This window comes from Myodes glareolus, chromosome 20 (genome assembly GCF_982192425.1).
Source record: "Myodes glareolus chromosome 20, mMyoGla1.1, whole genome shotgun sequence".
Classification (NCBI taxonomy): Eukaryota; Metazoa; Chordata; class Mammalia; order Rodentia; family Cricetidae; genus Myodes; species Myodes glareolus.
The window spans coordinates 20,685,728-20,757,816 of record NC_142045.1 but is presented as its reverse complement, the minus strand read 5'-3'; positions in this window follow the sequence as shown (position 1 = coordinate 20,757,816).

The following is a 72,089-nucleotide window of genomic DNA, read 5'->3' as shown; positions in this document are numbered from 1 at the left end:
TCAATAAATGGAACCTACTGAAACTGAGAAAGTCTGTAAGACAAAGGACATGGTAAATAAAACAAAAATGGCAGTCTACAGATTGAGGAAAGATCTTCACCAAATGAACATCTGACAGAGGGCTGATCTCCAAAGTATATAAAGAACTCAAGAAACACTGGGTAGTGGTGGTGCACACCTTTAATAACAGTACTCGGGAGGCAGAGGCAGGCAGATCTTTGTGAGTTCAAAGCCAACCTAGTCTACAAGAGCTAGTTCCAAGACAGGCTCCAAAGCAACACAAAGAAACCCTGCTTCGAAAAACCAATAAATAAATAAATAAATAAATAAATAAATAAGAACTCAAGAAACTAGACATCAAAATAACAACCAATCAAGTTAAAAAACTGGGGTAGAGATCTAAACAGAGAATTCTCAACAGAATAAATACTTAAAGAATGTTTAACATCATTAGCTATCAGGGAAATGCAAATCAAAACAACTCTAAAATATCATATTACACCTGTCAGAATGGCTAAGATAAAAACACTGATGACAGCTTATGTCGGAGAGGATGTGGAATAAGGGGAACACTTCTCTGTTGCTTGTGGGAGTGCAAACTTGTATAGTCGCTTTGGAAATCAGTATGGTGGTTTCCCAGAAAATTGGAAATCAGTCTACCTAAAGACCCAGCAATACCACTTCTGGGCATATCCCCAAAGGAAGCTCAATCATACCACAAGTATACTTGTTCAACTATGTTCATAGTAGCATTATTCATAATAGTTAGAACCTTGAAACAATTTAGATGTCACTCAACCAAGAATGAGTTTAAAAAGGTGGTACATTTACACAATGGAGTATTACTCCTTGGGGAAAAAAAAACAAAAAAAAATATGATCATGAAATATGCAGGACAATGGATGGAACAACAACAATAACAAAAAATATCCTGAGTTAGACAACCCCGACCCAGATAGACAAGCACAGTATGTACTCACTTATAAGTGGATATTAAATGTAAATCAAAGAATAACCAGGCTACAATCCACAGTCCCAGGGAAGCTAGGAAACAGGGAAAACCCTAAGAGGGATGCATGGGTCACCCTAGGAAGGGGAAATAGATGAGTTCTTCTGAGTAAACTGGGGGTGGGGGAAAAGAGGGAAGGAGGACAAGAACATGAGGGAATGGGATGGTCAAGTCAGGGGAGGGATGGTGAAGGAGAGCAGTGAAAGAAATATCTTGATAGAGAGAGCCTTTATGGGGTTAGGGAGAAACCTGGGGCTAGGGAAACACCCAGGAATTCACAAAGATAACTCCAGCTAAGACTCTTAGCAATAGTGGAGAGGGTACCTGAATTAGCCTTCTTCATAATCAGACTTGTGGCTACCTTAATTGTCATCATAGAACCTTCACCCAGTAACTGGTGGAAGCAGATGCAGAGATCCACAGCCAAGAACTGGGCAGACCCCCTGGAGTCCAGTCTAAGAGAGGGAGGAGGGATTATATGAGCAAGGTGGGGAGGGGTCAAGGTCACGATGGGGAAGCATTCATGGGACTGAACTAGGCCCTTTGAATGTGGGCAACAGCTGTATAGCTTGGTCTTTTTGTGGGGCCCCTGGCAGTGGGACCAGGATCTATCCTTGGGACATGAGTTAGCTGCTTGGAGCCCATTCCCTATGATGGGATATTATGCTCAGCCTTGATACAGAGGGGAGGGACTTGGTTCTGCCTCGACTTCATATGCCAAGCTTTGTTGATTTCCCATGGGAGGCCTTAACCTCCCCGAGGAGTGAATAGGAGGGGGATGGGGGGGAGGAGGGGAAGGATTTGGAACTGTGGTTGGTATGTAAAATGAATTTAAATAAAAACAACGCAGTATCTGTTTTCTCTTCCTATGTCTTAAGCCCACAGAGGGCAATCACTACTCTATCTTTTTCCTCCACTTCGGCCTGCCAAGACTGTTGACTAGTTCAACCCTGAGAAAAGCTTTTTCAAAGCCAGTGTCCTAGATGTTCAGCTGAGTCACAGTGGGTGGTCACCATTTCCTGGAGCAGCTTCTAGGTTTGGGCTCTTGCATCCTCTCAGGCTCACAAACCCTTGGTGTGCTCCAGCTGGACCAATAAAAAGTCTTCTTTCAGAGTGAAACTCAGCCCCTACATGAACTGTATATGTCTCCCAAGTTTGCAGCTCACACAACTCTAAAGGTACCATTCATGCAGAAAAGCCGTGTTAAGTGGAAACGCTGAGCTAATTTACATCAGCCCTGATCTGATGTTGCATTTGCTCCTCATTACCAACACCATGCTGATAAGAACTTATTTCCCTACTATACTTCCATATTTCTTCTTGGCATGTAATGACTTCTACTCCCTTTCAGAGAAGGAGATTCTGGGCTTATTGACAAGAACTATCTGTTAACATTCACTGTTCAAAAAGCAAATTATGCCTATCAATTAAATACCCTAAGACTGTTGACAAAGACAGTATGAGCTTTAACATTGAAAAAAAAAATTTCCTATATATACAACTTTGAGCAAGTGTCTCAACGTCTCATGGAACGTTAGTTCCTGTTTCTGTAAGATGGAAGGCGGATAAATTAGTTCTTAGTCTTCCTGGAAGGACCAAAATGAAAGAGCCCAACATTAGACTCAGTGCAATCAGAACTCATGACTGGTTTAGTCAGCAGCAGGAGGAGGAGGAGGTGGAATAGAAGAAAGAGGAGAAGGAGAAGAAGGAGGAGAAGAAGAAGCAGATCTTACCACATCATTATACTGTGGTTCACACACTGTCCTGACTTCTTCACATCACAATATGCTACTACCTACCATTGAGCTCCTGGCCTTGTGTCCCCAGTACCTAGTAGGAAGCCACTGTTTCCATGACATGTTGCTTAATGCCCATTCTCTTCTTGGGCTCATGGGGTGTATAGCATTTTGTTGTAAAACATGCAAAAAAAACTATGGATCTGAAGTAAGATATGAGTGCTGAAGTTGTTCTGGCAAGTTGAAGCAGGGCAGAAGGTGAAATCTTCCGTTCCAGCCTGCGCATAACCAAGAGTTCACAGTTAGTAAATAAAGGCCTCAGTGTTGACTTTTCCCTTGATCTACATCAATGGGCTTTTTCTCTAGATGAGCATTAATGTCCCTGGATAGAATCACATTCTCAACCTTACTTGGGAGGCATGCAACATCTCTGCCTCACCTGAAGATAGCCGCAAATGATGAAGAAGGTGAGGGATCAGGCAATTCACGCACATGTGTTTTTCCTATAAAAGTGGCATATGTTTTTCAGGTTGAAGCTGGCCAGGTTAAATCGATCAGGCCTTTGCTTACTGGGAGTAAAAGCAATATCTGGACTATCTCAAGTGGAGTAGCAATCAGACAGGTGATGGCCCTGCGCTGGAAGAATACTAACCAGGTGGATATTTCAAGATGGATGTCAGGGTGCACGGACGTATTTTTCCCCACCCTGCTAGAATGAGATTGTGGCAAAGAAGATAGCCGGATATGCATGCTCATTTTGTATCCAGAAATGAGATACTAGTGTTATTCAAATAAGGGTGGAGAATCTATCACCCCTGAGACAAGTCCTGGAATGATGGCAGCCCCTATGCTAAAATGAAGTGTCAGGCACCATCAGCCTGCCTTCTTGCCCTGATTCCTGATGATCAGAAAGAAACCGGAACTCTCAAGCTGCACCGCCATGCAGATGAGGTCAAATCGGATGCATGAAAGCTGCTTCTTCCCAGCTAAGCATCGTTGGCTTTTCCTGTGGGAAGCTCTGGTAAACAAACTGAACCATTCACCCCTAACACTTTGCATATCCTCCTTTGCTCCCTTGCCTTTGCTCCTGCCCTCTCCAGGGCCCTTCCGGACCACTCTAGGCATATGTTCTGCACCTTCTGTGCTCTCTGGGTATTTTATCCCTCCCCTAGGTTGAGTGATCCGGTACTCAGACCCTCTGTTACTCATCCTTCATCACACAGCTTGCATCTCTTTGGTGAATAAAACGTTCCCTCCTAATTTTCTTTTTTAAAAAATGATCAGAACTCAGCTCTACATACATAGGACTTGGGACTAGCTCCATTGTACAGCTCCAGAGACCTGCAACTATTTTAACAGAAATACTTACCTATTTCCTTTTAAAGATTTATTTTTGTTCTGTGTGTGTGAATGTTTGTCTTGCACACACGGAGGTGCATCACATGTGCGCCTGATGCGCGGGGAGGCCGGAAAGATTTCCTCCAACTGGAGTTATAGACAGTTATGAGCTGCCGTGATGGAGCTGGGAACTGAATTCAGATCATCTACTAGAGCAGAGAGCGCTCTTAACCACTAAGCCATCTCGCCAGGAACTGTATTTTTATTGCCGACGGTGTAAATGATGCCTTGAATTTATGCAATGCAATTACCCTCAGAGCACACTGGCTTTGAAATTCTACAGCTCAGAGTAATGTTCCTGCTTGCTGGGCATCGATATACCTTCTGACTATTCATTTGCAGCTATAATCACCAATGCTGTTTTGTATATTTTTCATGCTGGCTTTATATCTGTCAGTAGTATGAGTTTTTTGAAGTGAGTAACAGAATGGGAGAAAAGACAGAGAACCCAGCACAAAGGGCATATTTTTGGAAGACAGGCCCTGGATGTGTCAGAAAACATCAGGGCCCCTTTTCTGCCAAGCTGGGTCTTTGGGCCACACTGAGGGGACCTGCTTTCGCTCTGAATGAAGGATCTTTATGGGCCACAGCTGTACCTCATCTATAATGTATGAGCCTAAAGAGGAGGCAGGAACCGAAACCCAGAAGGTGCTCCGAGAAATAATGAAAATTCATATGATCATATCATATTGCCCTGATATGATCTCTTCCTTCCAACATAATCAGTTTATCATAGGAGGACACTCCTGGAATTACCTCTTTAGAACCAGGGACATGGGGAAGGCATGGGGGTGAAGGAACACGATAGAGTTCAGGCCAACCAAGGCAAACAGGGTGTTCATTGTGAATTAGGAGTTTAAGAAGTGGATGCTTTTCAGATCAGAGGGAAGAGTGTTAAACGTGAACACCCCAAGACCCAGAGGAGAAAGGGACTTGCCCAGATTACACAGCATAGCCCGGAAGATGACGGCCTGGGCCTCTTGTTTCTCAAGGCTGAGCTGTTCCCTCATTCCTCAGCATCATTCAGTCACCTAGAAAGGCTCAGTGAGCCTATGGGCTCCGCACTTTTCCCGGAGCAAAGGAAACCAGGAAAGCTAGGCTTTTGCCTTTTAAACGTCTGCTGTAGAAAAATAACTAAATTTATGCCCATTACTCATTTATTTGTGGTTATGCAATAGTTTGACTATAACATATTCCCTCCCCCCAAAGCTCAAGTATTAAAGATTGGGGTTCCAATCCATACAGCTTCTGGGAGATGGAACTTGTAAACAGTTGGGCTTAGTGGAAGGAAGTCAGATCATTAGGGACATGCCCTTGAAGGAAATACTGAGACCCCAGCCCTTCCTGTCTATGTGCCGTGGTCCTCCATAAACCGAACAGTCTCCTGCCATAATGCACCTGCTTCCTCAGGCTCAAAGCAACAGAGCCAAGCGACCAGAGACTGGACCTTCCCATGCCACAAGACAAAACAAGCCTTCCATTCTTTTAAGTTGATCATTTCAGGGATCCTATTAAAGTGAAAATCTGCCTAATACCCTATTTTATATTATCAGTTCCCAATATTTCAGAAAGCAGCCATTTAAAATCAGATTTTTCAGAGCAAGAGTTATATGGTGTATTTCCATACATGGACAGATAGCAACTATTTTGGGCTTTGTAGGTCAGATGTCAAAATCAAGAATGTTATTCAGACAGCTTATCTCATGACTCATAGCACAGCCCTTTAAAGATTTTTCTAAGTTTGCAAGCAGTCTAGAAACAGATGGGCTGGATCTGAGCGCTGCATTTTGCCAAACCTTCCTTTAAATACCTAAATCTCAAGCAATGCTACAGAGACCCACGTTCTACTAAAAGCATCATTGCTTTGGAAGGAAATAAAACGCCAAAGGGTATTTTTCTACAAATTAAAACGCCCACTCGTAGTGGGAGGAGGACAGTTCTTAAGACTCAGGAAATTAAAAAAATAATACGCTTAAGCTGCTCTGTAAACCGTGAAACTTGTAGGACTCAGGCATCACAGAAAGGTACAGAACTCAAGATGCCCCGGTGGTCTGTGGTTATGGATTGCTAGAGACAAGGAGACTCTACCATGGGCAGGGAGAGTCCTCATCGTGCTGAGATGCGGCTGCCTTGAGTCACCCTGTTCCTGGAAACAACCTCTCACCCAGGGCCCAGGCAGCTCTTGGTTCACAAGCTAAACTTGCTGGAATTGTCTTTGGTCTGTCACAAGGGTCTTCACTGAGGCGAGTGCATGTTTGCTCATACCTCAGACCACAAAGTACCAAGACAGAACTACTGCTTTGAAAAGGAAGAAAATGCCAAAAGCGGTCAACTGGGTTCTGTGAGCTTTGGGTCCGCCACACGCTTCCACGTGACTGAAGAGTTAATTTTTCAAGGTTTAACCTTTTTCAAGGTTTAACCACGTGGATTCTGCAGCCTATCCACACACGCCTTGTTGAACCACACGGATTCTGCAGCCTATCCACACACGCCTTGTTGAGCCACGTGGATTCTGTAGCCTAGCCATGCACACCTTGTTGTCACAAATTGCAGAATCCAGATATTCCGGGGCAAGACCTTGTAGATAGTCAAGGGCAACAAATGTGTTCCAGCCGAACACTTTCCTCATCCTCCAGTCATTTCAGGACTTTCCACCTCAAAATCAACAGTAAATTGCTTTCTCTTCTTGAGAAATAGGTAGTAAAATCTTCCAGTCAAGGGCAACTGTTACTCATTCTACTGAGTAGACAGAACAACAGGTATTCCTGATGTTTCCAGGGGTCTAAGACTTCTCCTGTTAAATTGAAGAGGGGTAAACACATCTCAGGTCTTATGCCACTAAGGTAATGTATTGGCACATCAGGTCTCAGAGACCTCTGAAATACATTTCTATCCAGTGGTCAACGTTCACAGTGCAAGTTTACATGCCTGGTTAAAAAAAAAAAAAGAACAAAAGAACCTATTTACATTCCTACATTCAGTTACTTACCTTAAACACTTTTTATCATAAAACTTGCATATTATTCTCAAACTTTAAGGCCTATGGAGTATCTTCAAATTGGGAACAACTTGGCCTCTATACCTACACAGAGACCCAACCCTATTTCTTTTTCTTTTTTTGGTTTATCGAGACAGGGTTTCTTTGGGGCTTGTCCTGGAACCAGCTCTTGTAGCCCAGGCTGGCCTTGAACTCACAGAGATCTGCCGGCCTCTGCCTCCCGAGTGTTGGGATTAAAGGCATGTGCCACCCCTGCCTGGCCCACACCTATTTCTTTTACTTCCTTAGAACAAATTAGAACAATTAGAATGGGTTTTAAAAACATGCACCAAAATCTCACAGGAAAGAGGTTTCTAACCCATGATAGAATGGCAGGAATGGCCTCAATAATAAGATAAAATGTTCTTCATCCTTTCCACCAAGTTCAAAGGATTTGGTTTTCCTGGAGTTGAGGATGGAAGCTGGGTCCAAAGGGGATCTGTGAAGGCCAACATTGCAAAATGACTCTGATGTTGGCTGCGGTCAGCTTTCTTACACACAGAGGAGCTTGACCCTTCAGAGACCAGTACCCTTCTGCCCATTTCTGGATTAAAACAAAGTTTTCCTTACAGACTTCTTGGAGCCCTCAGCATTACTTCTTGCTGCTACTATACGACACAGAGTCTTCAGTGTTGACATCGAGCCACAAAAGTATCTGTTGGCTTGCTGATTCTCTTTTCCTTTCTGCCCTTGGGGCAAGGGAATGGAGTCTCATCCATTCCTTCCTGACTTGGCCAATATTTCCAAACTTGTAACAGCACAGGCTGCAGGACTCCTAATGTCCAGGGAGACATTAGGATTCTTCAGAATTTGCAACGCTCATTAGAGGAGTAATCTTAGGTCAACTTGACATAACCTAGAGTTATCTCCTCAACTGAGAAAAATCTATAAGACCCACCTGTATGCTATTTTCTTAATGAGTAATCGATGTGGGCTGGCCCAGTCCATGATAGGTGGTGACAGCCCTGGGTTGGTGGTCCAGGGTTCTATAAGAAAACAGGCTGACTTACCCTCTCTGAGGAGTGGATGGAGAAGGTGGAGGGAGTAGAAGGAGGGGAAGGAGTAAGAACTGGGACTGGTCTGTAAAATTTTAATTAAATAATAATAATATAAAAACATCAGGCAGAGCAAGCCATGGGGATCAAACCAGTAAGCAGCACCCCTCCATGGCCCCTGCATCAGCTCCTGCCTCCAGATTCCGGCCCTGCTTGACTTCCTGTCCTGACTTCCTTCAGTGATGGACAATGATATGAAAATGTAGCCCAAACAAACCCTTTCCTCCCCTACTTGCTTTGGTCATGGCGTTTCATCAGAGCAGTAGAAGCCCTCAGATGCCAGAGGGAGTAAGCAGGGCACTTCCTCCAGCTCTAAATAATAGCAATGTGAAAATTGTGCTGTTAGCTGAAGAAACAGTCCGAATACAAGTAGAATTACATTTAGCAGGTATGAAGTTGCCACCATTCTGGTCTGGCTGGCTCCAAGTTACGCCGGAAATCATCTTTGTTTCTACTCTTTCTCCTCATTCCTACTCTTCTGGCTGAGCCACGGTCCTCAACACCCAGTACGGAGCCAGATCCTGCGGGCATGGAAGAATCTAAGGGAGAGAAGTCTTACTCCTGAGGAATTTATAGACCAAAAGTAAGGCAACAAGATCACTGTCACAAATGGCCTGATTGTGTTAAAATACAACAGTAGGATGTCTACAGTATAGCAGGCCTTCAACACTGCTGAGGTGCGGGATGCACAACACACATGGACAACCTTTTCCCTCACATGTAGTTTCAGCTTTCACAGTAATTCTATCAGAACTTCTTCCTGGGTTGACAAGATCTCTACTCAGATGAATGTTCCCGAAGATGTGGATTACACCACCTTGTTCATCATTGCCCTTTTCCTTGGGCCTAGCCCTGCCTAACATTGGGAATCACCATCTGATATGAATGAACAAATGAATGAAAGAAAGAATGAATGGATGAGGGAAAAAGTACTGTACGAGGAGGGACCACTTTGGATGAAGAAGGATGCTTAAAAGAAATTCCACACTAGCTCAGAATTGAGGACAATAGATGGTTATTTATTTTGGGGTAGACCCACAAATCAATATCCTCTGCCTGAACGAAGAACAACAACCAAATCCCGCAGCTAGAAAAGAGGCCTGATGTACACTTTACATGGGTATAAATAGTATAAGAGGCCACGCCCCAGTGGGCGGGTAAGTTAAAGGCTACTGGCTGTAGGATTTCCTACAGCATGGTACCAGGAAGGAGATAGTGTGAAACCAAGGCCTTGAAGAATAAGGTGAGCAGGCTGTGAAGAGGACCAAATGAAAACAAGAAATGTGACTCTTGCCCACAGCATGCAAGGAGGCATGCTCATACCATGGTAAAAAAGTTCAATAGCAAATGTGGCCGGGATGGGCAGGAAGTAAGTTATAAGAGATCATGGAGAGATTTTAGGTCAGATCAGCTTACAAAGTGCCTTGCATACCAGGACTTTTTCCTGGAGGCAAAGGGGAATTGGCTGGTTTCTGTAAATAAGATGTAACAGAGTTAACCAGCTTCATTTTTTTCCAAATGATAACCAACGGCAGGGTAGGAAGCGAATTGAAGGCTTCCTGGACCTGGGCCAATCACTCCAAGGCCTTCTCCCACCAGCCTAACTTTTGCTGTCTCTTTAATATTTTACAATTTCTGGCAGATTGGTGGTTGTTTTAGTTACTGTAACAACTGGGAATACATCAGGCTGCTTCTATATCCTCAACACCTTGTGAAATGAAGAGTTAGCAGGGGGATTGACTGGGGCACAGCCTCGCCAACAGATGCGTTTGAGCATCCCGTGCACAACCAGACCTTGTGAAGACACACGCCATCCCAGCAACGCTTGCAGCAGGATCATTGTGACTGCAGCAAACAATCACCTGGACACAGCCCAACTCTCCACGCTGGCCACCACGCCAGGCCCACTCACTTCCCACAGAACTGCAGACAAGCCCTTCCACAGATGTCGGTCCAGCTCCCACAGTGCCTTGGCGGGGGAGCTGGGCTCCTGCCATCCTTTGGGTCTCCTCCGTGTTTGGGAGGTCCGTTGTTCTTGGGGGCCCCTGCTCCGCGTATTTGATGTAAACGGCTCACCCGCTTACATCAACACCTTCTTCAAACCCTTCCTGTGAGGAGTCCACAACCTCTGCCTGCTGTTCAGCCTGAGAGAGCGCTTTGCAGACGAGCAAGCGACAACAGCCCCTTGAAAGAGGAGCCAGGAAGAAAAGGGTCCTGAACAGCCAGGAAACAGAGAAAGGTGAGCTGGCCATGATTTTGAAAGAGCCACTGGCTCCGAGCATAACCCTATAGACTGCAAGATGAAAACCATTTTTGTCTAATAAAGGGATTTATGTGTGGATTTATGGTTAAAAGACAGGAAATCTCCTTCTACCCAGTAGGGACTAAACACACAGCTTCCTCTTTGCAAACAAATGACCAGGTGCGCCACTGATTATAAAGGCACAGAGTGGCATGCGGCATGCAGGCTCCTCCCAGCCTCAGCCCTCAATCCCACTGCCTGCTGCACTGGGGGCCGGGCTAGGGGCGGGGGGGGGGGGAGGTGGTGTCTCTGTTTCTGGACCCCTAGCACAAACCCTAAATTCTCTGCTACCTCTTTTCAACGCTCCTCCTCTGGACCTGCAATTCCATTCTTTAACCTGCCTGAGCTTCAACTGGTTTTCACACTTTGGCAAACACCCTCAGACTCCAGACACCCCACCAGTACTCTTAAAAATAAATAAATAATTTTTAAAAATGCCCCTCTTCATGGGAAAAATTCTTTTTTTTTTTGAAAGTAATTTTATTAAATTATAAAAGTTTCCATTTACGCCCCTCTTCCCAACACCCTCCCACTCCCCCCACTCCCTCTCCTCCTCCCTCTTCATCCCTTAGGGCAGTCAGGGTTTCCTGCCCTGTGGAAGTTCAAGTTCCTCCCCCCTCCCTCCAGGTCCAGGAAGGTGAGTATCCAAACAGACTGGATCCCCAAAATCCAGTATATGCAGAGGAAACAAGTCCCAGTATCATAGTCAATGGCTTTTCAGAAAGACTTCGGGTCAGCCACATTCAGAGAATCCGGCCAAATTCCGAGAATCTGGTTAGATCACGTCCTCGTTCAGTCCCAGTCCAATTGGCCTTGGTAAACTCTCATTAGATCCGTCTCCTTGTATCAGTGGGTGAATATTTGCTTATCACCATAGATCCTTCATTTGGCGAAGGACGGCGATACAGACGGAGACCCACATTGGAGCACCGGACTGAGCCCCCCAAGGTCCAAATGAGGAGCAGAAGGAGGAAGAACATGAAAAAGGAAATCAGGACTGCGAGGAATGCTCTCACCCACTGATACAAGGGAAAAATTCTTAAAAATTAGAGAATGGGAGTCCAGACTTGACTCACAGGCTACTGGTACTAAAGGAATTTTGCGACGCTCTTATTCCAAGTCAAACTGTGGGCAGGCGACACAGGCATCTTCCCAGCTCTCTCCAAGCAGATGAAGAGCATCTAGAACGCTTACAAAGCAAATGGCATAAGCAACTCAGGCATTTTTTTTTCTTTAGCTTTATTTGGGCTGTTTTTTATACTAATGAAAATCAGGCATTGGGCATAATGCTGTTTTGTGTTTATAATAAAACCTCATTAACTCAAACGCTACTAATTTATAACTTGTGATAATTTGGCCACAGCAGAGCCGAATTTCCTATGTGCAATACATGATTTTGCTAAGCAAATTAATAGCTTAAATCAAATTTTAGAAAGCTTTTTTTTTTAACTTCGCCAGACAAATTATCTTTAGGGACATTATTAGTAGGTATTTGTAACATAGGAAGATAAAGACAATTAAGATTCATTTCTAGTTACAGCTCCATTGCCCCTTACCTGAATGCTTAGAAACAGATGAATTCCACCGAGTTTCTCCAGGCTTAGAATGTGAATAAAGCACACACAAAAAATCATATATTTATCTCACCTGAGTTGAGGCAATATCCAAAATCACAACGCCTGACTACTGACATTAAATGAAATAAAACCTATACCTAGCCTTATATTACATTACGTCTGACTGCGCTAGCAAATAAGTCCATATGGTTTGGGTTTCCCCAACAAATAAATTACAGAACTATCTTCCCCTTTCCAGAGTTCTAGGGTGTCACACTGCGGTCGTGGGCCTGTAACCCTGTGGGGAATTATCTCTTCAGGAAAAAAAAAAAAAAAGCAGGGCTTTGGTTGACAGAAGTGGGCCAGTTGTTCACAGGACAATGTTGATAATGCCAGAGTTGTGATGGTTGTGGTAATTGGGATTTTCACATTCTCGGGCCAATGTCTCTCAGATGGGCCCTGCAGTGGCTGTTTCCCCCGCACTAACAACTCAGCTGTGAAAGCTTCCTTAGTGAGCGAGCCTTCAATGTGTGGCAAAAATGAAGAATTGCCCTCAGACACTTGACTGCCTCCAGCAATGCCCACAACGATGCTGAAAAGCCAGGTTCCAGAGCTTTGAATAGACCCTACATTCCCCAAACATTTGTCACAAGTGAGTAACCACAAAGCCACCTCGACTTTTCTAGTCAACGGCTATCCAGACCTGAGAACCTGTGTAGGGCCATTCCGGGGCATGGCTGGCTAAGTCCTCAGGAGCAACAATGAATAAGGAGAAGGAGGTTAAACTCAGTCATCCAGCAACTGCTCAGAGATGTTCTTTTCTTAATAAAAGAAAGATTAAATACTCATCAGAACTAAATATCAAGAGTCAGTTTGGGGACAAGAAGCCGGGGTCCTCCTGAGGCTGTGATAGCCCTCTGACTATACTGCTATACCTTCACCAATAGACTTCTTAAACGGGGTAGAATTAAGCTAAACCTGAAGAAATGTGAAATCACTCATGCGTCTCTCTCTTGACCAGTCTCTGGCTCTCTGAAAAGCAAGCCTGTGGAAATTGCTGGCTGTAAACTGTTTATTTGTTTAGCCATTTTTTTCGGAGTCCAATTTTATGCTCCAGACATGCTAGTAAGATATTATTCCATGCGAATTTTTAATGTCTTTTTTTTCTTTAAGTTTTGCAGAGATTTTTCAATAACCTGTTCCTGGTAAGTGAGTTTCTCCCTTTCAGGTATGTCCTTGTCAAAGACCATTCTTTAAAAACCCTCGGAACATATTTACTTTATTACTTTTTTCTTCGCCGGCAATATAGTTGTAACCTTAAAATAATGTGTTTAATGTCAGTCTTAAAGGATCAGAGATTGCACTCGAAATGTTCATAAAGACGGGAATTTGGAGGCCATTTCCCCCTTATTGTCCATGTGTCTACATCATCCCTAATTCACCAGTGGAGTTGTGGGTCATTATTTCTGAATTTGCACATTAAAAATAACATCTAGCCATACGGGAATATATTTAAACCACAAATGCCAGAAATAACAATTGTATTAAACTGCATTTCATGAATACATAATAAAGTTCAATTTACCGTTATTTATCATGTTACTTAAATTAAATCTATAATGAAAAAGAGATTTAGTTCTGTTTTGAAAATAAAAAAATTCCTTCATGCCAATTGCCTTGGATTTATATTAACTCTAATGCATCCCTGTCATTTTGATTTTTTTTGCTTAATTACTATTGCTTTTCTATTTTGGGGACCCAAGGGGACAATTCACATCCTTTCATGTATTTTTAAAGTTTAAGGAGACATACACATATAATGAATTAAAATTACTGTAACTTCAGTTATGTTTAGTTGCAAAACCTGAGTTTTTATTATTTTTTTTAAATAGCATTATGACTCCTAGACTCTCATCCCCTCAGAAACCCCCAGGCTGGTATTTGCATGCTTCAGTGGGGCTTTGACAGTTGCCTGACGTTGCTAGAAAAATCACTGTGAAGACAGGCAGAGGTATTTTCAGACCTCTGTACACATATTCATATGTGGACAATTGAGGAAGTCAACCCAAGAATCCAGAAATGCACACACCCACTTTCAACCGCCAGCACATCTAGGAAAGGAAAAAAGCAAGAGAGTTCTGGCCGACTTTGAATGACCAAGTTATTACAGACGCTTAAATAAAAAGCAGTTCACTCTGTTGTGTGTTATTGACTGCTATAATGTTGCTGATATGAATTTTCATAATAGTTTCAACATGGCTATTCCCACCCCAACATATCCCCTTCTTTGTAAATGTCTCCATTACCTGTCAAACCATCTCTTCAAGAAACCCAGTGTCCTAGGCAACTTCTACACCCATTTCTCCTACCATGTAGTCAACGCATGTGTCAGCTCCTCAATACTATAATAAAGCACTTGAGACAGACTAGCTTTATATATATATATATATATATATATATATATATATATATATAGAGAGAGAGAGAGAGAGAGAGAGAGAGATCTACTTAGTTCACATTTCTAAATTTTTCAAGGACACTTTGGTTAATACCTAATGGTGATGGTGCCCCAACAGTGGGAATAAGTTTAGGAGGAAGAAATTATTTGTAAAAGCAGAGAACAACAGTTCTAATTACCTAGCAATATCATTCTCTTACCTGTTATTTATCAATTCTCTCAGTATTTTTATATGGAAAAATTGTATTGAAGGCACTTAGTCTGTGATTGATGAGATGAATTTTATTTTACTATAGTTGGTGATTATTTTTATACTGGACATGCCAATGCTTTACTACTGTGGAAAGACAAGTGTTTTAATAAAAAAAGATTTTATTCCATGGGAAAAAAGATACACAAATAATGAGTTCTGGCTTTTAGAACATCTGTTCTCCCCTGGACGGCCTTAATCCTTTCCTATGGCATCCCCTCTTTGTAGTACAGATAATAAAAACCCAGAGACAGGTTTTGGAGTTCAACCTGAAGATCAGAAGAGCAAAGCAGCCAGCCACTGGCTCTTACTTCTACCTCAGACAGAAATGACGATCCTGCCTCCACCAAACCTCAGAACGAGACTAAGATGAGACCTACCTCCTTCCATCTTATATCCCTCTCTAGTCCTGGGATTAAAGGCATGCACCACCACCCCCTGGTTTCTACAGCTAACTAGTATAGCTACTGGGTTTAAAGGTGTGCATCACCACTGCCTGGTCTGTGTGGTTGACCAGTGTGGCTGTTTTACTCTCTGATCTTCAGGCAAGCTTTATTTATTAAAATACAATTGAAATATCACCACATTCTAAAAGCCCCCTATTAAGCCCTATCTACCTCTTAAAGGATCTAATACTACCTTCCAACTGTTATCCCAACACTTCCAAAACCCTGAAGCCGTGGGAGACACTGAAACCAGATCCAAGTATACAGTGGATAAGCAAGACCTATGCATTCTTCCTTAGATATCACTCCAGCCCCACTCCCTAATTAACCACACTCCATGATTGCATAAATTCTGACTCTCCTGATCTCTCCTCAGGACTGAGATTTTGCTGTACTAGCTCAATGACCAAGGGCCAAGTTAACTCTCTTCTCGCCCACCCCTTCTGTTGATCTATGTTCTCTTTCTTAAAAGGAAAAGATGCTTAAAGTCAATCAAAAACAAATAACCTGGATCATGGCCTATCAGGTCCTCTGTGACCTCGCTTTTGCAACAGCTTTGTCCCCCTCAAATCCTCAAAAGGAAGCCTTGAAGAAGATTATCTTCTTGATCAAACTTGAGGCATGCATCTTTTCAATCCCTTCTCACATAAGTTCCAACTGGAAGTCTCCATGTTTTTCCTCTGTGCTATCATATTTTGGCAAGAATCCTACTAAACTGGTTAATCAACACCCCTGCCTTCCATCTAATCATCCTTCTTGTCTGATCCGGTCACCCGGTCATCCGATGGCTCTCTGTAAGAGTTTGTGGGGTTGTTTTCAATACCATCCCACTTGGCTTTACTGTTTCCTCTTAGTAATCTTCCATCCTACCCCAGCATTTTACTATAAATTCCCACTTCAAGCTTAAAACGTGGGCACCGTCTCTGTCCTGCACTTCAGTATCTCATTGCAGTGGTCCTTACACCTTCCATGATGGTCGTGAAGAAAACTTCATCACCTTGAATAATTGTCATAAATATTTTTTTTCTCTAACAGCATCAACCTAGGATATGTTGACCTTGGTGTAACCCTTTGCAAATATTCTCCACCTGCATACCACACTAAATTGACCACATTGCTCAATTCAAGTATAATCCCTCCAAAAGTCTTTCCTTACATTTTTCTTGCCACACATAAAACACGTCATTCTATCCATTTCCCACATACACTGTTAATCTTCTACTTGAATAAATCTATAGTACCAGGTGAAAGGGCGAGGTAGAGCAGAAGTCCCTCCATCTTGGATTCTTGCTGAGGTCATTTCAGGTTTAACCAGAATTTTCTCTCCTTGATGGAGAATACCATGGAAAATTATCCAACTCCATCGTAGCAACCCCAGGTCAGGATGTCCCAGCTAATTTACCTTAGCTTCTGTTAAACTCCCTGCTTGGACAAAGCTCTCCTTCCTCCTGTGGAGAGAAATGCCAAGATGTGGTTTTTGTCTTTAAAAGACCCCTTCTCTAAATGCCCGAGGCTACATTTAGGTCCTGAAGACATGCCGGTCATCCCAGCCAGTGAGAAGAAAGACTTCAGCTAGGCAATGTGTGCGAGTGGTCATCTCTGGTGGGTTCCTGTAGCAATTAAAGTAACTACACATCTTTGTCTTCTTGGACGGAAATCTTCTCAGGTGGGGGACTGTATCTTATGTATTTATCTCTTACAGCACAGGTCATTCGCAGATCATGGATGTTCCATAAAGTTCAAGAAAACCTAGAATACATGTTGTTTTTTATTATTATTATTATTTTTCCATGACTACAAGAACCCCTCATGCTAAGGTTAGAATTGTGTGTGTGTGTGTACAATCTACTGGGAAATGGCCCCCACTCACTGTGTTTCTAATGAATAGCATATCTAAAGAGCCAAGTCAGCTACACTTCTTCTGGTGGCATATAATGGCCACATTTTTGCTCCGGCATTATCTTGAAAATGCACAGTTACTATTTAGCCCTTATCAGGTGGCAGGTTTATCATCAGAGCAGGGCTCAAAAGAATTCTCCAAGAAACAGCTTCCCAGCAGCTAACTTCTCTGAGCTCTTTTAAATGCCAAATGAGGCTGAGTGACAGGGCACTTCCAGTGACACTCGCTTCTTCAAATGAGCGCTGCAGCAGCCATTGCCACTGACAGGCCTCTGGGCCATGCCACGGAGGACAGAGAGAACGTATACAACAACAGGAGTGTCCTTAATAGGTTAGGCAGTTAAGGCACGGGGCAGGCGAGAAACCCACACAAGCGCTGCCGTCACCCGGTTGAGATGGGAAGCACAAGCTTCGATAATGGCACCTATAATTTAAGAAACCGAACTCACAGCATGCATTGCATATACAGAAGTATAGACAGAGTGGAAAGCAAGGGAAGAACTGTAGTTGGGGATTACAGGCGCTATCACCATAAACAAAATCTGTCCTTGGGGAGACACGGTGCTCTTCACAAGCTCGGCCCAAGTGTGTGGTGGGGAATGACAGACAGTCGCAGGAAATTCAGATTCACATTAGACCATATTCTGAACCAAGTAGAGAACAACAGCAAAAACCTAAACCGAGGACATCCCGTCCCACACCACGCATTTTTCCCGGAAAGTTCGAGAATATCAATTACTTCTTAAATGCGTGGTCTGATTAGTTTTAAAGTCATCAAGACTAAATGAAGATTTTCATCCAATTAAACAAGTAAAAGTCAGGTTTACTCAATAAAATTTTTCTCAGCACAGACAAATCTTTTCAAGTTCGCCACATATAATCTAAAGGAAAGCGAAAGGGTCTAAATTTACCTTCCTAGAGCCCAGACTACCCACCCAAACTTGGCCCAGTGAGTGTCGAACATTCTATCTGCGAATATCGCCTATTGTATTAAGCAATGTGTCGTCTTCCTTGAAATAAAAACTCAACAAGCTACTTTCTCACCTCGAAGGTGAGACTCGATGGCAGGCTTCTTGATAGCCCTGACATGAGCTTGTGTCTCGCAAAAGTAGAGAAATACCTCCATAATCACGTTTAATCTCTTAAAGCTGTGATTGAGAAGTGGCATTTGGACGGGATTTAAACTTGGCTTTGGCCATGAAGAGATTAAACTGACTCCGATTCTCCCTTGCCCTAATTTTTTTCTCATTAGGGAGATGTCACATAGGAAATGAAATTATTATAAACATATTTAACTTGTTTAAATAACTTTGAAAACATAACTTACAATCAGTGGGATCCAGAACTCAATAAATCCTCTCACTTATTAGTTACAGAATATAGCTGCGTTTAGCCTAATAAATGTAAAAAACATGGCTTTAAGGAATATACTTTCTTGGCAAGAATTAAATTGGCCTGGCTAATTTACATTGTTTTAAATTTAGAGAGACTTGTATACCGGCTCATGATTACAGTACGTAAACCGTTCCCATGAAATGGTCTGAATTAACCTCCATGCTATTTATATAAACAGCACATATCATGGCATGCGGTGCGGTCTACTAGCTGGGAATCTTTTCCTGTACATCAGTAAATTAAACCTGTAAGTTAATCCTTAGCTAAATAGGAGAAAGGGGAAAGTTCAGTATTTCATTATGTTCTGAAAATGAGAGGAACTCGCTGTTTCTATCCATCTTAGGACGCTAAAAAGAGTTGGTAGTGTCTAAAGTTAGTACAAAATAATACGGTATTCGAGTGTAGGTCTCTAAATTTATATTATGCAATTAAAGGCAGATGAACAATGAATACAGTGATAATCAGTACATACGTTTATAGGTTAATGTATGTAGTTTTCTGGTCTTTCTGAGTTTATTGCCTTGAAAAGGTACCCAAATGATAACATTTAAAATGAAGACCAATACTTAGGACTGATATGAAATTTTCACCTGCCACTCAGGAGCTATATTACTATATATTACTGTATTACTAATCATTTTTCATTGATACAGGAAGGATCTACATTAGCTAAAAACAACATTTTAAAAATTCAGCATTATCCACAGAAGAGGGGGAGGAAGGATTGCAGGAGCCAGAGGGGCCCAGGACACCACAAGAAGATAGTCCACAGAATCAACTAAGCAGACTAATAGAGGCTCGCAGAGACTGGTCAACCAGAAAGCCTGTGTGGGTCTGACCTATATCCTCTGCATATATGTGTTCTGCTTGTGTAGCTTGGTGTTCTTGTGAGACCCCTAACAATGGGAACGGGGTTGTCTCTGACTCTTTTACCTGCTCTTGGGACCCTTTTCCTCCTACTGTGTTGCCTAGTCCATTCTTAATATGGGGGCATTGCCTGGCTTATTGTGTCTTCTTATGCGGTGTTAGGCTGATAACCCTGGGAGGCCTGCTCTTGTCCGAAGGAGAATGGAACTGGGAGAGAGGGGAGAGATGGGGGATACTGGGAGAGTGGAGAGAAGGGAAACTAGGGTCAGAATGGAATATATGAGAGACGAATAAATGAAAATTAATATTTCAGGGTGACATTTTTTGAAATCTGACGATGAAAAGTTTGGAGGAACAAGTGGTGAAGGGTCAATTGCAACAGTTCTAAGAGAAGCTTGGTTATCCTCGAAGCAGACCATTTGCCGTAAGAGGACAATCTGACTTTAAATCTCTTTATTTGTACAAAAACCCAGAGAGACTTTGTTCCATCATCTTTTATTTAGCAAGTCTACATTATGAGACTCTTTAGTACACAAGTTAGTTGATTATTAATATACTCTACTATTCAAATCTCCTTTTGCAGACAGATTTTTTTTTAAAGTATGTCTTTTGGTTGCTGATGTTTGCTTCATTGCATTCCAAAAATAACTAATCAAAACAAAACATTTTTGCTTTATTGCCAACTCTGTTCTCCTTCATCGTCTTCTGTCTGAGGAAATGGTGTCTGTTCACCCCAAACATTTAGAGTCTCTTAAGGCCCGGTCCTCTCACACTAGAACATTCTCCTGCGACCCCCCAGCTCCAAATCGCAGCCCAGGCTTGCTCAAGTCCCAACCCATCCCATCCTCTCCAACCCGGACACTGCTATGGAATCCCCCTTGCTCTTCTCACTTGCCCACTTGTTAGGCTGCGCTCCTCTTTCCATGTCACGGTGTGAACTGACGAGAAGTATATTGTTTATAGCTCCTCTGCCTAAAATCTTCCCGTAATGATTTTACTAAAACTCTAAGCCTTCCCACAATGCATCTCTCATGACTTCAACATGGGCCTCTTAAAATTCCTCATACAGACTATGTATGGTCATTCCCATTTCTTGAAGGGGGGTGTCTCTTTGCTTTACGCACAAGCCTGGGTCTTCTCATGCCTGTATCTTTTGTCTCACCTCCTGAATTGCTCCATCGAAAGAAAAAGCTAGCCACTCCATTCACAACTCGTCATATCATTACCATCTTTTCATCCTGCACTGTACTATTTTTGTCATTGGAATACAGGAGGCAGCAGGACACTGACCTTGCCAGACCCAATCCTGGGCCAAAATCTCAGAGCCAGACAGTACCTAAGGCAGAACAGTCACTCAATAAATACCTGTCAAATGAATCGTTCTTATGGAACTTCATAGCTCCGCACTTCAGATCATGGTACTTTAGAAGCAGAATCAGTAGGACAAAAACTCGATACCTGATACCATCAAACAGATTTTGAGCCTTGGCTAATTGCAGACATCCAGTCCAGCAAGTCTGCAGGAGGCTTAAATAACTCTGCTAGCCTCTTCTGAAAGGTATTCCTATTTTTAAATCATTTCCCCACCAAAACAAAAACTATACTTGCTTGGCAAGAGGAATACACCAGAAACAAAATTAAAAAAATCTTCAAAATACCTCTATGACTCCATTTTCTACTTCTAACAAAGCCAGACAAATTCTACCATTGTTGCATAAGAGAAAGAAAAAATTCATAATTTCTTTAATTCAATAAGAAAATGAGAAATTTGTCTTTTCTTTTGTGTACATGTTGGGTTAGATACAGTCTTAGTATATAGCCCTACCTGACCCTGAGCTCCCAAATCTCCTATCCTAGCTCCTAAAGGCTGAGATAATATGTCTGCCTATATTTACACACACACAAACACACACACACACACACACAAAATCTCTATATTGTGGACACTCTTTCTATCCTCATTTTAAAGAAAAGGAAACTAAAGCATAGTTAATAAGCATGACAGAATGCCAGGCTTTAAATACGTGTGCTACGCATCCTTGTTAGGCCTTTGAGCAACCACATGATGTTAGAGACAAAAATGAAGGTCCCATCATGAAGTCCATAGCAGAATACGTACTCGATACCTGTAGCTAATATAGCTAATATCTTTGCAGCATTTTCTTCCTATGACTATGATAGGGAGGCTCAGAGGATGTCAGCCTCTACTAGGAACAGGCCATGGGCCTTTGATGCTGAGCTTATTAAGAGGAATTTATCAGAGCTGAAGTCCGTCTATCATCCTGGGGTCAGGAATTCAGAGGTCAAGATTCAGGAAGAAACTGAAGCGGCACACAGGAAGTCAAGTGAGCGGTGTAAGATGAGAATTACATTGTTAAATGAGCACCAGGTGTGTTGGGAAGGCAGGCAAGATAAATACAGGCAAGGCCAAGACAACAGAAAGAGGGCGCATCAGAAAGGAAGGACTAGACCAAAGAAGAGGCCACTGTGTGTCTCCATTACCTGTGAGGTACTGGGCAAACTCAATCACCTCTTCCTGACTCACAAGCCAGTCCTGTGTGCTCAGAACTTTAACATCCCCATGAGTCCTGATAACTCCATTTTAGAGTAGAAAAAAAAAATAATCTGCATGTCTAAAATACCTGCTACTTCTCAGAGAACCTCCCTATAAGCAGTGATAGACACTGAATTGATACTTAAGCACTTTCTCAAGAAAACTCAAAGACACCCCAAAGAAGGCCTCGAACACGTGTTCTATGACTTTGCTTTCTTACCTTGCTCCCACACTGAAGCACAAACACTAAGAAAAAGAAAAGCGGGAAAGCCAAGGATGGAATGAGCCGTCTTGTCTGGATTCTGATGATCAATGACTGAGGGGACTTTTCCTCTCATCAGCAAAGTCTCAGCTATGTCTGGCTGCTCCCGGCGGGAGAGAATGACTTTGAGTAAAGCTTTGGAAGGGCCAGCAACATGCCCTAAGCACCCTGGTATTTTTAGCAAGCAATCAGATGCACGATGAGCCACAAGTCTTTACGAGGCACACTCTGAGAGTATATCAGGAGCGTAGATGTACATATGATTTACTACAAGACTGAGAGAAATGGCTTTTGTCTAAGCATTACCAATCTAATAGTGTCAGAAAACAATTAGGATTCACTGGACTCTGTCTTTTTTTAAAGTTTTGATTCACTGTGTATGTTCATTACATTGTGTACAAAGCCAGGAGCTGAGAAAAACCATCAAAATATTGACGGACTGGTTAGAACTGCAGGGGAAGAAGGCACAGAAAGCTTGGGAATCATTTCCAAGAAACATCCAAGAAGGGAACATCACCAAAAGAATACATCAGATTTCTAAGTAATTCTGGGATTTTCTGAATTTTACAGTTTCCTTTGGCTTCTCAAATACGCTTCTAGTTCCGAGCCCCATCAGTAAAGAACTAGAAATTAGCAACTTGCAGGCCAGTAAGAGAAGTTCCTGGTGTGGCAATCTGCTACCTTATTATGTGGTGGAAAATGTCTGCAGATTCGGGATTATGAATGTCACTAATACGCCGAAAATCAGCACGTGTCGCTCATTAGTATTCATACGGCTGAAACAAAGCCGCTCACACTGTAGCTGCTCGTGAGCCTGGCAGAGACGAGAGGAAGAAAGGGGAAAGGGAAGAGATAAAGAGAGAGCTTGGGGAGACACGGCACACAAGAGGGGCCTCCATTCATTCAGCTAACATCTGCTCAGCCTGAAGTGGAACCACCTGTTAGTTTATTAAATTGTAGAATTAATTTACGTGGAAATAAGAGAGGAGGGGGGGAAAGGGCTTTAATTCATACACCCCACTTTTTAAAATCCGCTATTTATTCCTGTCTTGTTTTTAAAAGGCCTTTCATGAGCGGTAATCAATGCCATGAATACCTAGCCCCATTCTATAATTAATTGAAGCAATGAAATGTTTCCCATGACTGTTATGTAGGCACACTGCCTGTAATGTGATTTTGTTGGCTTTTTTTCTTCTTCTTTTCTTTGGTCCTCCTTGAAGGAAAGATCACTGGTGATGTTGCAGCAGCTTGGGACATCCCATGAGGGTTTTAGCAACATTAGGCTAGAGTTCACCTTGGGAGCCCCGACTATTTGTCCTCATTTGGTGGTGGAGGGGTGGTAGTCTAATATCCCCAGAAGAGAATATGAGACTATCACAGCTGTAGCTAAGGGATCAGAAGAAACTCAGTCCCGAGTAAAGCAGAAGTCCCCATTAACCTCTCTGCCTCCTCTAATGAAAGACATGCTGCATTGCTTCCTTCAATATGCTCAGATCTCAGGATCTCGAGTTTGCTGAATTACGGTGGTGGATATTATATCTACAGTTGATTTCCTCCCAAGTTTGCCAAGAATGTCAGCTGGTCATCAGGAGCCCAAGCAGGAAGGAGATTAGAACGGGTATGGCAGCCTTCCTATGAATGCTGATAGCCCTTTCCCCATACCGCTCACGTGCCAGTGCGTCTTCCTATAACCTGTGGACTGGTCGTCTAAGTTGACCACAGTTACCTGGGACACTGCCCAGGGGTTGAGTGCCAGCATAATCATTTAGAACTTTCTTTGTAAGATACGGGAAAATTTCCTCTATTGCATTTGGGTGCTTATTTAAACAACTACTGCCAGGTGGCGGTGGTGCACACCTTTAAGCCCAGCACTCGGGAGGTGGAAGCAGGTGGATCTCTGTGAGTTAGAGGCCAACCTGGTCTACAAGAGTGAGTTCCAGGACAGGCTTCAAAGCTACATGAAGAAACTCTGTGTCAAAAAACTGAAGAAAAAAAAAAGAAAACGGAAAAACAATTAATGTTCCTTTCTGAAGATCTATCTCATAGCCTAGATGTCAGCTTCTTGACTCACTGTTTCTCATGCGATTAAGGTTCATTAGGTCTATTGGGTAAAAATGCCAAGAGATCATTTCGAGTCACATCTTTGGTTTCTTGAAAATATTACATTAAAAAAAAAATGAAGGCTAACTTTTTACAAAGCTTTTGTAGAATGCAGCAGGGGAGCCGGCCCTCCCCGGAGACTTATCCAATTACACAGACAGTGTGGTCTCACCCTAAGAGAGAATAGCATTCAAAATTGTGTTTTTCTGATCATGGCAGAGAGGGTAAAAGGGAGAAATCTAAGAAATTCAATTATCTCTCTAGGCGTCACTCAGCATCGGGATTAGTATAATCGGCTACAAATAATACAAGCACAGTTCAGATACATCCTCGCTGGTTTCACTATGAGACACCCTGGCCACGGAGTAGCTAACAACTGGGCTTGCCATGCAGATTAGTGGAGCTTACAACAGCAAAGATGTTACTTTGTTAATCGTGAGGTTTTTCCCATTTTTGTGGTCTTCTTTACATCTTTCAATTAAGCCTTTACTGTAGCATTTTGAGCATGCATTGCCCCGTGCCAGCATGACTTTTTAAGGTGATCTTTTAAAACCCAGAGCAAAGCTGGAAGACCAAGAGCAGCATAGCTTAACTTTTTCATGCTTCTTAAATTTAATGGAGGCCTACAGCTGCAGAGAAATGAATGTGGATGGTGAATATGGTAGACTACTTCAACTGCAGAGAGAGGCATGCCCCGTGATGACTTCGCTGACATGCAAGTTCCCTTGACCACACTTCTGGAAAGACTGCCTAGCTGCGAAATAGGGAAAACTTTTTTTTCTTCTACTTTATCATTTGCAAATAATAGACAATCAATAAAATTTGTTGATTTTAGCCTAACTAAGCCTTTGGAGAGCTGAAACATGTTGATAGAATGTTTGGATAGTACCACGAAGGATGAGGGTTCTGTAACTATGCCCACATGGATGGGCAAACCCAGATGTATTTTGAAGTCATTCAGTGTTCCAAAGGGTTTCTCAAGTGTTTTGAGTTTAACCAAACCCTGAACACATTGTGCCGAGTACTATTCTCCTTTAAGTTTCAAACCCATGTGAATTTTAAGGGAAATTAAATCCACATGTTTCTGATTCATTTTTACTTAAATCATTAAAATGCTGTTTTGGATGAGCCATTTGGCTTCCAAGAGGCTCTTCCTCACAAACTCCTTTACGCCTCTTTGGTGTGGGGTCAAAAACAGGAAGTTGTACTTGGACGATGAAAAATTAATTGTGACATCAAACACTGCAAATCTAAACCCTAGCGTTCCTACACTGCTTCAGTACCTGACAGATTCATTTTCTTAATTCATTATGGGAAAACACTTGTATCTTTATTTTTCCAGAATAATTCCAGTAAGAGATCATACCTATAAACCCCGTGACACATAGAATCCAGATTCTGAGTTTTGTTGAGTTTTGCAAAAACACTAACCCAATTATTCGACAGCTCTATTCAGTCTGGACAATTGCACCTTTAAAAGTTTTCCCTGCTTCACCCGTACACAGCTAGCCCAAACACAATGTCTTGACAATAAGTGCTGTGCAGACCTAGATGTGAAGAAACTGGTCACCACATCACAGGTTCTGCCTTTCGTGCTTCTTACTTCACACTCCACATTGAGGCCCTTCTCTATGATGTGCCAGTCTTAAATAGTCTTCACACACACATGCACGCACGCACACACATGTACATACACACACACACACATACACACACACACACACACACACACACATATCCCACACACTCACACTCCAAACTTTGCGAGTCTTCCTCATTCTCTAGAGACAAGACGGATGAGAAAGAGAAGATGTGGGAAGGAAAATGGGGACGGAAGAGGAAAAAGGAAAGGAGGTGGTTTTGAGAAGCCTTGCTTTGCCAACTTCTTCATGCATCCCCAATTCCTAAAGCTTTGTCTCCTAGACCATTCTCCTCCTAGCTCCTTAAATTCCTTCAAATAATCGTCTTCAAATCCACACTTTCAGTGTTGACATGACTAGGTATGGTGCAACCCAGGAAGATATCTTGACACCATTTCAAACTCAATTAGATGAAAGTTGTAGGACACTCACGTGTGTGTGTGTGTGTGTGTGTGTGTGTGTGTGTGTGTGTGTGTGTGTATGTATGTGTGGATGAATATCCATTTTCTAAGACTGCTACTTAGATTGGCTATCCAGTAAGTAACCAGTGTTGGGCAATCTGATATAAAAATATACCTCACTTTCTTCCTGTCCCTTCCATATCTACCTCTCAAGTCTTCCGCACCTTATAATCAAGTCTGCCAAGCAATCCCTTCGTCTTCAGTTTTACCTCTGACTCCAGGACATATTGATCAACTAATTGGTCTTTCTGAAACAATGACTTCTGATTTAACCCCTCTATTCAGACTCTTCCATGGCTTCCCTCTGCCAACAGATGACCATTTGAACCCTTTAACTCGGTGTGTTAAACACAATTAAATGTTACACAATATTGAAGCTGGCATTAGCATAAGCTTTATGAATTTTCTTTTCTGTACCCCAAAACATCTACCACCGCTCATCCATGTGCACCCACAGAGCATCCCAAGCTTAATCTTTCCCAGTCAAACTCTCTCCCTTCTCTTATTACCCATTTCCCCATTTTCTCTTTTGCAATAATTTACATTGCCACACTGGTGTCAAGGTATCCTTTTCATATGGCAATGGCTTGTATCTGTACCTACATTTTAAATCCCTTTAAGTGGGCGCTCCTTTAAATGTTCATGTGAGTTAGGAACCATATGGCTAATTAACTGGATCACTGGTGACGTTGCACACCAGATAGCATCTTTAAAGAGAAGCACTCCTTTACACATGACTAAATGCTTTAGTGGTTGCTGTAGAGCCTTGGCACCATGCATCTTTACAGCACACTTCTGTATAATGGAGCAGTGCCTAGATGTAAAGCAAAGCAACTTCAAACACACGGGAACTCTTTATACCGATGCCTACAAGGGATCTCCCTACACCTGAGACGTGCAGGTACCTAGAATATCAAAAAATAGAGGAGAGTTAACAGATAAAAGACTACTCAAGTCATTGGCAACGATACATGTCTAATAATTTCATAGCCATCAATAGCAGGGGATTTACTTTATCCCAAATTCGGCACTAATCTCTCTGTACGTGTCATCTTACCTAGTCTGCACAAAATTCCTGAACTGTGGGTTTAGCACCCCCATTTTATCAGGGAAAAACGGTGAAAATCCAGAGAGGCTAAATCCAAAGACGCGGGTGATAAACGGGCATGTCCAGCAGCCTGTTGGTAGGACATCACCGTCTAGAAAGCTCACACAGAAAACTACACAAGAGCCTCCAAAAACAACTGAGTAAAGCTCATACGAACGCCCAGAGACTGAAGTAACATGCGCAGGGCCTGCACGGGTCTGCACCAGGTCCTCTGCATGTGTATTACAGCTTTCATTTTAATACTTTCGTGGGACTCCTGAAGGTATAAATGAGTGGGTCTCTGATTCTTGTGCCTTCTCTTGGGGATCTTTTCACTTTCTGTTGGCTTGTCCAACATCAGTATGCTGGTTTTTCACTCTATCTTATATTATATTATATTATATTATATTATATTATATTATATTATATTATATTATATTATATTATATTTCATTTTGTTATGTTTTGTTATCTCCTAGAAGCCCATTATTTTCTTTTTTATTGATTTTATTTTCTTTTTTATTATTTTATTATTTTCTTTTCTTTTTTATTGATTCTTTGGGAATTTCACACCATGCACTCCAATCACACTCACTTCCCAGTCCTTCCATGTCCCCCCACCCTTGTGACCTTCCCCCCAAAAAGTGAAAATTTTTTTCAAAAAAGTCCAATATGTGTTATCCATATATTCACTGGGGCATAGTCAGACTCTCCGTGGCCTGCCCCCAACAGAACTGGGTCATTTCCATCCCATGCCCCTGTTAGTAGCCATCAAGGGTGAAGAGATGACTTCAGCATCATTATCACACCTTTGAAGAGTTCTTGATGTCTTCCAGTTCAGGCTGTGGAGTGGGAGTGGCAGGTTCGGGGGAGGGTTTATCACAGACATCTTCCAGGTCCCTCTGTCTCAACTGTGCATCTGCCATCACTGATATCACTATAAAAGAGCTTCCTTTCTCTTTACAAGTCAGCCGGAGCAAAGGTCACGAGCTCCCGCCTGATTTCTAGCAGCGTCACAGAGCATGACCACAGACCCTAGCTGCAGTAGGACCTAGGACCCAGCCATGGCTCTTTGTGGCAGCATGGATCTGGATGTCACCATGGCCTTAGGTGGCAGTGCAGGCCACTCACGTCAATAAGGCCCCTGGAGACAGTACGGCCTGTGGTCATCCACATGGCTTCAGGAGTCAGCTCAAACCATGATCTTTGGGGCTCATGAGCTATGGACATCTACACAGACCTCGACTGAAGTCGAACTATGGACTCAGACATGGCACTTATTGGCAGAGTGGACCAAATATAACTATGGCCTCACTTTGGGCAGCAGCCCAGACCACAGATATTCATTCACCTGGCTTTCAGTGGTAACAGGGGCCACAACCATGAATACAAACACCGGCTGTGGTAGATTGCTTGTTATTTCCTAATGAGAGACAGAAAGAGAGTAGATCTGAGTGGGAGGGGAGGTGGGGACGGTTTCAGATTATATTGTATTGGGGAAGGAATCTATGTTTAACAAAAAGGATGAAAGAAGAAAACTACACAATCAAGCCACACGCATGTACACACACACAATCACAAAACATGTTTTATATGGTTTTATTTGAACTAAAAATTTCGGGGTCTCAATTATAGCTTTCCTTGGCCATATGAAGCCCATAGAATGAAGGTTGGGCATTACCACTGTAAACAGCATAGTTTACAAAAGTCCGGCCCCCTACCTGATCTGTGTTCCTCAGCATCTGTATCTCACTGAGTATGACTCAGCTTGTGTTCCCCAAAGGTCAAACTTGTCATTTTTAAGTTTATTTCATGACTTGCCAACTTTATCAATCAAACTTATATACTGGCTTCAAATTAAGCTTAGATGAAGAAATCTTAAAACTGACCCCCCCTACAAAGGAAAAAAAACAATTCAGTAAATTAAAACAGAGTAATAATTTAGACATTGTTTGAAAGCGAGGAAATTACATGTGGTGCAAGGAAACATAGCCTAGATGAAAGGTCTGGAGGGTGAAATCCCACATCGCGGCATCTGTACCAATTACTCACACAGCCAAAGCATGTTGTCTCCCTGGGCCTCTCTTGCCTTTTCTGTAGAATGAGCTAGTTGCTGCCTTTCAGAATTAAAAATCTGTGATCCAGCTAATATTCACACGCCTGAAATGATCAGGGATGGCGTTTCTGGATCAATTCCAGCCTCTCAGGAGCATGAAAGTTAACATTCAAGCCCACGGTTGGAGAGATGGCTCATCTGCGAAGAAAACTTGCTGCTCTTGCTGAGGGCCCAGGTTTGGTTGCCAGCACACACTTCAAAATAATATGCAAACCCAGTTCCAGGGACTGGAATGCCCCCTTTTGACTCTGCAGGTACCAGACAAGCATGTGGCATGTTATATGCATGCAGGCTGAAACACACACATGCATAAAATAACAATAAATAAAATTTTAATTAATTAATTAAACTCAAGCCTAGTTAAATTCCCACACAGTCACACTGTCTCATCACAAGCCTTTTGCGTACTAGCTGAACTAGTACAATTTGGGTATTTAGATAACACAGGTAAACATGGTGATCTGTGCTCACCCAGGAGAGGAAAAGGAAGCAATAAAACAAAACATTCTTTTTCAGGAATAAATAATAATTGAGAAATAGATACAAATGGAGCCTTCCCAGGGGCTCTTTCTTCTCTACCATCCCTCAAATACTGGTTAGAGATAGTAACAGGAAGTGAAAGAATTTCACAGCCGAACACAATTCCAGAAGTCTGCATGCATTGTCTACGGGGTATGTCCATACCTTTTTGCCAAATCAGCAATTTTAGGAGCAATGTTAGCTCTTAAGCAAGATCTGCCCTACCTCCACAATATTTCAAATCAAATCCTTGCCCATCACACTCATTAAAAGCATGGAATGCAAACCTGCTCCAGACATGAAAACGTGTATAACTGTAAGTAATCAGTATTAGTAAGAAAGGGAATTAGAATGGCTAGACGCAAGATCAACAATTAGAGAAAACTTCTATACTTTAAAAACACAGTAGAATCTAGCATACCGTTGCCAATAGCAAGCAGTGGCATTCCAGAAAGTACCCAGGCATAATGTTCAGCTATGAAAAAGAGCAACATATTGAAAATTAAGACTTTATTAAATGATCTAAAAGAGTATTTTATTAGTTGGAGAAGCTAAACTTATTCCCAAATATAATAAACCAGTATCTAAAAGAGATAAATTATATCTTTAAATTAATTTATATATTTAATGCAATCCCAGTCTAAACCAACGATAAAATTTTATGGACTTTGCCAAGCGTATTGCAAACATACTAAAAGGGTATGTTAAGACTGAAAGAGAACAAACTGACACATTTTCTCTATCAACTATAATTACACTGGAGAGATTTGAATAAAACGGTGTTACACTGATGCAGAAATTGACAAACCATTTAGTAGAATGAAAAGAAGAGTTTTGAACAGATCCATAATTCAAAAGGCTTCATTGCTGTGAACAGAATCCACGTGCAAAGGAAATGTAGAGATCAAGATGTCACTTACTTGTTTCTACTCAAGAATTTAAAGGCAAAAGACAAGTTTTAAAGTCTTGAAACAATAAAAAGGACTTCCTAAGCAAGACACAAAAGTTTCACAAACCATGAAATGTTATTAGTCTTAAGTTTCTAAAAGTCTGGAATTTCTCTACACAAGAAAAAGATGTATAATTAAAGGATACTCATCATTCATCAAAAGATACTATTAAGTAAGAGGCAAACCACAACATGGAAAAATACTTACAGCCCATGTCTAGACTGTGTAATGATCCTTTTTTTAAAAGACCCATTTTTAAAAACAATCCAATAGGAAAAGTTGTCAGAAAAGTTCAACCATGTGCCTTATGTAAGACCTTTCACATAAATGACATCTACAAGAGTGACCAAAAGAAAGCCATAGTGAAGGCACTGCACACTGAATGACCAAGAATGAGCATGTGCTGGTAAGGAGTGGAATAGCTAAAACCATCAAGCAATCCTGGTGAAAGTCTAAGTTAGCAGAACCTTCCCCCAAAAGTGTTGTCTCCTGAGATCAAGCATATAGTCTCTCCCTAGTGTAATCCTATCAAAAATATAAATTGTTATAAATTCTATATAAAACTATCATTCATTGTATTGTCTTAAAACTGGAAACAGTCCAAACAACTATCAACAATAAAATGAATTATTGCCTAGTCATGCAAAAGAATATTATGTAGAAAGGAGGACCTCTTAAGAATATTTATTCTCGATTTATAAGTCTTTCTACTCACTCAATCTTGTGATTGACCCCAGGCCATAATCTGGCACCTAACTCTAATTATATAGGGAATCCATGGGCAGGGAATGGAGACGGCATGATATGAATTGTGCTCTTCTACAAAATGCCTTTCTCAGGCAACAATACTACAATAATCTGATCTGAACATAAGGGAAAAGCTGGCCAATCTGGCTATCAGTGGAGCTACATAGGAATGGGGACTTAGGATAGCCAAAAACCTTCTGAAATTACACACACACACACACACACACACACACACACACACACACACTTATTTGAATTCTTTCTCTCTCTCTCTCTCCCTCCCTCTATAAATCTCTCCTCCTTCCCCCCCATGTGTATATGTATACATGTGTGACCCTGTATATGTGAATACACTTGTGTATGGGGTATGTGTGGAGGCTAGAAGCTAATTCCAGATGCCGTTCCTCGGGTGCCACCCACCTTGTGTTTTGAAACATGCCTTCCCATCAGCCTGGAGCTCACCAAGTAGGCTAGTTTAACAAGCCCCAGGGATCTGCGTGTCTCTGCATCCCCAGGATTGGGGTTGTGAGTGTGCGCCACTTTTCACAGGACTTTCCTTTTTTAGGCTCCTGGGAGTTGACTTTGGGTCCTCATGCTTACGAGACAAGCACTACCGAGTTATCTCCCGCACCCTCAATTTTATTTCCTCACTGATTATTTGGCTTTTGTATAAAACATCCAACAAAGCCATGAATTCAAGTGATAGCTTAATTTTGGTAGCACAGAGAATAATTACATTGATGTTTAGCTGTATGATTCTTGTGTTTCCAAGACACAAGGTTCTCTTAGCCTAATCCTACTCATTCTTCTAGCTTCTGTCTAATATCTTGAGTCTCATCGTGGAGCTTTGAACTTGTTATTCCTCTTCCTGAAGCTAAGCAGGTCTTTCAGGCGTGAACTACTCGGGTTGCTCATCACTGCCGCGAGGCAATAACAAGTGGTTTTCCCAGCCTCGTCCTCGGCAAGCACTTCATTCCGCATCTCCACAAGCAATGGCTTAAGGGCTTGTACAGGATAACTGTTTCACCTTCTTCACCAAGCAGTGCCAGGTTCAAACCTCTGGATCCCAGAGGGAGCTTTGTTGTATTTATCCACATCCAACCTGTATAACTAGTTCCAGATCTTTCTTTCCTCCTCAAGGATCTTTTGATTCACACCTTTGCAGAGGGAAGCTGGGAACTTGCACAAGAGTAAAGAGACTTCAGACAGTCAGAAACAGACTGAGGTCCAACCACGGGCTTGGCCTGGTGAAGACCCAGACCCTGTCACACAGCTTCTGAGGACAGTTAACCCGGAGTCCCTGTGGTTTGCATCATCTCCTCCAGCTCCAGTGACTTAAGACAAGAGTAAAAAATTGACCAAGGTAGGTGCTGCTTTGATTTTTTTTTAAAGACAAATGCCTACTAAATAATTCAAAAACCTAAGTGAAGTTTTTGAACTAAGATTTTTTAACTACAGCCAGAACAAAACACAAAATATTACCTCATTCTATACAAGACAAATTATAGTATGACATAATTGGTCATTTCAAAAGAGAAACATTAAAAGACCAATAGCATTCTATACTTTGAATACAAAGAAAAGCAGGCCCATTCTATAATATGCATATTCCATGGTAGCATAAATTAGGTAGTTTTATGAAGGGTAATTTTTAATATCAGTCATAGTTCATAATGTGCTTTCCTTTGTCATAAAACTTTAACTTTTTTGAGACACAACTGGGAGACATATTCACATATACCCACAAGCATAGATGTTCAGATGCTGTCTACTTTTTAGCTGTCGTCCAATCAGGAACAACCTAAATACCTCAGAGCAAGAGGCGGGTTACATAAATGATAATACATTCCTATATTGAATGTTGAAGAGGAGCATTATAAAGAATCGATGGATCTGGGGCTGGAGGGATGGCTCAGCAGTTCAGAGCGCTTGCTGCCCCTGGCGAGGACCCAGGCTCAGTCCCCAGCACCCACACTAGGCAGCTCATAACCACCTATAATTTTAGTTTTAGGGAATATGACAGCGTCGTCTAGCCTGTGTGGAGGGTGGGGAAGCTGTGTGCGTGTGGTACACACACACACACACACGCACACACACACACGCACACACACACACGCACACACGCACACGCACACATTAAAACATTTAAAAACATTTAAAACATTAAAATGGTTTAAATGAAATGAATCCGTATACTGCTTAAAAGCCTCTTAGGTATAATCTTAAGAAAAAGAGACAAGGCACAAATAAAATTCAAAATTTCATTCCACATGATATAAAAAATAATGTCTTTGCAATGCATTTAAGCAAAAAAGAAAGTGCAAATAAGATACCTGACACACTCTTTTAGCAGGTTGGAGGCAGGGACTTCCGTGGTTTATCCTACAAACTTACACTGTGTGATGTTTACAACCGACATGTAGCCACGGTTCTCTTCTGTATTACGTTGCGGGCCATGTGCAACTGACCCGGAACAGAGGTGTGAGCACAGAAGTGCCATCCTTTCCTGGAACCACTGTGGAAGGATGGAACTGGAAGATTCTGTAGTTAGCCCAAGTATGACTCTCAGCACCCCTGCTGGTCAATTCTGTGTTTGTTACTCAGCCTCTCTTGAACTTCAGCATTGCCATCTGTCTGTAAGGTGAAAACAATGGTATTCTATGAACTGGGTGTGGACATTAAATAAAACAAACAAAACGTTCAGTGCTTCCCCCAACTCAATATATGAGGGTCCTGAATGATCTTTCTCTTTCCATAAAATGAAAAAAAAAATTCAGGAAACAAAATACACAAAGCATCACCCTTTGCAAGATCTTCAATCCACCCTAAGACAGTCAGTATTGCACCAATGGTCCTCACTTCTGATACCAGAACCAAGTCTCCGGAAGAGAGACTATTTGCTCAATCTCCCAAGTCTGATCTCCGGAGAGTGGAACCCATCTTCTGCACCAGCTCCCATCACCAGGCATCCCTCCTACCCACTTTTTTTCTGATCAGACCCTCGCGTGTGCTGCCTCAAAGACTCTTAGCAAAAGGAAAAGCTGGGTGGCTGGCTTCACAGAAAACCATGCATGGCTTTGGGTCCTACCCTCAGAAGCCTCTTACTTAAAACAGAAAGTGTCTTAAACTTCCAAACCTGATCTATGGCAGAGACGATGGGCTGCTGATCCCTGTCACCAGAGAAATTTACAACCAAACAGGGCTTTGGAGCTTGGCTTCTCCAGCAAGGGAAAGGGGTGGGGGAAGATGTGGGTGATAACATCCTTGGGATCTCTCTAAGCTCCATTACATTATCCAAAAGAAATATAATAGGATTTGAGACCCAATTATTACTTCCTGCATCTAACCCCCTTCATTTAACATATCATTAGTATTTTAGACAAGTCCCTGGGGGCTCTCACACTTTTGTAGGTGAGTCAGACAGCAAGAGCCATGGCAGCTTTCCAAGGAAACTGATCCCCCTTCTAATGCTCTTTTCGGGTTACCTACTATAATGCAATTATCGTGTACTGAAGCAATTTTCGGGAAAATGGCTTGACAAGAAGAGCTCTGTCATTTTGTAAACAAGAACAAACGTTGTAATTGGATCTTAATTACACAATGTTCTGAGAGGTTATTTTTATTTCTTTGTTTGTTAATGCAATTATTTAGCTTCCCTATTTTAGCCGTGACCTTGCAGGAAGAGGGTATTTTCCAGTCAGCATAATGCTTTATCTTTGAAAGCTACAATCAATAAGGATAATTAATGATGCTGGCTGCAATGATAGCCTCAGCAATCATTACCCCACATTAATCCCTGCAGTCAGGCTAGGGTCAAGGCCATCTAAATCATTCACCCAGGGGTGGAGAAATTCAAATAATTTACCAATTTAAATCCTTGCAAACAAATCCCACTTTATTTGCAAAGTGGTCTGAATGCTGCCCGGGTTGGTTCTGTATATTCTTCCTGGGTCCCGTTTTGAAAGAAGAAAACAACAACAGCAGAATACATTCTTTATGCAGTATTAGCACTGCAGTGGTGCTGTGTTTGTGTTTTGATAAATTAATGTAAAAACATGCAGCACATGAAATGCTGCTGAGCCTGGAGCTATGCAGTACATTTAGCATTTCACACACTGCCCCTGGTTTAGAAAGAGGAGAGAGAAAGACAGAGAGAGAGAGAGAGAGAGAGAGAGAGAGAGAGAGAGAGACAGAGACAGAGACAGAGAGACAGAGAGAGAGACAGAGAGAGAGACAGAGAGACAGAGACAGAGAGACAGAGAGACAGAGGGAGAGAAAGAGGGAGAGAAAGAGAGACAGTCAGAAATGGACAGACAGAGAAAGACAGAGAGACAGAGAGAGAAACAAAAAGAGAGACACAGAGAGAGAGAGACAGAGAGAGGAAAAGAAAGAGACACAGACAGAAACAGACAGCGAGAAAGGCAGAGAGACAGAGAGAGAAACAAAGAGAGACAGACAGACAGAGAATGACAGAGACAGAAAGACAGACAGAGAGAGAGAGAGAGAGGAGAGAGAGAGGAGAGAGAGAGGAGAGAGAGAGAGAGAGAGAGAGAGAGAGAGAGAGAGAGAGAGAGAGAGAATAGACTGGCACAAGAAAAATAAAGAAAAAAGGATGGAGGTCACAAGAGCTGGTGGCTGGTGGCTTCACCTGAACAAATTGAAACACAGGCTGGAAACCTCCTAGAAAGAACTACAGGCTTACTCAGCCATATCCAGAAGACTCCTGGATTTGGAACCTCATGGTGTAGCCTTGAGATCAGCCCCTGTGGAAATACAGTTCTCCCTCGTTTTTGTGTCCCTTCCCCACCTCTGCTTTTCCTTACACACATACATTAGGTGGCTTGATGTATGTTTTTAATTGTCTGCTATAGATCACACCCTGTTATGAAGAATTCCACTGGGCTTCCAACTATTTTTCAATGATTTCATTTTAATTAGTGTTTTGTTATAAATCATACCCCTAGTCTGCATACACTGAAAATTATATCAAGAAGATCTGTGTGCGTGTGTGTGTGTGTGTGTGTATGCGGGGGGGGGGGAGACGGACAGACAGTAGAGACCAAGAAATTTTCTCATTATTGGATTACTAGACAGAAGTTTGAACCTACCGTGTTTTAGTAAATAGTTTTTGGTATGATACAGCTGAGTTTACCTCAACTGCCTTTTTACAAGTCATGTAACATGTGGAAAGAAGTAACAGTTACTAAAGTGAACTTTCCGGGTGGTAATGAAGGGTTAGGATGTTTGCCGAAGTTTAGGGGAGACAGAAGACCACCGAAAGATACCTGCTGGAATCAGAGTTACAGACCTCTGCAACACCAAGCTGGAGACCTTCCCCGTGAGAAGTTCTATGCGAAGACTGCGTTGAAAGCAGCCAAGAATTTATTACCCGTTGCGTTTTCATTATGAACAGTGACCGTTACAGGGGAAGCACTTAACATTTCTGAGCGCAGTTATTATATTCCCTACAAGAAATTCTTTCTAATGAGATTGTATCACTACATTGCCATCACCATGAAACAAACCGATCCTGTTTCATCCCGGCAAACGCAAATCAGATATCCTTTGTGTCTGGAGATATACCCGGTTGTAGGCAGAAAGCGAAGTTGAACCAAAAAGTGAACTGCATATCTGAATTTGAAAAAGCACAGGCTGTTCCAGATTGGGCTATAGAACGGTACCTTCCCTTCTTGCGCCCAACTATCTATTCCTGCCATATGTCTCTTGATTCTTGCAGCATTTTTTAACTTCTTTGGTACTAAGGATTGAAACCATGGTTTTGAGCATACGCTTAGCATTGAGCTATGTAATTATCTCTAGGAATGTGATGGAGTGCCCCATCTTCATAGACACTGGCCCTCTTTAATCTTCCCATTGTCCTCGCTGGCCATTTAAGCTTGCATTCCTCTAGTAAGCATTTTATTAAGCACCTGCAGACAGGGATGAGTACATTCAATTCCAGTTCAAAAATTGACTACAATTTTCAAAAACTGACTTCAATTTTTTTCAAAAACCTAATCTGAAATTTATGACCCAGGGTAGTGGAGTCATCAACCTACTCCTCCCATGAGCTGACACATTGACCGACAGAAGACAGGAACGCCACCATCACCATGGTATGTTAACTTTTGCTCTGGATATCAAATAATTAGATATAGTGGTGGCCTAGGGGCTCACCCAAGTCACCCACCCAAAGCCAAATGGAGCTTTCAGACTGAGGAAGTAATAGCTGCTACTGCGTCTCACCGAAGATGGCATAGGCAAAGACCAAATTCCAACCTTCAACTGCTCATTCACAGGCCCCCACTAGAGGTTGAAAATGACAAAGGAACATGGGTGTTTGCTTATCTCTACAATGTGACCTGGTCATCACCATTGAAAGAAAGTAAAAACAGTCTTGGGGGCAGTCAGGAAAATGGATAAAATGTAGGTGAGACCAATGCACCAAGTACGGAAGAGGAAGTCAAAAATCCACCCTAGATGATAAGAGATAGCTTCATTGCTAAAATCTCTGCTACACAAACCAGAAGACCTGAGTTTGGACCCCCAGCACCCACCCGGTGTGACAGCACCCTGTCTGTAACCCCAGTGCTTAGAAGACAGAGACAAGCAGGTCACCAGAAGTCATTGGCTAGATGACTATCCTAATCAACAAGCTTCAGAGTGAGAGACCTTCTCTATCTCTTTCTCTCTCTCATACAAACACACACACAGAGAAAGAGAGAGAGATGCGGAGAGGCACAATGACACAAAACCATAGAGACAAGGAGAGGGAGGAGAGAGAAAGTGGTGGATTTACTTGAATAACGTAGAGAAATCAAGCTAGAAGTAGCTAGAGGCTTCTCTCTGCCAGCTATTTTTCATAGTCCTGGACAATGCTATGCAAACTACTTGGCATGGAAAAGCATCATTGGTCTTATTCAGATGTGAACAGCTTGTGAGCAAGACAAAACTGCCAGAAAAGATAAGTTCCCACTTATGCAATAGTGGGAACTATTGTTATGGGGGTAACCAACTGTTCTCTGACTGGATTTGGGCTCTAGTCCATAGAGGAGAATCCCATGAAATTGAAAGTCCTAAGCCCTGGATCGGGGAGGGGGGGTCAGTAAATACTATTCTTTAGCTGTATTAACAGAATCCAACTGCCCTCTACATATTAGACAAATGCTTATTAGAGATAAGAGACTCTCTGATTTAAGATTCTTATCTTAAATCACTCTTCCCAGTGAGTGGCGGTAAGTGTGGAAAATCATGGCTGCACAAGATGCGGAGAATGAATGCTCAGGCCTAAGCAAACTATTTATATAAAGTTCTCTGCGGCTCAGAGATCTGTGGATCATTCAACAGAAGAGAGAAAGAGAGTGAGATCCAGAAGGCAGTGACCAAGACTGGGGAATTCCATCACTGCCAGTATGAACTCACAGCGGCTGCATGTCTACATAACAGGTCCATCAACAGTTAAGCGTGGATGGCGGAGTGCATGGGGGTGCTGCCCCTCACTGCTGAACTCTTTGCTACTGATAGAGTTGAGGAGGCAGAAGTCATGACCTTATCTGTGTACCCACTGATGGCCTGATCAGGCTCCAATGGAAAGTTCCAGTTAATTGCCCTACAGATGGGCTAGGTTAAAGTACATGAGTCACAAAACAGAACCAAAAGTCATGAATCTTGGAAATAGAATGGTAGGGAAAGAGTGTAGAGTGAAAGAATACTAAGTATGTATTATGTATATGTCATATGCATGACGTATGTGTGTGTGAAATTGTCAAAGAACAAATTCAATTTTTAAAAAAATAGCATGGAGAGCAAGCAAAGAAAACACTTGACATCAACCTCAGGCCTCCACGTGTACATGCATGTGTACCTATGCGCACATGTACATACACCAACATGAACATATTATACACAAACACACACCAATCACACAGAGAAAATGAAATAGAGTGAGCTCAAGGTCCAAGTTCCTTGATACACAACTAAGTGTCCTAATGGACCACACTCATACAAACTTTGAAATACATACAAATTCAAATATAAAACTTAAGAGTTTCAAACTAGCTATATAACACTAAATCCCAAGCACAGAACCCTCTTGATCTTTGGAGCCTATTCTGTTGTACTGGTTACTTGCACATATAATAAGCCTTCTTATAATTCTTCAAGAGAAGACCCAAAGAAGAATAAACCCCAAATGGCTAGCCTTTGGAAATTGATTACCGAGAGGGGACACATGCAGGTAGAAAGTGAAGAAGATAAAGAGCCACAACACAATGAAGAGAATATGGTCCACTGAACACCTACACCATAGCAGAACTCCATATTACTTATCCTACCTAGAGCAATGTAATATCATAATGACATCAGGGGATAGCATTCTTATTATTCCCGCATTCTAAATGATACAGTTAAGGCTACAGAAGTTTAAAAAACAAACTTCTTCAAGGCTATTGTGGTGGTTTGAATGAGAATGGACCCTGTCATCTCACATATTTGAATATTTGATTCCCAATTGGTGGAACTGTTTGGGAAGGATTCAGAGATGTGGCCTTGTTGGAGGAGAAGTGTCACTGGGGGTGAGCTTTGAAGTTTCAGTGTCTCTCACCATTCCAAATTAGCTTCTATTTCATGCTTGGAGGCCAAGATGTGAGTCATCCCTGCATTCTGACACGTTCCCTGCCACGATGGCCATGGACTCTAGCTCTTTGGAACCATGAGCCCCAAGTTAAACACTTTCCTTGATAAGTTGCCTTGGTCTTGGTGTCTTATGATAGCAATATAAAAGTTTAGTTAACTAAACCAGCTAGTTAACTAAAACAGGTCAGAGCTAAGACTCAAACACCAAAGAGAAGCTCCTAAGCCCTGTACCCCATGGTTTCTGAGATTTGTGCAAAGGATGTGACAGAGAGTCCAGAGGCCACAGCGCCACCCACAGGAGCTGTGGGATGAACTTGAGAAAGGTTTTGAAAAATGAGCTGGAGTTTGCCTATCAAAAAAAGAGGAATTCTTGGAAGAGCCTGGGAATGTCAGGATAGTCTCATGAATAACACAAGAAATAAATGGTAGAGACCCAGGGGAATGAAGCTAGGGAAGTAGGAAGAAACTCCACAAGAAGTATGCCCTGATAAAACCTTGAGCTTCATTCTGCAGACAGTGGGCACTCAACAGTGGCGCTGAGACGGTTGGTGACATGATCCACTTACTAATTCCTCTAAAAACTGAGCCAAAATCATATGGAAAACAACCCCGAAATAACAACCATCTTTTCTGAAACCGTCCTCAACTGATGCCAAGGATTTTGTATAGGCTCTTCAACAGCCAAGCACTTCATCCGAAACAGCTGCCAACTGAGAGCCGAGGAAGCTGCAGAAGGAATGAAGACCTATTAGTCAACGGAAACCGCCTGCCAAAAGAGACCTCAGGTGATCAGAATTGTAGGTCCATCTTCAAGGCAGCGGCAGAAAAGGACCACAGGCTAAGCCCTCTCTTGGAAGTTGCTATTGCTGCCCAAGCCAGTGTTTGAAAAGAACCTGTAGAATATACACAAGCGGAGTCTCAAAAGGTTATTTCATTTGCAACCGATCGGCAGCCCAAACTGGATTGGAGTCAAGTGATGTCGGGTTTGATGTTGGCTCTGCCCCTAATAAGCTCTGTGATCTTGGCCGAGTCGTTATTTATCTTGAAGGATTTCCCCAGGAGGCAAGTACACAACACAAGGTGAGCAAGGGCTTCTGGGCTTTATAGAACTGGATTCAAATCCTAAATTTGTCACTTACAGCTTTTTTATTGGTGACTAGCTATGCTATTTTCCTCTAACAAAGATCAATGCCTTGATCCATAATAGAAATAAAAATGTTAACTATGAATATGTATCAGAATAATAAACTGATACAACAAAGGAACGTGACCCTAAATTGGGTGCGTAAGGATGGCTGAACAGTGTTGGGTTTTCTTTTCTAGGCTTTGTGTAGAGTGAAGGAAGGAGTAACCAGCTTCAAATGGCCCTTCTTAGAGCCCTCATCCCTTGACTCCAAACCTGCCTCGGTTTCCCTCTTTGGGAATTGTTTTTACTGGGTGTAGCACCACACTATGCATTAAGGCTGTAATCGTGATCATCATCTCTGCCCTCGGGGAGTTCAGTAGTGGCTCAGGGCTCATCCAGATGCACAAGGTCCAGGTACAATTCCCAGCACCGCATTAAACAAACAAACCACTCTTTTACCCTGGCGAGGAAGTCGCTTGCATCATTTATTTATTTATAAGTATGAACAAGAAGAGTGAATCACCTTGCAGCTTTCTCTGCAGTAGAGTTGCCAATTGAGGCTCCATGTTGGAAAACCTGCTTCCTAATACCTATAAGAATCAGGCCGCCTAGGTTTTAAATACTGACTGAGAAAGAAAATACCTTAACCTATTCTTGGAAAATATTTCAAAGAGATTAGCTGAATATGAAGTAGGACGTTAAGAAATGATTTTAGAAAGATAGACAGATGGCCAGGGTGAGACGGCACGGGAGAGATGAAGTACCCGTCTCAAGTTACACATCTGCAAGGTTTGTTCTGGACTCTAGAATCTGGAGAGTGACTCCCCTATGCCTAACACTCACCTAACAACCAACCACTGTGAACCAACTTCCAGAAATTAGAGTTTTCCATGATTTCCCTGGATTCTGTTGTTAAACAATCTTTATATCCAATGCAATTTTAGAATCCAACCTTGTCTTGGCTTATATTGACTACGTTAAATCCCAAGTAATCAGCCCCCCTCTCTCCAACCATTCTCTCAAGCTTACATCCATTAGGCTGGATGTGGGAAGGGGTGTGGGGAAAGCTGGGAACTATAGGGGTTTTTTTAACTCAAAAAATTCAAAGGAGATATTCAAAATTGGGTTCCCTATATCGAAACTTGGATACCAATAAACAGATTAAGACATGTCCATTCTTTTCCAGTGTTTGCCATTTGAAGGACACAGCCTGACAGTTCTCTGTGAGAAAGAAACAGATCGCTTCATACTGTTCCCTCCTTAATGCGAGATCTGGAATTGCGCTTGTCTCTCAATCGCTTCCTGATGGCTCACAATGCTGAATTGGCATTTATTTGGCCTTGGGAAGGGATCAGAGGGAGGCCTGGCTGCTTGCCAAAGGAGACTCAGAAACAGAAGAAGGGGGAGGATGCTTCCCTTCGCATCAAATTTTTAAGACAGTGATCTTGTCTCTGAGGCATTTAGGCTCCTCCTCCCAGTTCTTGCAGAAGCAGAGAGAGAGTCTGGTCTGGAAGTGGTAGCTGTGCCCCTAATATTACACACGTGGTCACTTAACTTCAGCAAATCCAGTCACACACAAGAGAGAAAGAGAGGAGTGTTCTATTGTGAAGGCCATGCCAACTGATGCTTCATTCCAAGCACACACACTGCAGGGAGGACAGATGAGGGCGGGTCCGCTCCCTCAGCTGGTCCTGAGAGCTTTCTTTCCCAGGGAGCAAGTATCTCCTCTGATGAATGCATCTCTAGTTGTTAAACTTTCTATGCACCTCCTTAATACAGTCTACCTAGAATTTGGAGGTGGGTAGAATTTGAGTTTATGCAATCTTTGTTTGATCTATTGGCTTAGAAACATAAACCTCTACTGTGACTTATTCTTCATAACTCAAGTTCTGGGTGGCCATGGTACACCAAGAAAAAGAAAGGGGCACCCAGTTTTACACTTTCTTGTTGGAGAGAAACTGAGGAAGCATGAACTTTGGCATTATCTCCTGCTTCAAGGCAAGACACTGGAAGCAAGAAAAGTCTTGCCTGAAATCTGCCGGCAGAATATTCTCTGCTGACTATACTGTGTTTGAACGAGGGAACCAGTTTATGTTTGGTTTATAGGATGTCATTCTTCGTTTCTGCCTGTGGTATTTCCAGTAGATTACAAACAATTATCAAATTTAGAGTGATCATTATCAATTGGGAACAACAAATAGAAAATCAATCAAGATGTTATTGGAGGCTCCTTCTTACTTTGCTAATGATGGGTCTCTCAAAATGGAGGGCTATACTCCAGAGAGTAATTCAGATTCAATCAGTTAATCAATAATTATGTACTGAACATTTCGGGTCTTTTACTACATACAAAATACAACCCTGCCTGACATAGTGAAAACAGCAATATTAAATGATGTTATGTTCCCAAAGCAGCAACAGACATTAGGCGACATACATATGTGTGTGTGCAGATCTCTCTCTCTCTCTCTCTCTCTCTCTCTCTCTCTCTCTCTCTCTCCCTCCTCTTCTCTATTAAAGAATAAAAACTCTATGATAAGTGCTACCTACAGGAGGGCCCAGAGTCAAAGATCCCCATGCATATTAGAATATTTTCTAGAAGAGGAACTTGCTGTCTAGGGAAGGATAAGACAGAACAGGATGGGATGGAGATGGGATGGGTTGTGACAAAGGGGAAGAGTGTGGCGTGGAAAAAGGTAAGGCAGTGAGAACACACATGCTGGGTTTATATCTATTACTAACGTAGAGTAAAAGGCTTTGAAGGAAATGATGGAATGAGAATTTAAAGTATTTTATAATAGTGAAAGAATACCCCAACGTGATTTATTTAGGGCTTATCTAAACCAAAGAATTAATTAGTATAATAATGGAAACTAGTCCTGAGGTCATAGGGGCAGGAGAGCTCACCTTGGTGATGAAGACAAGGAACTGGCGGGATGACCAACTCTACAACAATCCAGGTCCAGAAGCAGGTTTGTGAGTTGGCATCCACTTCCTCTGTCATGTGCTGAAGCACGTGAAGGGACTGGTCCTGAAGACACAAAGCTGCAGGATCTCCACAACACAGGCCAACATCACGATAACCTAGAGGCGTCCCAGTGAGGGGCCAGCATCGAGAGCATAGCAGAAACCAGAGGACTGGAACCAGCCAATGACACTCTGCAATGAAGACTTGTGAGTAAAGATAGGTGGACAACGGGGTCTACTATGTGACTCACTGTGTTGCACTACAGCTTCCACGACAAGAAATTTTCCCTGTTTTTTTTCCCCCCCTTTTTTTCTTAAGTTTTATTGCAGGGGGATGCAAGGGCAGAGGGAAGATTTGCAGGAATGGGAAATGAATGGGATTGAAATGCATGATGTGAAAGACACAAAGAATAAATAAAAAAGTTTTAAAAAAATAATATATAGTGCTTAGAGTTTCAGGGTATAGCAAATAAGAAACGAGGAGACAGAAGTATTAGGGAGCTATTGCCATGGTCAGTATGAAATGGCAGAGGACTGAAAAGTGGGCAGTGAGGATGTACACGGAAGACGGATAGATGGACAGCGCCGCTTCAAATGTGAAAACTGGCAGATAGAAGTTCTGTCTGGCATGTGGATAATAGGGAAACCTCAAAACACAACCGCTCTGGTGATAGCTTTGGAATACTATAAAGAGAAAGATGACTGGTTGGAGAGGCAATGAGATTCTCATTCTAGTTTAGGCCATGACGAGACATACTAACAGAGACAGTCCGAAGTAAGATACCTGATTGCAGAGTTCACAAGTTGGGTTGGGACTGGGAGATGATGGCATTGGGACTTTCCTGAGGCAAGGGAAAAGCTACATTGGGTTGTTTGCTATGGCTAAGAATGGACAGAGGTGAGCAGAAAGGACTTTCGACCTCACAGTGGCACAAGTTGTAGTTTGTTCCTTACATCATCCAGACAGTCCTTACTCCTGATCACTCTGTTTCTTCCCCAGACCAAGTAGGATGAAATATCAGAGCCATTAGGAGATTTGCAAAAATACCAAGGTCTAGGAATTTGGAAAATTTTGTGTGGCATTATGATTTTATTTTAAAAGCTAAGTCATCATCTTTTAAAAATATGGAATTTAATATTTAAAAATTAGGTGTTATTCATTCTTGGGTTCAATTCGAACTAATGCAGCAGATGTAGGGAAAGGGTCGGGCGTAAAGGAAACAAAATTGGCCATAAAGTGATAACAGTTGAATCTCTGTGATAGACAAATATGAGGGTCATTATGCTTTTTTTTCCAGTTTCAGGTATGTTTGAAACCTTCAATGTAATAAAAAGGTTTAAGTTAGTCAATGAAATCTTCCCAGGCAATTCCACAGTAGGCCAGTGTTGAATATATAAGGTTTTTATGAGTGGATTTTGTGTGTGTCTCTTGGATCTTCTAATTCCATCAAGCGGACACTGTCAAACTTCCAGGAAGAGCTTCTCCAAGTCGGACAGTCCAGCTCTCTCACGTGTTCTCATTCCTCTATTGTAACTCAAAGATGAGGACTTTACCAGAGTCTACACTGCCACCTACAGCCGTCTACACTGCCATCTCGAATTCCAACAGCATCAACAGTATCAGAATTGTCTGGGGAGACGCCAGAATGACCCACGGCCATTATGCTTCATTTCTTCATCCCTGAGTGTAGACAAAAGGCACAACACACCCGATGCTTCTACTAAGTCCTTTGAGCTGTCTCACCTCTTAAAATGCTGCTGGGGTACACCCACGCATCTGAAAGACATGAGTCGATATTCTCCTTCCAAACCCACCAGTTTATATGAACTAGAAGAGGAAGCAAGGTACAGATTTACAAATTCTGATAAAACCAGAGTGATGTTACAAATAAATTCTTACCTCTTCCCAGTCCACATATTTCACAAGGCATTAACATCACAGCGTTTTCAGGTAGTAAGTTCAGCTTTGATCCGCCGGGAGCAGCTTGGTGGATTGGACACTGTCACTTTTTTTAAAATTAAATAAAAATACCAGTAAATATCAGACTAGATTTCAAATGCTGGTGATATGTGTTTGCATGAACATTAGTGTCAGTAGTGTGTGTGTGTGTATACATGTGTGTTTCTTGATCATGATATAAAATAGGTAAGATCATTTTAAGTTCCTCATTTTTGAACTTCACTTTTATGTCCAGATTTTCTTCATTTAAGCGTTCATTACGGAACTCTGGAGTTGGGGCAAACATTGGCGAACTGAACACATCAAGAGTCTGATAGAGGAATGAAACCAAGACTTGGAAGCAGGTGGTCTGTGAAGAAAACAAACGACAGATCTGGATCCAGCAATGGAGCAGGGCACTCGGACTTTGTAGAGGCCAAACAAATGCAGTTTCGGGGCCAGAGTCCATGGCTCTGCCGTGCTACACCATGGCTATCAATGGCACTCTCTCGGGAGGAGGTGCTGATGGTTTAAAGCCACATGTGCGTATTTATATTTTGGTTGTGCCTTTTCAGGGTGAGTTTACCATTGCACTGTGAATTATGGAGAAACTAAAGCTCACCAATTTGAGATACCAAGTCATCACCATGGTACTGATGCTAGGACTAAGGAAGCAGAAATCAACTGAAGTCAAAGAGAATTCTGAGATTCAGTTCAGATGGAGGAGTTCACACTATACCTGCTGCTTCTCAAGGTGCAGAATACCCCACTCTACCAACAGAGGCCTAAAATCTGGCTACCACACAAGTGTCTGGGTGAGAGGCCTTTCAACTTACCCTGAAATAGGCCATTAGTAATAAAGACAGGGTGGAAATTGATTCATAATATGTCACAACGGTGAAAATGGCAATCTTTGTAATGTGCTACAAGTTGGGAGTTTGGGCCTCAGAGATGGCTCCGTAATCTGGAGTCTGAGTTACTGGGTGGTCCTCCCTTTGGGCAGGCTGAGTCTCAAGGTCACATGGTTACACTGAGATCCTCACCCAAGGATGTCTGGGTGAGTCTATTAGAAACAACTCAGGAAGATATAATAGGATTGGAGGTCTCCACTGTGAGAGTCAAAGAGCTGGAGCCGGGAATTTGCCTCACAATAATCAAAGACTATCTAGAATAGGCACACTGTATAACAAGAATAACGTCCAAATCCTGAGATAAAGTCTAAGAACTGCAGAGTCCAGTTCTTAACGGAAGTTCAGTCCTTATGAGTCCCATCTCCAATGTAAAAAGTGCTACCCAAACAGACATTGTGGCTCTGAGTCTCACAACCACCATGGAAGAAAGATGACTCTATTGTAGAGAATATAAAGTTAGAGGTTTGCTTAATTTGGTGATGTACACATACCCAGAAAAGAAGGCTGTGGATTTTAACTTATCTTGTAGTGTTACATCTTGTAGAAAATGAGGGTGAGCTTATTCTAATAGTCAAGACCAAGGAAGCAGGACCAAGGCCTAAAACATAAGAAATAAGGACGTCAGATAAACTGAGATAAATGGCTAAGTAAGTAGTGGATTATGTAAATACTGAGTTGTGGTTTATTAACTGATGATAAACCTAAGGATGTCAAGTACAAGAAAGGGTCAATTTAAGGGGAAACAATCTGATGTGTGTAACTATTTTTAAAAACATGTCCTTTGAACCCAGAAATGAACATATATGTTTTCTATATGGTTGAAATTGCATTTTCCCTGTGTTCTATTTCAGTTGTTTTATGAAAATTAAATGAAATAGCTTCTATTGTTTTATTGCTAATCAGCAAATCCTAGTTCCTGGTTCTCAAAAGTTGTAAGTTTACTTAAAATAGAGACGTAATAAACAAAGAGAGACAAAAGCTTCTATTATGATTTTAACCTGAAAAGAAATAAAACTAAAACTACAAAATATGTTTTAGAGACTATTTACCAAAGTGTATCATGGAATTTCAGATACTTATTGGCTCTCACAAGGGGCAAACAATCTATCAAGCATGGATGATCTGTTTGAACTTAATAAAATTTTTCCACTGAAACTCAAGCTAACCACAAAATAACAGAAGTCTTCACTTTAGTGAAGGTGACCCTGGGAAAGGTTATTTAGGTGATTTTCATAAATAAATCTCAAAACTTCAGCAAATTTTTCAAGAAAAGAAAAGAAGGGGGTGTGGTGGTTTGAAAGAAAATTACCCCAAAGGGAGTGGCATTATTAGGAGGTGTGGCCTTGCTGGAGAAAGTGTGTCACCGTGGGGTGGGCTTTGAGGTCTCTTTTCCTCATGTTTCCTTCAGTGTGACAGTCGGTCAGCTTCCTGCTGAGTTCTGGTCATGATGTAGCCAGCACCACATCTGCCTGCACACTGCCATGCTCCCTTCATGATCATAACAGACTGAACCTCTGAAACTACCCTCAGTTAAAGGTTTCCATTTATAAGAGTTACTGTGGTCATGGTGTCCCTACACTGACTAACTAAGGCGGCGGGGCCGGGCGGGGGGCAGTGGTTACCTTTTGGCTTTATAGTTAGCCGTGGCAGATTCTTATCTGTCCATGATTGCCCATGCCACCCAATTCATTTCTCCCCATTACTCTTATCAACCTCATGAAATCTTGTATTTTATAAACATTTTTCTATGTCTAACAGTCAATTTCTCTCATTTTTTTTAATTGTCAGATATTTGGCACATCAGAAAGGCATCAAAACTCAGCAGACAGGAATGTTAATGCTATGAACAAAGATAAGCACTCGTGTTGTGTGAGGTTAATTTTACAGGCAGTTCTTTACTAAGGATTTTTGAGGTCATAACTTTGTCTTGAACCTAAGGAAACTTACATTCTGGCTACTCAGAGGATGACCTGCTCTTTCTTGTACCCACATGGTAAGAACAGAATGATATAATCCCTATCCAGAAAATCTGAGTCACTGACATACCAAACTTGTCCCTTCCTACCACCATGTAGACTTTCTACCAAAAACTATTACTTTCACCTGGCATTATGTTGAAAGTCATTAGAAACATGCATGTTCAACCACACTATAAGGAACCCACCCGAATACCATCCCAAATCACACAAGTAACCTTCCAGTCTTGGTACTGGCCTGACCTCTTCGTATTTTTATTATATTCATCAGCACTTGTCTGTGATCTGCCCTCTCCATCATTCATTTCAGTGATGTCCCTCAGAGACACAAAATTTGATTTCCCTCCTAGCTAGCCAGAGTAAAGATGTCATGCCATAGGAAGAGAGTTCACTGGTTCTCTATGGCATTAACCATAAATTGGCACAGTTTTACATGTAAGTCTATAGAAGGAAGATTGGAAGAAGGAATGTATATATGTCCAGATAAGGGCAATCTCACTCACAATGTTGCTGGTATTCCTGTCAACCAGGATGTCAATAGAATTAGAGTGCGGAGCCTGGAGGTTCAAAAGCAATCACTTGGATAAGGGTCTTCCTTTTTGGCTGCCACATCAGCATCAGTCTCTCTTGTGCCTTTCCAGTCAAGGAAAGATTCTAGCTGAATGACTCATTTTCTTTCTAGGCCAAGAAGTAGAATTGCTGAAATCCTTAGGGTAAAACTTTGGAGCCGTGTTTCAAAACTGAAAACTCGTAATTCTAGCCAATCACATTTCTGCAAGGTTTGCACAGACAAAGCTTCCCAGTTGACAAATATAACAAGGGCTCAAAATAGGCAGAGTTACAGTGGCGATGAAATCTCTCACATTCATAGGCAGCATTTCTAGTAGATTCCAAAAATGGCGAATGCATAAAAGCAAAAGCAAGAGTCTATTCCATGTTGGTATACTGGGGAAGAAGCCTGCCGGATTACACACACACACACACACACACACACACACACACACACACACACCTAAATGTTAGATAACATTATCAGAAGAAGAAAACACTATTGATTTAATTTAGTATGATGCTTGCTCCCAGCAGGACAGGTAATGGAATATAGGGGTGACTTAAGAAACACTATATGAAATAAAAGTATATGAGAATCAATGGGAAGAGAATGGCTATTGTAGGAATAGTTAATGTGCACTCAGTAACCATATGGCCAATCTAATACCAGTGAGTCTGCTACATGTAAGAGAGCACATGGAATATTTGATTATTTGATTGCCAGTTTCTATATCTGGCTCAGCTCAACTCACCCGTCATCAAATGCTCCTCCCCCCACCACTAACCCAGAAAACACCTAATCCTTCCAACTTCACCCTGCACCTTCCTCATCCAACTCAAAATTCAGTTATCCGGAGTGCTATCCAGTTGATCACTATCTAATCCAAGCAGATGCAGCTTTCCTTGGTTCTGAGGTACCAACCTCAAGAACACCAATCATCTGCTTCCTTTCCAATGTGTGCGTGCACATGCACCGTCAAAGGGATCTGTGCACACCTACATTTGAAACCAAAGCCACGAAGCAACCACTAAGCTGGGGCCACTAGCTAAAAGCTAAGCTGGACAGACCTTAGGAAGAGCTCCAGCCCTCTTGATGGAGGCTTCTTGAGTAGGGCACAATCCTCCAAAGAATAATTCCCTTTTCGTGGTTCCCTTTGCCCTCTGGTTCACCTTCTGTGAGATTCTTCTCTCTGGCCACATTGGAAGAAATGTGGGAAACCAAAACTCTTCAGGGACTTCCAAGCCTTCTCTAATTTCTTCCTACTGAGTGCCATGGTGTCCATTTAAGTTCTAGATAAGAAATATATTTTTATTATTGGTCTTTCTCTATAATTCCCTATAAAGCATCTATGTCTTGTTTCATTGAACAAAAGGCCCCAAAGAATCTGTCAGCATGTAGATTCTTAGATGTTCTGATTTTTGCCTTCTCACTCCAGGCTGCCTCCTTTCAGCATTCTGAGGTCTGCACTGAAAGCAGCCTATTAGCCTTCACTAGAGAGGCTGTCTCCTGTCCTCTGTGGTACTTGCTTTGAGGCATGTTAACCAACTGGAAGATGTTTTCTTTTTAAAACGGCAACTCTCATTGTGTGGGTTCTTGAAGCAGTCAATTCTTCCAAGTTCCAATTCCTTTGTACCTTTTCCCTTTTCTTGTTTTACAGTGTTGGGAATTCAGTCCGGGTCCTTGTGCAAGCCCGCCAACTAATCCACAGTTTACTACAGGGCTTCACCTTGTTCCAAGGTCCTGAACCAAAAACTTCCTCACTACTTTGACTTGCTGCTTTATAAACTGACGAGTTCTGGCCTGTAGTTTTTCCTTCCCTGGGATTTCTTGGGAAGAATACCAGCAATATTACATACTTTTGCAATCCTAGTTTCATTATCCTCTCATAGCAATACCATTTCTGCACAGTTATCAATTAGAAAAACAGCTACCAAAATATTTTGCCATGACACAATGGGGTTCACCATTGTCCAGCATCAAATATTGATTTCTCACACTCACCTCTGGTAGCCATGGCAACGTTCCACCCTGCACATCTATCCAAGCACAAGTTAACACAACAAGCCCCATGATAATGACCTTAGTTCACAAGAGCTCTATACTCGTTCACAAATGCCTCATCAGCCCAAGCTTCCTACCCCTGAAAGATGGGGAAGCCTCTTCCATCTGTTACACAGAGCCTAATAAACTGAAAATCCCAGCCCTGGAGCAGTTAAGTTCAGGGTCAATTCCCAGGTGGGGGAAGCAACTATGGGGCACAGCCATCATGGATGTGGGCTCCCTCTTTGCCATCCCTTTGTGGCAGCCTATGTATTCGTGTATGTGTCTCTTTAGAGTATAGGGTTATAAGGTCTTTGAGGTATAGTAAGGGTGACCAGCTATCCTAATTCACCTGAGACAAATTCCTAGGTTCCAGGACTTTCTGTGATAAGCCAGGAGAGCCCTAGACAAACAAGGACAAGTCATCCCCATAGTCCCTGCCTCACAGGTAAAGAGATAAGGACAGTCCCCATCTGTTTGGAAAACACATGTACCAGAGTCTTTGTCTCTTTCCACTGTTGACTGATGTGGTCCATTTTCCAAAGGAAGACTCAAGCTTTTAGGTGAGTAGTCTGGCTGCGTTTTTGTGTAATTCCAGGTAAGTAAGAAAGCTTTGCAGGGCTCTTTTACAATTTCAAATATGTGCGGACCCCTTCTCTGAAATATGAAGCATGTAGATGAAGTCACAACAGGATCCAAAGGAGGAAATATTAAAAAGACACCCATAAGTAAGCCTGTGCTCCCCCATAAGCGAGCGAGGCCGTGATCCCTGGCTGTGTAACAGTTCATTGTGAGACCGAGGAAAGATCTGCTCAGGGCCCTGGAGTTATGATGGAGGAGGTCAATTTTCAAAATAAACGTTCATTATATTTTTCGCTTTGAAGAAAAATGCTGCTTGGCCTGAAACAAATTAAGAGTGCTCAAGCTTTTTATTTGGGGCGGTTTTTTTTAGTTGAATATTATTAAAAATAATTACAGGCTGTGGATTTAATCTAAAACACAATCAGCACCCCCAAAGTCCCCTACAGTGAGTCAAAGCATCCTCCTTCTCAAAATTCAAAATTAAGTGGAAATTCAGATTAGTTTTGATTTATAACCACATTATGAACTATTTAATATTTTCAAGAAGTCATTCCCCGTGCCCATATTAAATTAATTTGCAACAGAATATTATATAATTTATATATGCATACATATAATAAATTATGGCCCAACTATATAATTCTACATGTATAATTAATTACATTAACCATCTACATTTTAAGCCTACAATTAGATAACCCTAAAAGACAACCCCGCTAGCATTTTTTAATAAATACTTGTGTTTGGAACTGTGTAACAGAGCACCTGATAGCTGATAGAGCAGTGTTAACATCTGTTCCATTATTTCCACAGGACATTGGCTGAGCGCAATACTATACACATAAAATATGCATTTGTTCTTGACTGTCAAGTACCTCTATTATTTTATTAAAAAGTCAAAAAAAGAATATAATCAGACTTCATAATTTATGTGTGACATTTTCATTACAGAAAACTTTATGCAAAATTGAATTCTAAAATTTAATTTCCTGTGATGTTTAAATTACTTACTATCTGGCTCCTCTCCAAAACATCGTGATCATTGAAGGCCCCCATATGAATTCTATTAAGGATCCATTTTGCTCCTGCCAGAATATACATGGTATTTCTCTAAGTAACTCTAAGAATATGCTTCTTGAATATATTTTGTGCCAATTAATAGTTTTTCTCACACGAGAAAGAAAGGCAGGAACTTTTCTTCCTGCTCTCTCTTTAAAGTCACAGACAACTTTTCTCAGTTTTCCCTTTCCCACCCTGCCCGTGACCTCTCGTTCTGATACTTTAACCCAGAAGAAGCCAGGCTGGTCCAGCCTTGTCAGTTCCATCTCACCATATCACAGGATGACAACCAGGTTCCCTCTGGCTTTCTTTTTCTTTCAGGAGGTGCAGATAAAGAGGCTTTGTCCAGAGCAGAGCCATGGTGCAGAAGTCTGGCTCGCTCTTGTTCTCTCTCTCTCTCTCTCTCTCTCTTTCTCTCTCTCTCTCTGCAGTCCACTTGATAGGATGGCAGGTAAGTCAAGTCTTCCCACCTATGCCTCTGGATACTCCTTCAGTGGGGGCAGCCTCAGTTAGCAGGCTCGTCCCCAAGGTGCTTTGAGAGACCTGAAAATGTCATCACATCTCACGGGCTACCAGGGGAACTAGGGCTGCTAATGATGAGCAATCATTTAAATAATGAGCCTTTGAGGGAAGAAGGTTACCCACAAGCAGAGGTACCTTAATGTATCCCCGAGGGGAGAACTCATTTCCAAAATGGCATTTTAAACGGCAAAAACATGGAGCCCATCGGCAGCAGGGTGGATGGGAAAGAGTGAGCAACTGTCAGTCAGGTGCGGCTGGACAACGTCAGCCAACAGTGCTTGGATTCACCCAGCCCTGAATTCCACAGAAAGAAGCCTTTGTAGTCATGCAGCAGACAAGGGCCTTGCAAGACGAGGCATCAAGACAGGTTCCTGCCATAGACTGTCATGGTCCAGTAGAGGTTTCCCCATATTTACAGGATGCTTTGTACTTGACGAAACTGTCTGCTGTTTCAGGTCATGGCCCTGTTAAGTCAAGGGGTCCACCGTCAGTTCAGCTAGTGGAGGAGAAACAGTCCCGCTGGACTGATTTTTCCAGAGCTCATCCCATTTGAAGTCGCCAGACTTCCAAGAGCATAGGAAGCCTTCCTTCTTTCTTCAAACCCTAGGCTAGACTTCAGGGGAGGAGAAAGCAAGATGTGATTGTTTCCATGGTAGCAATAATCCAATGGACCTCCTTACAGCTCGTCTCACCTTCTGCACGGCAGTGCAGAGAATTATCTGGTCTGACTTGAGAGATCTCACGGAGGTCACTCTGCCACCCTTACTCCCATATATACCCCTGCGCTACCCACAATTCCTCCTTCGCAATGAGTTCTTCCTTCCTTCCCAAGCCCTGTGTCTGTAGAAGGACTGTTCTTGCAGAACCCTGGTTAAGGCACCGTGAATTAGTAATGCTCAGCTCCAGCCCCTTGCAGCCATTGGCAGGAGCTGCTCATGCCCACTGGTGTTTACAAAGTGGCTCCAAGAAGTTTTTGTATCTTTACCTGCTCCCCTTCCCACTTACAGTCTGCGTCTTATAACTTATACTTTATTTTCCTATCTTGTCTCTGTGCCACTTTCTAAAGGCGTAAAGCATAAAATCGTTAGTTGAAAGAGACAAGGACAAGAGCTACAGCCTTCAGCAGCATGGAGCAAATGCTCACAACCAGTGGCTCTTTAATGGCTCCTTAGGAGTAGCCGAAAGTCCCCAGAAGGCAACGGAAATAGGTATGGTCACTCAGAAAGACTTACATTTTGAAAACCCAATCACTCCCTTTGATTTGAAATGCATATTACCTTCAGAATGCCTTCGTTGGCCTTTTGGAGGAAGCTAGAGAGTGGTCTCAGGAGTGGCTGCATCCAGCTCTTGGCTCTCCCCCTTTCTTAGTGCTTACACTTGATTTTCACGACTGATGAACTCTCCTTCTTCTGACCCTTTCCCAGACCCTGACCTCAAGTGTCAGGAGGGCCATTCATGCTCTGTTGAAGCTGTTGGGTGGTTACTAAAGCTAACTCTTCCTTGACCTGACCTCATGCCTCTTACACCCTCCACTCCAAGGATCTCCATTGCCCCACAGCAAGACTCCTTGAAAGAGTTGCGTGACCTCACTGCCTCTCTAGTTCCCATTTCCCTCCCATGTTCTCTTGAGCCTTCCTCTCCTCCATACTAAAACTGCTTTTGCCAGGATCAGTGGTGAACTTGCAGGTCACCAAGTTCAATGGAGGTTTACGAACTGGTTTTATTGCTCCCAGAAACACTGGGGTTCATGTCCTCATCTTTGAACACTTTTCTTCTAGTGTCTGGGGTTCATTTGTTCTTGGTTCTTCTGCCATACTCAGCAGTAACCCTCAGGCTCCCCAACTGGGTCTGCTTCATCTCCCCAGTCCATAAATGTTAGAGTATCACACAGTGGAGGCTTCAGACTCCCCTGGGCTAGGTCATCTCTTGTTCAGCTTTACCTATCCTCTGACTCCAAGCATTCATTGTACACTCATAACCCGCTACCTCTCCTTCGTAGCCCTGACTCCATTTTCTACCTTGTACTTAATGTCTTTATTAGGAAGTCTGCTAGGCACTTCCAGTTTCACATCTAAAAATCAGAAAGCACATATGAAAACTTTTTTGCTCTTTTTAAGCTTCCCCATCTCAAAGCAGTGGCACTTTGTTGGCATCTTCGGCTCCTCTCTTTCTACACACTCCGTTGTAACCATCAGCTAACCCTGTGAGCTCCACCATGGCAATACAGCCAGAATCCAGCCACTTTTCACAATGGTCAACAACAAAGGAAACTAGTTCCCACCTACCACCCTGTCACCTCCGCTATAGGAACATCCTCCTATTTGACGCTACTCTTTAAAAAAAAAAAACAAAAAACAACAAAAAAAAACTTCATTTTATGTGTGTTGGTCTGAGGGTGTCAGATCCCCTGGAACTGGAGCTGTGGACAGTTGTGAGCTGCCTTGTGGGTGCTGGGAATTGAACTTGGGTCCTCTGGAAGAGCAGCCAGTGCTCTTAACTGCTGAACCGTCTCTCCAGCCACTTGCCTCTACTCTTTAACTCTATGAAATATCTAGAAGGAAAATTTAAAACACCAGTTGTCATCCATCTGGTCAAAACTACAAAACTACACACATGGGTGCCTTCTAAACCATACCTCTACCACTCCCTCTGACCTCCTGACTTTTTGGTCCAGGACGCTCCCACCCAGCTCCCTCACTTTACTATTTCCCTACTGGGGAAGCTCCTTCCCCCAAGCATCCATAGATGAATTCTCTCATTGCTTTCACACCGCTATCTAAATGTCATCTCTTCAGTGGGGACTTCTCTGCCCTTTAGAAAATAGCTTCACATCATGTTCTGTATCCCATACTTTGCTCTCCTTTGCGATGCTCACCACAACCTGACATATTTGGTTTGGTTTGGTTTTGCTTTTCTCTAAAAGTCTCTCTCTATGAGAGTGAGGCTCTTACTTTCTTCAGTACAAAATTCCTAGCATTGAAGTCAGTAGGCATCTACAAATGAATGAATTAAAGAATGAACGGAGAGGGGGGAAATTGGCATCCTTCAGACATTCACATGAGGATTCCATCTCACAAAAATGTAAAGACAGTCGCCTCGATTAACCTGAGGAACTCTAGTGATGCAAACAGCAGCCTGGTTTCTTCTTGTTTCTAATTTTTGCATTAAACTCCTAACCACTGACTATTTAACCATGCCAGCAAGTATGATTTTTCCCTGCTGCTGCTCCCATCTCTGGGGTAGCATCAGCCAGGAACGGAGCTCCAGATAGGCAATCTCGATTTGCTGTCATGTGGTTGGACCCGAAGACTGAGTGCTGGCTCTCTCAGCACATCCTTCTGCCCAGCACTGTTGCCTCTTGACTAATAGAAGGCTTGTGGTCCCTCAACCTTTAACTTAAAAAGAAAAGCATATGTTTGGTACCTTCTTAGCCATGTACAAGCAAGATTTGTGTTTATTTACCTGGAGCCGTTTCTGTATCGCTGTGTAGCCTGAGGTTTCGCCAGGCTAGAAGAGGAAAGGTTTAAAACTCTATTAACAAGAACGGCTACCACTGTTGCTACCATTTTACAACCCAAGGATGCTTGATGTTGATGGCCAGAAAAAGGAAGCAAGTCGTGTTGGGCCTACCCAAGAACACAAGACAAAGGGATGGAAGTGGAGTGAAGGAGGGACCATGGAGCCTTAGGAAAATGCCACCTAATCATTTCCGCGTGTCAACAGCCGTCCAAGAGCTTCGTGGAGCTCCCAATTCACTCCCAGCCAGAGAAAGCTGAAGAGGAATTTCATGTTCCTGTCTGGGGCCAAGCAATCCCTATGCTGAGCCTTGTGAAAAACGATTAACATTCCACAGCAAATGTGTTACCCACAGAACGGGCCACTTTCAGGGGCACCTGGCCATTGAGCCAGGTGCAGGTTGGTCCTTGTGACCTTGGGGAGTCACGTGCAGATCAGATGTCAACAGGTGAGAGCAGCAGTCAGCGGGGCAGGAAAGTTTATTGATTGAACTGGGTTTGCGAATTACATTCAAGACAGGCTGGAGTGAAATACCGAGTTCCCTGTTTCCTACCATCTGGATGTAAACGAAGAAAAGCCAAGAGCCGCGGAAGCCATATCCCTGCGCCCGTCGTGCCTGTTCAGAAGACTGACGGTTCTCGGGACTGACTCTTGTCAAGATTCGCTGGGCTGGCATGGGATTAAAGGCCCATGGTGCTAGATCTTGAACACATCGCATCAAAAGGAGTGATTGCTGCAAAGCGGGACACTCAAAAGAACGAGGCTGGTGCCAGACGCTTGACACCGAAACCGGTGTTCCTCAGAATCGTGAGCCCCTAGGAGAGAGACTCCTAGCTGCTCCAACGGCAGATTCAAATCCCTTTTTCTTAATCAGAGAAAGACCCAGGAGGAGCCGCATGCCTGCTGCTGCCCTGTGTTCTCACAGGTTCATCTAGAAGTGGAGGGAGCACCCCGGGCGGAGTGATCTATGGTTTAAAGACTCCATTGAAAGGGATGTAAAATGAGAGACGACGTCGGAAGGATCAAGGGCATTTTAAGCACTCAGAACAATCCTTAAACTCACATGAACTCAACATACATGCATATATTAAGACAAACTGATTTATGGGGAGATGATCATATTAATGAGCTTCTTGGGGAAGGACTTGAGACTAAGACACTGCCCTGAAGACCCGCTATTGCAGACTTACTGTCGTCTGTTAGGCAGCTACAAAAATGTCAGGCTTTCAGAACCATCCCTTCTGATTTTCAGCAGAGAAAATGAAGAATCACAGAGTAAGAACTAGGGCATTCCACATCTATGAATTGCCCAGGGAGCTCAAAACATTGACACAAAACCCCAAAGGAGTCTATGAAGGTTGACATCTTGAAAATAGAAGTCCAAATACATCCAATTCAAAACACCGAGGCTGAAATGAAGGTCCATCCACCTCCAATGTGGCAAGAGTTGCAGGATGTCAGTGATGATGAGATGAAAGGAACCAGATCATACCAGCCATTTTACTGCCCTCATGGGGTTGCTAGTCTGACTGATGGCTAGTAACAGGCTGTTTGGCTGATTGGGTTCCCCCTTTTCCTCTTAATAGTCTTGTGATGTTTTAGCAATACTAATAAATCAAATTCAAGAATGTGGTACTTGGAGTTTTAGTTTTCAATATGTCCCTGTTTGCAAAACACATGAACTAGTAATTAATTATGTTTAGACATTAGGAAAGGCCTCACCTCCCTGTTCTTTTAAGTTCTGTTTTTTTTTCTTTCTCTCTGATTTCGTGTCTACAGGAACTGATGCTCAGGGTAAACAATGGACACAGAAACAATAGGAGGGCAAAACAGCCTCCCAACAGTAGAAAAGGAAACAGAGCTCAGTGAGGCCAGCCAGGGTCAGGTCAGGCTATTAGTTTTGTATCAGAAGTCAGAGATCTCTAGGTCATGATCCTGAGAATCCTTGGTGTTTTGTTTTGTTTTGTTTTGAGACAGGACTCTCTGTGTAGCCTTGGCACCTGTCCCAGGACTTGCTCTTGTAGACCAGGCTGGCCTCGAACTCACAGAGATCTGCCTGCCTCTGCCTCCAAAGTGCTGGGATTAAAAGCATGTACCACCACCATCCAGTTAATAATTCTTGGTTTTATTGCCTTTGGCTACTAGGTAAAACAGTTGCTTAAACATAAGACGCTATAGTTTCCTGGTCACTGATTCCTTGTGCTCAGAGGAGACCTCTTCTCCTCCATACCACCTTTCTCTGCACACCAAGTAACTTCCTCCTCCTTTTCAAGATACAAGTTAGCAGATGTTTCTATGTGGTCCTCATCTTTAAGGATGTGTGAGAGGTGATGTTACCTAAGGGGAGGAATTCCAACTCTCAGAGACACAAACAGCTCCATAACTTGGACAAGTAATGAACATTCTGGAGATCAGTGTCCTTTCGTCGAGTAATCTATAAAATGATTTATTCTGTAGGCTATGAAGAATGTAGTCTTCACTTGAAAGTTTGTTCCAGTGGCTAAATAGGATAATGATTTGAAGCTAGAATAGTGTCTAGTAACTGGCACAAAATGACTGTGTATTGAGCTTATATCACACAACGAAGAAATTTCCATCTGCTTCTGGGATGCATCTCTGAAGTTTTTAATAGTAAAGGGCGTGAGATACAGTATGGCCCCCGAGTGTCTATTAGCTGAGTTCTTTCTTCCCCAGCACCACTTTCTCCTTATTCTCTGCCAGACTTAATCTATCACAGTCGCTGAATAACAGGAATGACATCATTCCTCATCTAGACTAGGTTAGACCATACAACGTTCTAGAAACTGATACAGCTCCTAAGGATAGTGCTCCTTCCCTCAGTACCACCGACCTGTACTGTGGATTTGCATCTGATCGAGAGGTCCAGACTTTGTACTCTTCCTTGACTTATCTTAAAACTTAGGGCATAAGCCAAACCGTTTACATTATATAAAGTGTTTTCATGTAAAAGACCAAGCACCTTTTAATAAGCACTTGCTTTTTGTTCAAATCTGTATGCAATTTAAGATCCTCGAAAGGCCCATTCTCTCCAAGCACACCAGTGTATGGCTTGACCTCTGGGGCTCCAGATGCCTGCTGAAGCCCAGAGAAAGTTCACGGAATGCTGACAAATGTGGTCTCTGTACTGAATGTAACCTTTGCACTTCCAACATGAGCTGTCATGACAGCAGTGAAGAACCAGACAATAATGAATACAGCTCCATATGGACCCTCCAATGTAGTCGGCATTTAACTGCCCATCCCACCCCCCAGGTGAGGAATTTTCTACCTTAGGAGGTCCACTTCACCAAAGCAGACACTAGAATTTATTTTCTTGGCATCCCTTGATTACAAGACTGAGACCCAGAACCTAGACCTAGGCCAATCCTATATCCTTTTCCTAAGTGGGAAGATTAAGAAAACAGAAGTCTCTGTGTGAATCCACAATGTCAGGAGATAGAACATGGCAGAAAGCCATCCTGGTCCAAACATCTGGGGAACGACAGTAGGACAAGCCCAGGACTGATGTCCTGTTTGGTGATCTGTGATGTCTGAGTCTGGTAACAGGAACAGCTGGCTCTCGGGTGGCATCCAACAGGTCAAATTTCCAAAATATCTCTTGGTTGTGTAGCCCTAGCCCTGAGTCAATGGTCCTGCCACCTATTACTCTTTATGAAATCTCTTTTTCCACTTAAACTGCATAACTGTGGTCCTGCGGTTTGCATCTAGGTGGCCGCATGGATTGACAGGAAAAAAAAAAAACAGCCAGTCACATGACCTTTTGAACACGATTTGGCTCTACAGCACCAAATTTAGAGGTTCAGTTGAAATTCTGAAACCAGCCTTCAAAGCTCCTGAAATCCGGAGAAGCTGTGTGCTCCTCATTTCGAGGGACCTGTGCCTCCTAGATGGGCTGCCACTGTCGTGCCTGTCCTCAGCTGCACTGTGACCAACGCTGTTCGTCAGCTTTTCCACTTCTAGAAAGGAAATTGTTATCGCTGTGGAACAGAAACAAGATGGGGAAAAAATGGATTTTTGGTTTTTTAATTTTGTTTGCTTTCGGTTTTCCGAGACAGGATTTCTCTGTGTAACAGCCCAAGGTGTCCTGGAACTCGCTCTGTAGAGCAGGTTGGCTTTGAACTCACAGAGATCCGCCTGCCTCTGCCTCCATTAAAGGTGTGCACCACCACCACCATCCAAAAGTAGTGCTTTTGAATTAAATAAGCACGACCAGTCACTGTCATGTGACTCTTCAGAACTGTTACTTCTATCATATAGGTGAGAAGGTCATTCCCATGTTTTCTCAGGTGGATGTTGCCAGTGGATGTCAAAGCAAAAATTCCGTGTCTTTTCTCTCCAACTTCTAGGCCTGCCTAACACCTCCAAACACTGCCTGCCATAAGAACAGTGTCCCCTTCATTACCAAGCTTCCTAGGCCTAAGTGAACTTGAGCTTTGGGATAACTGTCTGATTTAAAATTAGGTGCAAGCTGCCTTTGCCTGAATAACAGCGAAAAATCCAAATAAGGTTCCTGATGAGCTTCCCAAGAGAGTGGAATCTCAAAGAGGATTTCAAAGACGGGGAAAAAAGACAGTCGGATGCATCCCAAGAATGAGAAGAGGCAAGGAGGGAAGCATGCATTCTTGTTTCCCTGGGCCCTCTTCTTTTTTAATAATCTTTCCTATTAACCCGGCGCACTTCTAAAAACGGGAAATGAAAGGAAAGCCTAGCATCCTAATATATGGGATGCTCTCTCAGGAAACTGCCCCATGTTTATTAAGGCCATACCATACATGAAAGCGGCAAGGGAAAGCACGAAGCCTGTTTCACATATTGTTACAAATCTGTAATGTTAGAATAAAGGGAAAACTGATTCCTACCAATTATGAAAATGTACAGGATTAGACCAATTGCTCTGCCAGACCTGACCAGCATCTGGTCTGCAGCAGGGGCCAAACAGATCCCATTTGGGATATTTATGAAAAGTAACTTCTAAAACATAAATCAGGACTATAAACTCATCATGTGATTACTTTTTAAAAAAAGTCAGAAGAAGAAGAAAGTGTATTTCAAGTGTGAAATATGGGTTTAAAGAAGGGAGAAGGCAGGCAGCTTGACTAGAAAACCATAAGCAAAAATCAAACAGAAAATAGAGGGAGGGATAGACACCTCAGACAGAAAACTGAATCTATACTTTCTAGAATACTATGCCAAAGAAATCAGCTATCTCCTTCCAGCACGTCATGCAGACCAATATTCCTATGTCAACTGATGCTTATGGTGAGCCATGATGGGCCTTGGTGGCTTCCTAATGCATACAGTTATTTTCAACTGTACATTCTCCCTAGACACAGCCTTAAACTGAAAGAAACCTAAACCCAAGAGCAAGAGTGAAAGAATGTTGGTATTTTGAGAATGACACGAAGAGACACAGGGGATTCATTACACACAGTCGTAATGAGCAACACAAAATTCAGCTGCTGGCCTTGGCCTGGGAACCACATCAGGAGGACTAGCCACATGAGCCCTTCTAGTCTCACATGCTCTGGCCCCATAGTGGACAAATTCAAGCCATAATAGGATCCCAGTTTCTCAGCTATAAAGAAGGGCAAGTTTTAGACTCAGCCTATACAAATTTCTGTGGACAAAATGTTTTATTAGACAATTTCAGAAGTTGACATTTCCATCTCTCCTTAACTCCTAAAGAGGTTTACAACTACCTTTGCTTTAACAAGGCAAGAGGGAGGTGAAGGGTCTTTCTAGTTGGGAGGAAATCATTGAGAAGAACTGCTTTTATAGAAGTCTTTCCTTTAGCCGGACAATGAGCAACCTATAATTACCTCCAAATATTATTTTTCAATTTTAATATAGAAAATAAGTGAAGAGATGAACTCATTTAATAAACATGGCACTACCTGTTATGCACTGAAGGAGAAAGGGCATCAGTAGCCTTGCTCAGTTGGGTGCTAAGTGTTACAATACCAATCTAACAGAAAAGAGTGTGGCCCCATGGTGATATAATGGCATGAAGGTTACGGGAGGAACCAAGTGCTTTCTGATTGAATCTGAGGTCTGCTCCACAGAAGGGGATCAGTTCCTGGTATTGTAAACCTGGTCAAAAGCCCACTTTTCGGGAAGTCGTAGGCCCATCTACTACCATCGCTTTTTGACATGTACATGTTGCTGAACTGCCTTCCTTATGTTTATGCCTATAATAGCGCTGCTCTCATCCTCCACAAGGGAAGGCTCTTTCTGCAGTGAGCAGCAATACAGACTAGGAACTTGTTAACGTGCTGAGAAAAAGCAGCTGATGGACGGTCATCCACTGATGAGACATCTGTGTCACGGCCGCCGCCACCAAGGCTCGGGGAACAGCTTCCAAGACGGGGCAGAAAGAACATATATGCCAGAGGAGGGGGTGATGCTGTGGCATGGTGTCTTCTGGAGATGGCATGGCCATTGTGCTCATCAACTCAATGTTGCTGTGGTTACCTGTGCTAGATCACTAGTCAGAGAGCTCAGTCAACATTCCAGGAGGCAGCAGGAATTGGTCTCTGGGTTATAAAAAAACAAACAACAAACAAACAAGAAGGTGGCAGGGGGAGCATGTTAAAGAGCATTGGGAGAGATGGGAGGAGATATATATGGAATAGTAAAAGGTATAGAATAAATAAAGGTATACAATAAATAAAAAATATTATGAAGAAAGAGAAGAGAAATAAAGAGAGAAAATTTTACCTTCTAAATCCCGACATTCCCCCAATGAAGGTATCTGAAATAAAAGTAACTTTTTAAAAGAGGAAACCAGAATGGTGCTGGCTTCATTTCCTGCCTGGATCTGGAACCCGGAGTCACATTCAGGACTGTTTCAGGGGTTCCAGAGCAACAGGAGAGAAGAGGGAAATGAAAGACCTTTAGAGTCCCAAAGACTAGATTTCCAGTCAGTTGCTTGTTGCTACAGAACTTTTAGAAGTTTCTTGACACCTTGGTGTCTCTGTTTTCTTATGTATAAATTGGGAGTAACCACAGATCCCTTCAAAGAGTTCAAAGTCAAAGAGGAAAAGCATTTGAAAGGGGTATGTAGTTCATTCGGTATGTGTGGCAGCCATCAGTAATATGACCGGTGTTCTGAACCAATTTACACCCTTTGTTCCAAAGCATAAGACTGGAACTCTTTCAGCGAATCTACAGAAAGCTTTGCCCTATATACACTTAAAAAGCTTTCAAACTATCAAAAGCTCGCTTTTGGTGACATGGTGATATATCTGTATTCACCCAGTAACTGGTCGGAATAATGTCCCAATGTGTCCATGTGCTACACCATTATTGGTCTCCCTCTGCTGATTATGACGGGATGAATACAAGTCATTGATCACCAGCAATTGTTTTTCCATGCTTGGGATATTACCCAGTGGTATGTAATGTTGAAAAAGGGATGGTTAGAACAGAAAAAAAGTGATAAAACAGATGTTGAGTAAAAAAAAAAAAATGCAATTTCTCACTGAATAAAGCAGTGGTTTGCCCAGGAGAGTGAGCTCCACAATACGTTCTTTCCTCAAGGACTAGAGAGGCTTTCTGCTCATGTTCATTTGCCCCCTGGAAAACAAAGCACCCCCTTGGGGAGCCATGAATTATTCTGCTTATTACCCTCGTCTGTAAGGTACTCTATGTCTTCTCTTAAGCCTGTAGACTGTGAGGTTAAAATCCAGCCCATTTTCACGCCTACTCTGCATCTCCAAGCAGTACCAACCTTTCATGAACTTTAACGACAGCTTTGGCAAGCTGGTTTGCTCAGGGTGAAAAGAACCAAGAGTTAAATAGAATAGCAGGCGCCTTTCTGAGGCTGCCATTTAGAAGCTCAGGAAATGTCTTCATGTGGCTGCTGGGGAAAGACCTTCTACAGCCGACTAGTCAGAAGAGTGACCAGGAACTGTGAGCATTGTCCTTCATATAGGTAAAAACAAAGAGGAGAGAAAGGATGTAGGTCTAAGACTAAAACCAGAGATCTGAAATGGCACTATGTTACTCAAGTGATTTGAAGCATTCCTGGGGGGGATAAAAGGGAGGGAGGGAGGGAAGGAGGGAAGGAGGGAGGGAAAAGAGAGAACGAAAAGAATGAATAAAGAAGGGGGTTGCAGGGAGAGAGATGGGGGGAGAGTGGGAAGGAGAGAGGAAGGAATTATAATAATACCAATGTGACCAGAAAGCTAAAGAAGATAAAGAATGAATCATAATCTGTGGCTGGACTACAGTTATATAAGAAGCTTTTAAAGCCCTTCACTCTCCCACACACAAGCATGCTCCACCACCTAACGTTACTAGATTTTATTTCGGGGATTCTGAATTGCAAGAGGTTAAGATATCTAGGGTGGCATGGATAACACAGAAAAGAAAAAGAAAGCATTTCTGAACAATCCTCACAGCTACCTCATCAGTATCAATTCTAAGGCAAGTTCCTCCTTGTGAAGCATTACCATTCAGAAGCATTTAGATTCCAACACCAAATTTTAAGGCATTTCTATGAAGCTGTCTGGCATTTCCTTTCAAATTAGAATCTAATAATTCATCTGTTTATCAAAGATTTCAACCGACCTTCTGAGCACGTACATTTGAGCATCCTCTCTACATCCAAGACTAGTTCTGACCAATACTATCTACATAGAAGTGATGTGTATCACCTCTAATTTGCACAATTAGCTAACGGAGTCTGACTATTTCCCCCACGGCTCTGATCACTGACAAAGAACCCACAAGGTAAGCTCCCTTACCCTGGGTCTAGAAATGAGAGCCACCACGACAAGCAATGTTTTCGATACATGACATGCATGAGAATTAAACCTTTATGGGTTTTGGCCACAAAAGTTTGCAGGTTTTGTTGTAGTTCTCTTGTCATAATTAATATACTACTGTTCATAGCTGCACAAGCTTTATCTTACTGAAGGAACTTCCCTCGTTCATGGCTGCCCTTCACTCTCGCCCCTTCTCTCTTCTCCACTATTAATTAAGCCACACTCTCATTTCTATCTACAAATTGTCTGCCGTCCTGTGGTTAACAAGTTTGATGTTGACAAAACACAGTAATTTATGGTCAGTATCTTAATTTATTTATTGGGCACTTTATTAACCTATACTTTTTGCTTTCTGAGCACTTTTAATAGGCTTATAGTAGGGTATTCATCTATTCCTGTGTATGAAATGGGGCCATCATAATTCCCCTGGGGCATTACCAGACATTAATTATCAGGATCAAGGTCTTACTAATAGTGAGGCCACTAAGAGTAAAGATCAAATAAATTCTCTTGTACTTCTAAAAACTCCTTTGTCATTTCTGATAGCAATGGCAGGTCACGTTTATAATATTAAGATTACTGGATTTATGTCATACTTCTTTTAAAAATATTTTAATAATATATTTTAAAATATTTTATCTAAAAATTTATAAAGTATATTTATATAAAAATATATAAATGTATATGTATAAATATATAAATGTATATAAATGACTACATGAAGATGATGTCTTTAGATCACCTCACTCTCCTCTTTTATGTCCCTCCCATTTCTCCTGGAATGGTTCATTTCAACAATGAATCTAATTCAGATCACTAACTTGGCTAATCTTTTGTCGGTATTATTGGCATAGACAGAAAGATACAATGTGATCATCCATAAATAAATGTTATTCCTCTCATTAAAGAAATGACTTAGAGATATGTTTTACAAAAATTTCTGTTGTTGCAGGAAAAAAAAAGTTAAATGCCTGTTTGGGCTGTTCCTGGTATCTGTAGAGATCGGAGTTTCTCTGTAACAAGAACAAGAGCCCGGCTCTGGTAACAAGCAAAGACAGCTGCTGTTATAATGATGCTGGAAAACTCGTGGCACCTAAATAAGGCAAGTAACATCGTTAAAAGGCATGCAGGAATCAGGAGTTCTTTCAAAGGTTATTCTGCTTAGTTTTTGTCAACATGGCACAAACTAGAGACACCTGGGAAAAGGGACTTCAGTTGAGGAACTGTTTCTGTAAAATTGGACTCTGGGCGTGTCTATGGGGCATTTTCTCCATTAATGTTTGATATCAGAGGGCCCAGTCCACTGTAGGCTGTGCTACCCTGGAGCAGACGGTTCTGGGAAATATGAAAAAGCAAGCAAAGCAAGACGCAGGGAGCAAGCCAGTAAGCAGCATCCCTAGAAGGCTCCTGGCTCCTTCTGTTTGGGCTCTCTGGGGCTTCCCTCTGCGATAGACTGGGTCTTGAAAACGGGAGCCAGATCTTCAACAATAGCTTGTGATCTGTATTTTATCACAGGAGTAGGGAACCAAATTAGGGCGAGGGTTTTGGTAAAAGGAATGGGGGCACTCAGGGGACACTTCGAGGAAATAAAAACAGTCCTCCAACAAGATACTGGAGATTTCTTCTCTTCAAAGCTTACAGTTCCAAAGAGAATATATGAACACTAAGCATAGATAACATGCCCATGTCTAGTCACTCTGGGCCGATGGAGTAAGAATTTGAGGAAAGGGAAGTCCTAAGTTCTCTTCAAGCTACAGACCAGGAGTGCAGGACCCAAATTGACAAGCTATCCCAACAAAACCACACAGAGAGGGAAAGAGTGTATTCCTTAAAAGGAAATCCAACTGTTGAAAATACAGGAAGTGACTACTCAAGAAACTAAAATGCACCGAACTATAATCTATACCCAAACTGACAAGTACAATGAATTAACATGCACCAAGGAATTTGTAGAGTCTTTAGACTCCCACTGATTACAATATAGGAAGGTATTTGTAGTCTGTTTAATATTATAAAACATCAGCTAGAATTTACTTGGTAGGAAGAAGCCAATCTGGGTATTTTATGCAGGAAAAGGTTTAATGCGGGCTTACTAAACACGAACATTAAACCTTCAGGAAGTACATGATGCAGGAAGTTGATAAGGAAAATATTTGCAGCCCACAACACAAAGCTGGGTGATTTGCAAGGGGTCACCTGGATGCCATCGCAAAACACCATGTCTATCGGTTGTGAGATTCAGAGATCTGCTGCTTTCGGGGCAGGGACAAAATTCTGCTTGTGAATCACTTCCTATTTCCAACGCCATACCCCTCCTTTTCTCAGTGTCAATTTTATGTATGTCAACTCTCCAATTATCATTTTCTTTGTAGTTACTGTTATCCTCGCTTCCTTTTAGTTAATTTTCTTAAGCCTAACATAATGTTACTCCCTTTTTAGTTAATTCCATTCTAACCTATGTGGCACATAAAATTACTTTTATCTCATTTTTCTTTATTTTTTTTATTTTCTTGTTTTCTGTCCCATTCTTTTTCAACACTCATGGTACTTTTCTGACTATTTTTAAAAATTATATTGCATAAAATGCAGATATGTAACAGGAGGTCTGGCTTAGACAGCTGAAGGTATGGTGGTCAATTTCCCTAGTTTGGGTGACTAGAAGCTGATCATATATTATAATGATAATCGTGGCTGATATAATTGATAATTGAAATCTGGTGGCCTTGATCCTGAAGTCAGCAGGTGTTCCAACCTCTAGAGGAACCATCTTCCTCAAAATTCACTAGTGATAGAACAGAGAACCCTGGAGCCCCAGTAGAATACCCGACTCCTACAGCCATCTATGTCTCCATCACGGTGTCTAACAAGGAGTGAGACTTGAAAGCATCAAAACTGATCTTTCTACACAAATCCAATGTCACGCTTGCTTCCCGTGCTCCAACACGGTCTGGCTAAAATACTGGCCACTTCGCTGTCTATGAACTAGGGAATCCCAGGTCATAAGACAACCTGCCTGGTGTTCAGACTATGGGGCTAAGTGTGGACAACAGGGACGGCCTGTCTACAGAGAAGGTAAGCTCCTAAAGGGCAGATAGCTGTGATGGACTCCTGGCACTTGGGAAGACCAGGTCCAGCACTGCTCTGTGTGCAGCAAAGACTAGAGTTCCCAGCTTCAATTGACGGCCGCTCCCATGGCAGCCTCCAGTGTCAGAGGACCAAAGGGGGGCTGCTGCGAGCCTTCATTTTCGTATGTTTCCCCTGGCATTTCCTTTTTTTCCTTTGCTGCAGCACTAGTAGCACGTGGGCTACTTTTATTTTTAGAATACTTCCATGTCGATTTTTATTCCTCATATTTATCAAGTTTTGAATATGTATTTTCCGATGTTGTACAAGATTTTTTTATCTCTGGACTTTCTCTTTCATTGCTTGTCACATTCTTTTTGTTGCTGTTTTCTGTATCATTTGACCCCTCCTCTTTGTTCCTCCAGTCTTTCCTTCTCCATTTTATTGTTCTCCTTTATTTATTCATTTACTACTTTATTTGTTCCTCAAATAACTTTCATTTCATGTCGCATTCTACATTATTTTGCAATGTTTTGCTCTATGGTTGTTGGCATTTTATTTATATTTATTTATTTTTTGTGTCTTTCTCATCATGCATCTTGACCCCACTCATTTCCCTGTCCCTTCGCATCTGTCTCCGTCCTTGCAACCTCCCCTGCCCCCAAAATAATACAGTAAAATTTAAGAGAGAAAAAAAAAAGAAAAACAGAAAGGAAAGAAATCAGTTGTATCGTGGAAGCTGAGTGTGGCAAAGTGAGTCACACAGTAAGCCTTTTTACGTATATCTTTACTTGCAGATGGACCTTGCAAAGAGTCATTGGTCTGGCTCAAGGCCTCTGGTTTCTGCTATACTACTGAAGATGGACCCTCACCGAGACTCCTCCTGATATCCTCTGTGGCCCTGTGTCGTGGAGATCCTGCAGCTTTGGATCTGCAAAACCAGCCCCTTCATGTGCTCTAGCAGATCATAGACGGGGTGGATGTTGGAGTGGGCTAACTCATAACCCTGGTTCTGGGCCTGGGCAGTTGCTGGTTGGTCAGCCTGCCAGCTCTCCCTTGTGCTTACCACCAGGGTGAGCTCTTCAGCGCTGCCCTGGGTAGTTTACCCAATGAGGCAAAAAGCAAGGGATGGGGCCAGTTCTGCTTTCATGCTGTCAGGAGCAGCACTCTCCCACACACACCATCAGGGCCAGCACTACTGTGCCGCCCAGGTAAGGTGCAGGGCCCACTGGGGCTGGTAAGATCAGCTCCCCCACCTGTTGTAGGCAGTGAAGGGCTAGCGGTAAGGAGGGGCAACTCTTTCCCCATCCATGCCTCTGCATGACAGACAAGTAATGGGACAGGGAACAAATCTCTCATGCTCACACCTTCAAAGCTCTACCCCGCTGCAAGGATGGGGCACTGGGCCTGCTTTGCCGAGTGCTGCCGCTGATGAGAAGGAGCAGCCCTCACAGTCTAATGACCCCAGGGCCAACTCTTCCACCATCCTCAGGCTTAGGGGTGCAGGAGGGCATCTCTCCCACACTTATGCCACTATATGGCAGATGAGGTGCAGGAATATAATCTTTGTCCTTGACTTTGTTTATTTTTTATGTGCTTTTGTCTGCCTGTATGTCTGTGTGAGAACTAGAACTGGAGTTACAGACAACAGTGAGCTGTCATGTGGGTGCTGGGAACTGAATCTGGGTCCTCTAGAAAAGCAATCAGGACTCTTAACCACTGAACCATCTCTACAGCCCCGACTGGTAGTGTATTACTACCTTTAATTTTATCAGTTTGGGGAATATTGCTATATTTTTCTTGGTTTGTTGTTGCTGTTTTTTAGAGAAGTTTGGTTTTCCTCACTGAGTGGTACTATGATTGGACCTTAAAATTAGGTTGCTCATGAAGAATATTCTTGAGTAAAATCAGGACAGATATCCAACCAGCATAAGTACAAACTAGGGAAATGCATCCTTTGCTATTAATAAAGAAAATAAATAACCACAATTATAAAACCCAAGATTTCTAGTACATGAATGATCAAGAAACCAAATCAAAGATTACATAGAGTAGAAGGAGCTGGGATAAAATTTAAACTCATAAAAGGTCTATTTAAAGAAATAATAGTAGGGGGGAAGCCCAAATATAGAGAAGGAAATGAAGATTCAAATGCAAGATTCATTTAGAAGGCCAAGTAGACATGGCCAGAGAGGAGCATACATACAACATAATGTAGTCAAGATGCTGAAACTACAAAACAGAGAACAACATTAAAGGTTACAGAGAAACCAACAACTCACCAAGGTAAATACATCATAATGACATTAGACTTCTCAACAGAGACTTTGCAAACCAAGAAAGCTTGGGATAGTGTGTTTTAAACCTTAAGGTAAATAACTTCCAACCAAGAGTACTATAGCCAGCAAGTTATATTTAAAGCTGACAGAAAATAAAGACATTTCAAGACAATCACAAACTACAGCAATTCATAACCACCAGCAAAGCATTGCAAAAGCTTCATAGGAGTATTATAAGCACTGAGGAGAAACAGCAAGCGTCTCAATCACAAACACAGGAAAGAGTAAA